Here is a 70,112-nt window from a genome sequence, read left to right as displayed (position 1 = left end):
GTGACTCATTATAAAAGTGAGTTTGTATGGAGAGAGAGACTGCTCAGTGGTTAAGAGCACTTGCTGCTCTTGCAGAGGACCTGGGTTCCATTCCCAGCATCTACATGGTGGCTCACAATCATCTGCCACTCAGCTTTAGAGGACCTAATTCCCTCTTGTGACCTCTGCAGGCACTGCATTATGAGGTGCACAAACATGCATTCAGGCAGAACACTCATGCACATTTTTTTCAAAGGTAAATAAATCGTTTTAAGTGAATTTGTACCCCTCCCAGTGCCTCTTATGAACTCCCCCACCCTCTCATTTTCATCTTAGGATAACGCAATGTGAAGGCCTTTGCCAGACATGGACCCCTTGGATCTCCCAGCCTCAGATATCTGGTGATAGCAATAAACAATGCACTAAGACACTCCACCAGGTCATCAGGTAGATGGACAACCAGCCCTCCATCCTTGTACAAGTGTTAACATGTGTGATCAGAAGGATGATACGGTTTCATGAAGCAGTGCCCTTACTACAACTACACCACCTTCTCTCTCAAGGCCAGAATCTGTGACCTCACAGGGAGTCCCCTGCAATCAGTTGACAGGGCAAAGGGAGACTTGGGTTTTGACAGATGATTCTGTATAACATGTAGGCACCACACACACACACACACACACACACACACACACACACACACACACACACACACCTGAAACATACCTTGGTCCTTCCCCCTGTCTCATCAATGTCTTGGAGCCTCTATGGTCTTCCTGACTTCCTCCAGCTGCTCCTCGGTGAGATGGAGTGGCCATCTCTAGCCTCAGGCCAGCAGGAAGTCAATCCTAACGAGGGCCAGGACCACACGAGGAAAGTCAAGGATTCTCCAGGTCGCTAGGGTCCCAATCTCCCTGCAAGGAGGATTTCCTGTATTTCTTAGAAGAAAGAAGTTCCTGGAAGCATGTATTTCATCGGTAGAGTCTGAGAGGGAGCTCAGAGCAGAACGAACACGGAAGCTTAGGGAGGGGCAGTGTGAACGCACAGGCACAGCTTTTCTAGAGATGGTGTAAGGCGGCCACCGTGTGGAGGGGGCTGTGGGAGCGCAGACATTCACACTGCTGCAGACACATGTAACCCAAGGCCAGCTTGGGTCTCGTCACGGTGAACTTCTGCAGTGAGTGCAACCCAAATCTAGAGTTGTCTGCCAGGAGGAAGCCTCAACTGAATGATCGCTCATGACTGACTGGCCCGTGGCCACGTCTGAGAGTCATTTTCTTCATGCTAATTGATATCGGAGGGCCTAGTACACCGTGGCTTTTGCCATCCCTAGGCTGGTGGTCCTGAGCTGTGTAAGAAAGGAAGCTGAGCAAGCCAGAGGGACCAGCATGTGGCCTTCCCTCATGGTTTCTGCGTTAGTTCCTACTTCCAGGTTCCTACCTTGAGCTCCTGCCCTGGCTTCTCACCGACGGATTATAAATTGTAAACCAAACCTTTTCCTCCCCAAGTTGCTTTTGGTCGTGGTGCTTGTCACGGCAAGAGAAAAGCAAGCTAGAGCAGGCCTGTTCTCCGCAAAGACTAAGGTCAGAAGTGTGGGTTGAAGCCAGTCTGGGGGTAAATCCCAGCAGGTTTTCCTCCTGGATGATCTTCGCCACCACCTCACTCAGCCTGGACGGCCCCAAAAATGGAGGTAAAATGATAAGACGATCGCTTACTTTCTCCCAGAATTCAGTGCTCCCTCATAGGTAAGTGAAAGCTTTTCACCAGCTAGGAAAAACACAGAAATGGTCATGTTTTCGAGTGACTCCCTGTGTCCCAGCAACCCAATCTGATCTTCTCTTCTTCCTAAGCAAGAGGCTCACTGTGCAGGACACGGCTTCCTTGTTAGCAATGTAAAGTGGTGTTTAATGCTACAATGATCCTGAAGGATTGGGGGACGGGGAGCATACAGACTATACTTTGGTGAGGAAAACCACCAAAATCCTCCCTCTGCCCAGCCACTCCCCTCACCAACTTAATAAAGACTGCCCACTCTAAGGACAGTTCCCGCCTCCCCTGAGCATCAGGCCAATGCATAGAAAATTGCCTCGTTAAACTGATCAGGTGACATACATGTGCAGGTGCCTATGAGAGAGGGGCTAAAGGCCAGCAAAAGCTGTGGTGGCCGCTCCAGAACACAGAAAACCATAGACTGAAGGGGAGTGGGGATCTTGAATGAACTGTACGCTTTGGGGGGCGGGGGAGGGGTGGTGCTTAAAGTGAACATGAGGTGTCACGTAACTCCTTTGCAATTCAGCGGGGTGACTTTTGCCAAGTTGGCCTTTGCATGGAATGATCTTCCAGCGAGCATTGATTTTGCTCTGGGTTGCTTCTGGTTTGACTCGAAGGAAGAATGAGCGTCTCCTGCCCTCTAGTGACCATGGAGCAAACGTGGACGTGCAACATCCCTTCGTGCGACCCTAGGGCTCTCAGCAGGGACAGGGAGAAGAGGGACTATAAACTAACAGAAGTTGAATAGGGAGAAAGACACGGTCATGCAAGGAGGATCCTACCATGACAATGAACTGGTTCAAAGATCAGCAAGGAGATCTGGCATGAGTGAGACCTCTAGTGATCTAAAGGGATGACACCAACTGGCAAGCTAAGCAATAGTGGAGAGACCACCTTAAATGCCCATTCCTGATAATGAACTTGACGTCTACCCTATATGCCATCCTAGAACCTTCATCCAGTGACTGATGGAAGCAGAGGCAAACGCCCACAGTTAAACACTGAACTGAACCCATGCAACCCAGTGACAGAGAGAGAGGAGCGATGAGCAAATTGACAAAGAATGGGCTGGCGAAACCAGCAGAGACAGCTGATCTGGACAAGGGGAGAGCTCCTGGATCCCAGACCGACAGCTGGGAGGCCAGCATGGGACTGATCCAGACCCCCTGAATGTGAGAGTCAGTGAGGAGGCCTGGGCAACCTATGGGACCCTGGACAGTAGATCAGTGTTTATCCCTGGCATACAAACGGACTTCGTGTGTCCATAACATAAAGAGGGATGCTCTCTCAGCCTGGGCTCTTGGGGGAGTGCCTGGACCCTGCCCTGAGTGAAATAACAGACTCTAGATATCACCTATGTGGAAGGAATTGGCAATAGGGTGGGAGGCTGGGGGGGGGGTGGTGGGAAGGTGCGGGAGGAGGAGAGGGAGAGGGAACTGGGATTCACATGTGAAGCAAGATATTTAAAATTAAAGTAATAAAAAAAAGTTTAACTCTGGGCACCCACGCAACAATGAGAGATGCACTCTCAGCCTGGACTCTTGGGGGAGAGTCTAGGCCCTGCCCTGGATGAAATGACAGACTATGGACACCCCCATGGAGGGCCTCACCCTCCCTGAGGAAATGAGGTGCTATTGGAGGGGTTGGTGGGAGGGCATGGGAGGAGAGGAGGGAACAGGAGAAGGACCTGGAATTGACATGTGAAACAACCTTGTTTCTAATTTAAATTTAAAAAATAAAATATAAAAAGTAAGTTAAAAAAAAAGATTAGCAAGGAACCTGGGCACGTGGCACACACTTTTAATCTCAGCATTGGGAAGTAGAGGCAGGTGGACCTCTGTGAGGTCCAGGCAGGCCGGAGTTACATAGTGAGACCCTGTCTCCAAAAGCAAACAAACAAACAAACGAAAAACCCAAGCAAATGTAGAAGGAAGAGGAGGGAGAAGGAAGAAGGAAGGAAAGAGGAAGAAAGATTTTTCAAGGAGCCCACAGTCTCAGGACAGGGAAGCCACCGAGTCTGCCACAATGAAACTGTGCATAATGGTGTGTTTGGTAGTCCCTTAGAACAGGGGAGAATATGTGTTCTACACCCAGGGAGGTGCAGAAATAACCTCCACTCTGGTGCTTGTGGGGATTGTTGGAAGAACCAGGGGTGATGGCAATCTCTGACTGGGGTAGCTCTCTGGTGAGATCCAAGGGCATACGGGCTGCAATTCCACGCTACCATTATACATCATGGTATGAGCTAAGAAGTTCCCATCTGCTCCTTGTGGAAAACCCCACTTCCCTTCTACAGTTGACAGACGCTTGTCAAGGCTACACTCGGTGGGACCTATAAGCAAGGGGAAGGAGGCTAGCCCCTTGTAATCTGGAAAGATAAGGCGCTACCTTTCCCTCTGTGAGGTCTCTTGTGTTTGATGTGTGCTGTGTGGACAACTTATCCAGGGTCTCCGGCGTACTGTGGGGATCCCTTTTCTTTCCCCTCCTGGCCTGACCTAGTGCTCACCGCTTCTTTTAAGAATGGCGGAGCACGTAGCTCTGATGCTTGCCCTGCCAGTTTCCTTCCTGCTGGGCTCACTTATCCAAGGGACCCACCAGAAGTCAGGTGTTCCTTGCTCCAGAATGCCGAGTCCTCCTTTCTCTCATACCAGATTTGTGGACAGTTTGGGTTCAGAAGTATCGCTTCCAGGTCAGTTTGGCCTGACCAACCAGATGGGATTAACTGCAGATTGAGACCATGTTACAACTCCACGGGAAGGGAAGCTTTCTTTCCTTGGGGACACCCAGAAAAAAAGGCACAACTTGAGTTAATGTGGTAATATTCTTTTTTTAAATATTTATTTACTTATATTATGAATACAACATCCTGCCTCCATGTATGCCTGCACAACAGAAGAGGGCACCAGAACTCATTATGGATGGTTGTAAGCCACCATGTGGTTGCTGGGAATTGAACTCAGGACCTCTGGAAGAGCAGTCGGTGCTCTTAACCTCTGAGCCATCTCGCCAGCCCTATGTGGTAATATTCTAACCCTAACCCTACCCTAACCCTAACCCTAACCCTAACCCTCCAAGAGCCAACCTTCAGGGTTAATGTTAGCCTCTAGTAGAACCCACAAAACAATGTGTGTCCTTTTATTCCCTTTGACTCATCCCTGTTGGTCAGACCCTGACCTCAAAACACCATCAAGCCACTTCCCTATCGTATCAATCAGCCCCATTTTTAAGTTTCTGCCCGGTTGTTTCTTACTAGCATTAACCAGTCCACTTCTTAGACCTAAGTGGTAAATAACCAGCTTTACTTTGATCTCTTTGCCTTCACTCAACTGGCCTCAATCTAGATTAATCTCTGTGCTATCAAGGTACACATTTCCTATCTTGATTCTACTAAGCATGTACTCTTATTGAATGTAGTCACCTTTGTGTTCTTTGAGTTTCTTCTTAAAATGTTCAATATTGTTCACCTTGTTTATTTGTCACCAATTTGTGTGCGGGTGCAGTGGCTGGCTAGCCTTTGTTTATGATTTCGGTACTAATTGTCAATGTACTTTATGTGGGAGGCACACATGAATGTGGAGGTCAGAAGGCAACTTGCAGGATTTGGTCCTCTCCTGCCTTGAAGGTCCTGGGAATTGAACTCAAGTCGCCAAGGTTGGCAACAAATGTCTTTACCTGCCGAGCCATTTTATTAGCCCTAGTTTGGTATCAGTATATATGTCCTGTATGTCATAGTAAAGGATATGTTAAGAGCTGGAATTACGTGATACAGTTTCTCCACCCTCAAAAATAAGTTGATTCAAAGAGGCCTACAAATACGCAAGAGCACATGGTGATTTTCAGACAAGCTGACCTGCCTAGAGGAGGCTCTGACTAGCCAAACCAATTGGAAGAGACGCAGAACACCTGAAAGACAGTTGTTATGTCTGAAAACAAACTGAAACAGTCTGAGAGACAGTCCCCAACATGTTGAGATCCCTGCATGCTAAGCAGTGAGCTCCAGGTTCCCAACTTTCATGATCTGTCACCCGTGCTGGTGTGGGCTTTGGTGGTGGTCACTTCTGCTCCTGTAAGTATCCCCTCATCCATATGTCTATAAACAACCCCAATAAAACTCACTGGTCCCCAAGGTTGAACTGTAATGGTATCCTTACTTGGTCAGTTAGTCAGTTCCCTACATGGGATGAGTAGACTCCCCCGCAATAATGTCACATCGCAGACAGTATTACAAAATGCTTCCTATCAGAGTCTCCGTTCACTGTCTGAGAAATGAAATAATATTTTAAACTGTGGAATCCTGACTTCTCACAGGACTGGTCTCTTGTTTTCATTCATGTCATAAATAATAACTTGTACATGGGTAAAGAATTATTCTGTTGGAAGGGAATTCAAAGAGATGCTGTATTGTTTAACAATTCTTCTATAATGTGATTATCCATTTACTTCCCCCAAGCTAGAATCTGGTGAAATACCAAAGTAAAATGACAGATCAAGTCATTATCCTCAAACAAAAGGTATAATAATTTAGATACAGAGGATTAATCTCTTCTAGAATTATAGCTAACCACTCCATATGAGATCATAGCTATGGAACCAAATAGCCAGAAGAGAAACTAGAATTAAAGAATGTGTTATTTAATTTTCTGTTGGTGTGATAAAAGACCCTGAGGGAAAAAAACAATTCAGGAAAGAGTTTGTTTGGCTTAGAAAACCACAGAGTGGTTTAAATGGCAATGGCTGCTCATGTTTGAATACTTCATTCAAACAGTTGGTGTTTGGGAAGGGTTAGGAGGTGTGGCCTTGTTAGAGAGTTGACCTTGAGCTTTCAAAAGACACATGCATTCTCACTGTGTTCTCTGATTCATGCTGTCAAGACGTGAGCACTCAGTCGCTCCTGCTGCCAGACGTTCACTCTGGAGCCATAAGCCCAAATAAACACTTTCTTCTGTAAGTTGACTTGGTCACTGTGTTCTGTCACAGCAGTAGAAAAATAACTAATACGGGAGATCATCATGGAGCAAGGCCACGAAACCTCAAGTTCACCTCTGTGATGTACTTCCTCCATCTACTGAAGGATCCATGATCTTCTTTCTCAAACAGCCCCAGCAACTGGAAACCAAGTGTTCAAATGCTGAGCATATGAAAGATGTTTCTTGTTTAAACCACAACCTCCCCACCTCTGGCCCCCAGACTCATGGTCATCTCGTGATGCAAAATGTGTTTAGTCAGCTTTGTCTCCATAGTCTGTAAGAGTACCAATGCTGTTCTAAGGTCCAAAGCATCTTCTCAGACTAACCTAACTGACCACCCTGAACAAAAAAAGCATAATTACATATTTCCAATATACAATAATCACTCCAAAAGGAAGTAATGGGAAAATGGGACATAGTGAGGAAAGATTGGACACAAAAAAAAGCCTGAAATCCAGCAAGACAACTGCCAAATCGGCTAACTCCATGTCTCCTATCTGGAGCTTAAGCTTCAAAGGGCTTAGGTGCCTTCACCCATCCAGTTTTGCTGACTACCGCAGACAGCTGTCTCTTACACTGATTCCACTGCGCTAAGCAGCACTCTTTGGAAGATGCCTGGCATCTCCAGCATCTTGGAGTCTGCAGGCTCCACCTTAACAGCTTCTCTCACTGGCACTCATGGTTTTCTCTCAGACTGCAGTCCTGCCGCATGTTGCCTGGTCCAGTGACTCTCTGAAAATACGAAGGGAAAATCCATGACCCCTGCAATTTTGCATTCGTCATGCCTCTAAAACCAGTACCGCATAGATGACACTGCTATGTTTTGCTAACAGCTTGGGATGGAATCTGCCCCCAACTCCCATCCCTCAGACCTCAGTAGCAGCAGATTCTGTTTGCTGAAGCTGGTTTGATCTGTAAGCTGGGGTCTTTTCTGAGCATAGTTCTACCCTCAGGCACTTTTCTTGTTCCTCCAGTGCAGAGGAGGAGGCTTCACTTAATGGTACTCTCTCCTTAACATAAACAATCTACCCTAACATTAATCTTCCTAGTTCTCTTTTCTTCCCCAATTCACATTTTTCTGCCCTGCTTGTTCTTTTTCATCGTAGACCTGTGTGGAGTAATCAGTAATAACTATGCCACAGATTCAATGTTACGCCTTCCTGAAATTTCATCCACCAAAGAAGCTAGTCCATTACTTTTCAATTCAGCCTCATGCAAATTCTTGCGACATGAGTAAAATGCAACCAGATCCTTTCCCAAAATGTCACACAAATGGCCACTAGCCAGTTCCTTAACAGAGTGTTGTTCCCCTCTGAAGCCACATAAGCCAGGTATCCACTGTCCATGATACTCTCAACTGTTCTGTCTTATAATCCCCCAGAGTAGTGGACCATTAAGCTTTGCCATCAGCATCCAATGTCTTTTATAGCCCAAAACTCCAAAACTTTCCACATTCCTCCAGAAAATAACGTGGTCAAGTTCATTTCAGTAACAATCCCACTCCTGGTAGCAATTTCTTCATGATTTACCTTTCTTCTGCCTGTGACAGGATGTCCTGGCAAAAAAAGAAGATACTTATTTTGGTTTAAGGCTCCAGGGGGGTCTACTGTTGTCCATCACTGTAGGGAAGGCATGGCATCATGAATGTGAGGCCAACCTGGCAGTCAGGGGAGCCAGCTGCTCACATTTTGTCTTCAGAGAGGAAGCAGAGAGAATGAAAAGTGGTACCAGGCTAGAAAACCTCCAGCAATCCCTCCAGCAACATTCACCTACAAAGGGTCTCATAACCCTTCCGAATGGCACCACCAACTGGGGACCAAGTCTTTGAACACATGAGCCCATGGGGGATATTTCTCACTCAAACCGTAACAAGGAATAATAAATTACTTCAAGCCCTTACACCAAATAAAATTTTTCATAAATAACAAATGGCTATAGAAGTCACAAGGGAAAAACAGTCTAGTTGAGGCATATGATAGTACATGCAGAGGATTGTTTTGGTTAGTAAGAATGCTCATTTCCTTAATCCACTACCTTCATTTCATTATTCAAGATTTTATTCTAGATTATTTTAAGTATAATAACCCCATTTATGTCACATATGAAAGTTATGTCATATTCAGAAGATGGGAAAAATCAGAACCAGATCATGATGGCTAATAGATTCTGTATGATCCAGAAGTTTTGTCTTTAATGACTTTGGGACTATTTCTTTCTCCTGAAGACTTCTGTCCTGCCTACTACTCAGCCTTATGTGTATGATATCCTAAAACTGAGTCTTCTTAACAGTGGAAGACAATAAATATTTTATTAAATAATATATGGTCCTTCCATGCCCATAATGTGATGCTTAACTGTCATAGTTAGCTTCAGCAGTCAAACTTGACACAAACCTAAAGAAACCTGCAAAGAAAAAAAACCTCAACTGAAGACTTATCTCAATCAGCCTGGTCTGTAGGCAAGTCTGTGGGACATTTTCTTCTATTCCGATTGATGTGGGAGGGCCCAGCCCACTGTGAGTGGTACATCCCCAAAACTATATTAAAAAGCTAGCTCAGCAAGCTAAAGGAAGCAAACTTCCATGTGTTCCTCCATAGTCTCTGTTTTAGCTTCTACCTCTAGGTTCTTGATTTAGTTCACTAGTCAAAAGTTGCCTCACCTCTTTTTATGGCACTTCCTGTATGTTTTGAGTGTCGAGATAAAGCTGAGTATCATCTCCTTTCCACTTAACTGTCAGAAACCCACTGGAGTAGACAATGAACACAAGTGTTGTACTTTCTATGAGAAGCAAATAGTCACAGAAGTGGCTTTTGACACTCCGTGCAAAGAGTGGAAGGGCTATGTGGTTTGAATCAGTGGTGGGAATAATAAGCAAGGTTTTCCATGAAGCAAGGCATCTTGACCCATGGCAGACGGTACCTGCTGTTGAGTAAGGGGCATTCTTGTTATAGACCAAGGAGAGCTGGAGAAAGGAGGTGCAAATCTGCTTGGCAATGTGTTGTGGATGCCAATCTGAATGTCCTTGGTTATTGCCAGTAGCAATAATAATGAGAGAGAGAGAGAGAGAGAGAGAGAGAGAGAGAGAGAGAGAGAGAGAGAGAGAGAGTATTTTGGACTGACAGATACTTCTCATATTTTCCAGTGAACATAGAAATGTGAAAAAAAAGAAATGTGGACTGACCCTTCAATCAGGCCAGCTATGACAATTATGTGGAACAATGATTAAGAAATGATATTTTGTAGCACTCGGGAGGCAGAGGCAGGCGGATCTCTGTGAGTTCGAGACCAGCCTGGACTACCAAGTGAGTTCCAGGACAGCCTCCAAAGCCACAGAGAAACCCTGTCTCAAAAAACCAAAAAAAAAGAAATGATAGTTTGTAATCATCCACTTACAAATAAGAAAGGGACCCTTGATAGGCAGTGGTGGCATATGCCTTTAATCCAAGCACTCAGGATGCAGAGGCAGGTGGATCTCTGTGAGTTCCAGGCCTTTCTGGTTTACAAAGTGTGTTCCAGGACAGCCAGAACCGTTACACAGAGAAACCCTGTCTTGAAAAACCAAAAAGAAGGAAGAGGAGGAGGAGGAGGAAGAGGAAGGAAGGAAGCAATGAAGGAAGGAAGCAATGAAGGAAGGAAGGAAGGGACCCTTATCCCATCCCCCCACCCTTAGCCATCTTGATCCAAGAAAATGTGCAAAGAAAACTTCAAATCAACCAATGTTTTCTCTCTGTAGGTTTTCCAGGAATATTAGAAGTTTTTCAAAGGGAAAAGAGGGTCATACAAATATGCATTAGTTTATAATGGAGATTTTCTAACATGGGACAGTATCAAAGAAAAATCTAATGAACTTAGCTACCTGTCACTCACTCCCAAATTACCAAAACATCAGTGCTGTCTCCAGACTCACCCACACCCACATGATTCCAAAGACCTCCCATTTCACCCAGTATGCATTCTGAATGACAATGTAAGAATAACAGAACTATAACTAAGAAAAAGTATTAATCCCATAGCATTAAAAATCCAGGTGGTGTCCAAATTTCTCCAGTAACTTCTCTACTTTCAGTGCTGCCTACACATGCAAGCATCCCACTACAACTTGTCTGCTTGTTATTGGGTCCCCTGATCCTCCTGTGGGCTCTCACATTCCTGCAGGCAGCTGAGGCAGCCAGGGAAAAGACATCTAAATGTTTAAAGTGTTTCTTTGGGGTTTTGGTTGTTTCTGTAGTTGGGATGTCTGCATATTTGTTTGTTAGTTTTGAGATCCTGAGACTTGTACCTGGCACCTCACTTTGCTCCTAAATATTTGAGGCTTTTATTAGTAAACATCAGCAACTGGCTTTTGTGTTATTCCATTTGAAGTCACTATTTCCTTATTTCTTTCTTAAATTCTTTTGAAACTAGAAAAGAAACCAGTATCTCACTGTAACCTCTTGCCTCCACCATACTAACTAACCATCAACTTCCACTTCATCTCTTGGGGACAATGCATTTAGGCCGAGCGTGAGCTTCTGGTCCTGTATCCTGAGATTACAGGAATGGGGACAGAACCCAGGATTTTGCACACACTGGGCAAGTTTGACCAACTAAGCTGTGCAATTTTGATGATTCCCTTCTCTAGGGCACACCAAGAACCTCGTGGTCCTACATATTAACTTACTCAGCAAATACGTACAGAGCACCCTCATGGGCCTCTAACTTATTAACTCCTTCATATCAATATAAACTGGTCCTTCAGGACTTCGAGGCAACCTTTGTTCCCCCAAGGTCTATTCTCAAAATGTGCACTAGAGGGCACTATGCTCTTCAAGTACGGACTTCCAGTGGGATTTCTGTATCCTTCAGAGCCCACTCAATGAAGAATCCCAGACAAGTTGCTGAGGGTGTAGCTCAGTGGAAGAACACTTGCCTGGCATGTGTGAGGCACTGGGTCAGTTCAAAGCACTGGAAAACCAAAGTTCAATAAACCCCATCATGTGGATACAAGGATGAATACAGCATCACTCCAGAATAGATCTGTTTAAAACACACACACACACACACACAGTAGAGAGAGCATATGGATTTGGGGATCCTATAGAATTATGAAAGCTAAAGACTGTTTCCACTCCAAAATATTGGAAGAAAACAGCAAGAATGAAATTAATGTCTTTAATTGCATTTTTACAGCACAACCAATTTAGCCAATTGTTAGTGCCTCAAAAATTTTCAATATGCTTGAAAATTAATAGTTCTGATTTTCTCATGCCATCAAACTCCTCAATCAGCCCAAATAAAAATAGCCAAGAAAACAGGATCAGACGGCAGACAGCATATATTCCCTTGGCATATAAGGTGTGCTGAACGCTGCTGTGGGCAGTGGAGGTCTGACCCCAGACTTTTGGAGCCCACACTTCAAGGGGAGTTGGTGGACAGGCACACAGCAAACAAATAGGCAAGTGCCATCGTCCGGTCCAAGGGACATGTGTTGGAAGCTTGGTTCCCAGCTGATGGCATTAGTGGGAGGTGGCAAGGCTTCCCATCTCCGAGGCTGGGCATGCAACCTCAGCCCCTTCTTCATCCTCTCTGTTTCTGCCCCCTGACCATGAGCTGAGACATATGTTCCCCCCCTGCTCATCATGATTCTCCTCACCACACACCAGCCCAAGGCAAAATAGCCAACTGGCCAACATGGAGGACATTAGTGCATAATGCTAAAGGGGAAATCAAAGTGGACAATACAAAAAGAATAGATGTGTAATAATTTTTGATAGTGTCTTTAGTCAAAGCCTTCTGAGATGGTGACAGCTTATGACAGGAACATAATCGACAAGAAAGAACTCTGGGGTGTAGGAACAAAATATTTCAGAACAACCACACAGAAGGAAAAGACGGGGGGGGGGTGCTTTCTATGATGGAGTATGAGGGTTTTTTATTTTTGTTTAAATTAAAAGAAATCTTATTTTACATACCAATCCTAGTTCCCTCTGCCTCCCATCCTCCCATTCCCACCCACCCCCATTCACTCCTCAGGGAGAGTGAGGCCTCCCATGAGGGATCATCAAAATCTGTCACATCATTTGGGGCAGGATCTAGGCCCTCTCTCATGTATCTAGGTTGAGAGCGTATCCCTCCATGGAGAATGGGCTCCCAAAGCCCATTCTTGTACTAGGGATATGTGGGGAGCCGCCCCCCACATTCTCCGTTACAAGATGGCGCTGACACCCGTTGTCAGTTGGAGTAAACAACCTTGGTGCGCATGTGCCTGCTACTTTTCCATCCCTTACTCTCTGCCTCTCCCGTGGCGTCATATGGGCTGACGAGCAGGAGCCAGTCAGGAGATGACACGTCCGAGGCGGGGACTGCTGAGCTATATAAGGGTTGGGCTTTTCGCTCCCCGGGTCTCCGCTCTGTAAGCTTATGCTCTCCCTCTCAAGACGCATTAAAGCTGTTCTGCAGAAGGATCCTAAGTGTGCCGCGTCGTTCTTGCTGGCGAGACGGTAGCTCGGGACAGGGATAAATAACTGGTTCCACTGCCAGAAGCCCTACAGACTGCCCAAGCCTCCCAACTGACACCCAGGTTCAGTCTTAAACTGGTTTTCTATCAGATTTTTTAACCTGGAGTATGAGTTTTTAAATCATAATGAAGGGCAGGAAAAAAACGTTCAAAGAGCCCCTGACTTTAGTGGTTCTAGGCTTAAGTTTTCGATGTCACTATGGTGCGGTAGTTGATGTATGTGAATAGAAGTTTCTGTCCTGAGGCTTATGTTAATTATAAACAGCTTGGCTGATGACTCAGACTTCTTATTGGCAGTTCTCTCTTAATTATTAACCTATTTCTATTAATCTTTGTATCCCCACTTTCTTTCTGGTGATGACCAGGCCTCTTTCTTCCTCAGCAGCCACATGGCGTCTCTCTCACAACTCACTCTCTGCATTTCTCTTCCCAGCATTCTCTGAGTCTGGTAGCCCCACCTATACTTCCTGCCTAGCCACATCCTGCCTGTCCATTGGCCAAAACAGCTTTATTCATCAACCAATAATAGAAACATATAGTCACAGCATACAGAAGGGCACCCCCCATCATCTCCTCTTTTCTGTCTGAATAAAAAGGAAGGTTTTAACTTTAACATAATAAAATTATATATAACAAAACGATTATCAAGCAAGAATTATAGTTACTATAAGTCCATTAACATTTGGCAAATTTTAAAGAAAATATTCTATCATCTATCCTAGCTTTGTGAGTCTATAAGTTTCATATGAAACTTTCTTTATCATAAGTAAGGAAAACCATAATCATAACTATCTGTCTTCAACTCCATGAAAGACCCCAGAAGGATAATATATAAACTCTAGAATTGACAGAGACATCTTGCTGACTGGACAGTCACCCAAAGTTCCTCTTCAGCCCCCAGGCCATAGTGTCTGGCAGACTTTTTAATGAAGCAAGAACCTTGAAGGACCATCCTGTCCCTTGGCAAGTTGAGAAGTCACTTTTCTTTGTAACCTGCTTGTCCAGTTTGGACAGCGTGCTGCCAAGCAGTCCAGGCAAGAGCAGTTTCTTGTCCAAATGGCTATTCTTGTCATGTTAAAGGCAAACTCCATAACGAGTTTCTTCAATGCTCATCTTCCCCTCTGATGTAATTGGTGTTGCAAGGAACACACATGTTTCATTGTCATGAAAATCCCTAATAAACCATTTTAAATGCCATATTCTGTAGGTCTTTGAAAGGTTTTGAAGAATACCTATCCATTTGAAAATATATCTCTGTATATCTAGAAAACCTAACAACTATAAGCTCTGATTATTATAGGTGACTATCTATAATCTGCTTTTAGTCATCCATTGCATTTTTAAAGAGCTGTATAAACACAATACCTAAACAAAAGTAGAAATATACAAATAACAAAATTGACCTTAAATTTGTATCAATAGGCCAAAATCCACACCAAAGCATTCATTTCTGTATCATATTCCCTTTTTTTTTAGAAAGAGATTGATTGTGATCAACCATTTATTATCAGCCCCATTTAAATAAAAACAAACATTTATAAACAATATTTGGGAATTTGGGTGTCGTTATCTCCAAACTTCTTCCTGCCCTATGGTAGCACTGTTAATCCCAAGGGGATCCTGAGAAAACTCAGAACTATGGCCAAATACTGACTGTAGTATCTGTGAGGCTACAAAGTCTCAGCTGTTTTATATGTTTAATCACCTGGACCACTGCTTCAGGGGATCTTGCTTGATCAAACCATATTAGTCTGGAAGGGATCCACAGCTTTTCATCTTCTGTAGAAACAAAAGTAACATGTCCTTAGACTTAAATTTTGAAGTCAAGGTATTTTCAAAATACAAAGGTTGGATTCTCCAGCAGCATTTATAATCAAATGTCTTTTAGCAGCTGTTGCTCCTTCCTTGGCATCAAACAATTCAAAGACAACAATAACATACAGTATGCAGACTCTCTGTGTATTTTCCATCTTTACATTGTTTTTTTAATTACTCTATTTCTTTTATTTGTATTTTTAATTTTTTGTTTTTTTGAGAGAGGGTTTCTTTGTGTATGTTTGACTGTCCTGGAACTCACTCTGTAGACCAGGCTGGCCTTGAACTCACAGAGATCCACCTGCCTCTGCCTCCTGAGTGCTGCCATTAAAGGTATATGCCACCACGCCAGCTACTCTATTTCTTTCTTAAGGACTTTCTCTGTCCTTTTTCTTTTCACTTCCAAGTCTACGTATATTTTTAAACACACTCTAAACTGTTTAGAGGGTTTTTCTCCTCTGAATAAGTCTTTACTTTATATCTCTAACTTTATCTGGCCACATGAGTCATTAATCTGCTAAACTTCATGGCCAGGATTAAAGTGGAGGTTTTGGTTAACTGGCTCCACCCAGTTTGGCTCCAACATGGTGAGGTTATGTTTACTGTGGGAGCACTGCCTTGACTATGGTTTATCCTGCCATCAAGCAGCTTGTAGCACACTTTCCATTAAACCTTTTCTGTCTGTATGAGGTAAGTCTGCCATGCAGCATGCTGTGCAGCTTGGAAACACGGCCTCTGTGTGCCATAGCCAGAATCTGCCATGCTGTGCCCAAGCTCAGCTGCCAGAGCGTCTCTGCACCATGGCCTGCATGAGACTGTGAGACCAGGAAGCCCAGAGTGCCTCCGTTTCTGTGCATTCAGAACCCCTTGTAAACTTTTGTCAGGTTTTAGGTTTTATGTGGAAATTCTTGCCTCACGTTGGTTACCATTTGTAGACAGAAGGTTTCTGTCCTGCCTGGTCCAGTAGCCATTTAGTCCCAAATAAACACACAGAGGCTTATATTAACTATAAACTGTTTGTCCTATTGCTCAGGCTATTTACTCTGACGGCATAAATTAACCCATAATTCTTATCGATGTTTAGCTACGTGGCTTGGCACCTTTTCTCAGTATGGCATTCTCTTCTTGCTTCCTCTGCGTCTGGCTGGTGACTGCGTCTCTGCCTTTCCTCTTCCCAGAATTCCCTCAGTCTGGTAGGCCCACCTATAACTTCCTGCCTGGCTACTGGCCAACCATCATTTTATTAAACCAATACGAGTGACAAATCTTTACAGCGTACAAGCGCAATACCCCACATCAGGTATAAATCCAGTAACAACTTCAAAGCCTGAGTTTTAAGCTTTTCTGTATCGAGGTTGATGGCAGATTCTCTCTCATGCTGGGCAGCAGCATCAAGCCCCAGTCAACCCAACTGCTCCACAGGGACCATAGCTTAGGTATGTTAAACAAGTTTGACCTGAGTCAGGACATAGCTACATGCAGGTGATGGGCATTTGTGTTGTACTGAGGCTAGGGAATAATAAAAGCAGGTAACCAGGAAAGACTTGTTCCAGGTTTGTTCGGTCTATTTTTCATTCTTTTAAGGAAGTGAGAGAACAACTTCAGTGCTGTTCTTCAGTAACATTCATTACCCTTTTTGGAGACAAGAGCTCAGCTACTCCTCTAGGCTGGTTCAGCAGTGAGCCTTGGGGATCTACCTGTGTCAGCCCTGGTATTTATACTGTCTCTAGTGATCAAACTCAACTCCTCATGCATGTGTGCAAGTGATGCACCTTACTGACTAACATGTCTCCCTAGCCCTCCTGAGGTCTTCTGAGGCTGGACCACATGAGTGAGAAGGTACCTTGGACACAGCATACCTGTAAATACATTTCTATATTTAGTTGGTCAGTATTTTATTGCAGAGTTTGTAATTGCAGTCCTAAGTGAGATTGGCCTAGTTTTTCCCTATGGTACTATCCTTTTGGTTTCAAATTTGGGGACTCTCGTTGCCTGACTTTGGAAGTGTTTGCCACACTCTCTGGGACTGTAGAGAGAGGCCATCTTAATTAGGCTGCGGGAATAAAGACCTTATTTTTCTATTAAAGATTCAAGGAGTCTGTGTAATTATGATTCAGCATATATTCAGACTAGGCCCACTGTAGGAATTCTTACCATTCTCTAGAAAAAGCCTATTTCGCATAAGTGTAGAACTGTTTGGTGGTCTGTTCATAGAATTCTGTGATAAGCTTGTAAAGACATCATTCTATCCATTGTCATGATGACCTTTTCCTCCTGAAGCTGTCAGTGAGGATGCTCTGGTCATCTCTCTCCCTCTCCACCCCATCAGAGGTTTGCTGATTTGTCTTTTCAAAGAAGTAGTTTTGAATGTATTAAGTCTCTTTGATATTATTCTGTTCTATAGCCCATTCATTTTTTTTATTTGTATTGCAACTTCTCCGCTTTTGTGAGCATATTTTTGACATTTTACTTTTTTTCCAGTGCTGGGGAATCAAACCCGGGGCAAGCATTATTGTTATGCATACCTAGCATTATGGGCTATAATCCCTGCCTGCCTTTGGATTTATTTTTGTTTTTTGCTGTTATTGGTGTGTTGAGGCAAGATCGGGCTAGTAGCCCAGACTTGGACTTGCCACTCCCTGTCATTCTCAGCCTCTGGGAGTTCTGCAATACAGGTATGCATCACCATGCCTGGCCTTAAGCTGAGACTTTCACTTTTAGATTCCCACCTTTTCTTTTTCCTAATGAATGTATTTTCAGCTGTTTTCCTCTAATTAGTGTTTTAGTTATCCTCACAAGTTTTTTTGTAATGTTCTCAGAGTTACATGCTCATAAATACTTATAATTTCCATTGCAATTCTTTTCTTTGACCTGAATTATTCCAGATGTTTCTTAACCTTTTACTACGTAGAAGCTTTTGTTTGCAATGTGTGAGAGATCCTGATCATTTGAAACTGCCCGCGATTTACACCGTATCAAGGACTCTGTCACCTGGCACAGTCAAAGGATAGGGCTCAGATGGTATGGGAAGAAAGGATTCTACTCAAGAGACAGTGACCATGCACACCGGCATCTGCCTGAGACATCCACAAGCCAGACATCAGGGAACAGTGGAGCAGAGTGCTGGAAAGAAGGCTCTCCTCACCCACCACAGGCCTGTGATGGAAAACGTACAGCAAAAGACAAGCTAAGGAGACAAAAGCACACAGACTTATCTCCTACCAGCTTTATGTGGTGTAAGAGCTGACAGGAATAAGAAACTCACAGAAGCAGGGGGACCGGGCTGAGCTGTCCATTCAGACAGTTGTGCTGGAATATGACTGGAGAACTAAGGGTTGTTTGTTCCTAACAGTAACAGAAAGTCAGCAAGACCAGTTGGATCCAGTTCCTCCGGAATCCCCATACTTTCCATTGCCTCATATAAGGAGGATTCTTCTGGAATGAAGATGCTATGACCTACTTTAGAGAGCAGAGATTCTTTTGTGGCCGATTCAAGAAAGCAAGGAGTGGGATGGTGAAAGTGACCATCTGACCTCCGACCGCCAATTTCTCAAGTGTTCAGATACCCTATTAGGGGGTAGCATGTCCTGGATCCCATCAAAAGCAAACATGAGCCAGGGAGCTACAGCTACCAAGGAAAGCTCATGGTAGGAGCCACAGGAAGCCATGGTCAGGGTATCCCAACCTGAAAGCGTGAACTATAGTTCTTTTGTGATCAAAACATGATGTAGTCTCTCACCGTCCTGGGAACCATGTAGCCTTCCATCCCTGGGCCCACACTACACCTGTAGAAAGTTACAGGTGTGCTGACACTGTCGCTTCTGCCCATCAGCCAGTTCCTCTGTCAACTCTCAAGACACGTAGTGCACCTCCGTGCCACCCTCCCCGGGAGCCTTCCCTGCCAAGGCTTCTGCATGGGTTCTCTTGAATCCGCATGCTAATCATGAGGGACCCTGCCAGCCCCCAGCATTCATCCAGGGGAGGACGAACTCAGTCCCTCATCGGGAACATTCCGGCTCCTTCCTACACCAGAGCTCCACACTCCGGGCTGTACTCAGTTCACAATGGTTATTATAAGGCAGAATAGTGAGCTCATGGTCAGAAGCAGTTGTGAAGTGCTGCTGAGTCTAAGAGCAGCAGTGAGTATTCACTTAATGGTGCTCAGAAACAGAGTCTGCTCCAAGGTGACTCTCCTCAAATGCTGCTAGAAACTGCCAGCGCCGGTGACAGGTCCCCAGTGTGGATGGCATCGTTTTTAAAACGAAGCTTCCAAGCAGAGTCTGGGGTTGGACTCACGGTTCCACATGACGAGCTCCCGGGAGAGAGTGATGCCCAGAGATCACACACCCATGGGTGCAAACACACAGGAACACACAAACTGCTCACCCCCTGGGATCTACCCACCATCCACTCAGCTCTGACTTCTCCTATTCTCACACCGTGAGTGACAGGTAGGACTCTGTGAAGGGTTGCCATCCAGCCATTCATAAAGTCCTCCCCAGGCCATAGTTCAGGCCAGCCTGCAACCATGTCTGAAGCTCATAGGAACTGAGCTGGGCCAACAGAGGTTAGGCCACAGCTGTTGCTTCTGCCACAGGAGCTGTGGGGGCAGAGTAAGAGAGGAGTGGACCCTGTTGTCACCTTCTATGTAGGCAATGTGAGTGCAACCCAACCCTGAGCACTCTATGTGCCCATCCGTCACCCTAGAGCCAGGCTTCAAAGGCACTGACCTGGAATGACTTCCCACTCCTTGACTAGAATCTAGAATACTCCTGAACCATGGTTGGGCCCGGACCCTACACACTAACAAGACTTGATGGAGCCCTCCTGGCATCAAGGTGCTGTCTAGAAACTTGCACTAGAGAAGATACAGTCTGTGACAGGCTCCACCTTAGGACAAGAGCATGGGTGAGGATGTGCTCTGAAACTGCATCAATTCCATCTGACTTGTTTGTTCTCACCGCAGCTCCATGAAGTCAGAGTGCAGGCTGGGTTAGAACTACAACCAGAAGAGATGTGACTGGCCCGATGGTCCACCCTGGAGTCCAATCTCCTGACTCAAATCTCCTTGGTGGCCAGTAGGAATCTCCTCACAATTTGGGAGCAGGTGTTGTCCCATTGTGGGCTGACAATGATTGGGAGATGCTGGGGTATGGTAATTAGTCCCCAATAGTAGTCACTGCCTGGACAGGGAGGCCTGCGCTAATTGCTGTACTTAGTGGTCTGCTTTCTATAGTCTTTGGCTACTCTTCCGCTTTGAACACAAAGTTATCATGAAGTAACTCCCCCACAAGTGATGGAGGCTAGGATACAGACTGAGATAGAAGCCATACCCTTCTCCCGGCTATGTCCCTCCAAAGACCGCTCCACATGCCAAGTGTTGTAGAGAATATTTATTTTAGTCAGCTCCAACAGATGTCAGGGACCTCCAGGAACATCCAATCTGGACATCCATTCAAGTGCACTCCTGTGTAGCCATGGCGTGTGGGGGAGGGTTATCCCTTCTGCTTTTACCACCCCCAATATGTAAGGATCTGAGGCCTTGGGCATCCATTATTGATCCAAGGAGCCAGCCCACAGCCTAACTCAATGCATCCCTGGCCCAACTCACATGGACTCCCCTCACACACCTCCCACCACCACCCCAACCTCCAACATTTATTCCATCAGCCAGTTGACAAGTGTTTTCCTGAGAGATAGGAGCCAAGCCCTGTGCTAGACCCACTTGGGGTTGAAGAAGAAATGATAGCCCCTGGCCCTCAGGGAGCTCACAATCTATTTGGGGATTTGAGGTGCTCATGTGCACACACAGAACATACACATACACATACACATACACATATACAGAAGAATCGAGCACAACACTAAACAGCACATAGTACTTACGGGAGACACCGGGTGTTAACGTGAGTACTGCTCAGAGGGAGCACAGGCAGTGTGGGCTGGGGTCTCAGCCCTGGTGAATTAGGGGGCTTTGGGAGTGGGGGAAGAAGAAGGTTTCAGTGCATTATAGGGGAAGGCATGGCACAGTTACAGCAGGGAAGATACAAGCTGGGAAGTTAGCTGAGGGGCATGGTGAGGGCTCCTCTAGATTAACCAAGGAAACAGGTGCATGGAAGCTCCTGGAGTATGGGGACTGCCTCCCCTTTCTCAGATTTCTTTGAGCACTCAGTGACCCCAGAATAAGGCATAGGGGTTCAATAAGAACCTGTAACCCAAACTGCGTGGGGGATACAGGTAGTTAGACCCCAGGTTGGGAATCCACAGGTTTCTATCAAGCCCTAGTAGGAAAGGAACCCCCCCTTCCTAATGAGTGGTTCATTCTGGGGAAGAAGAGAAACATCTGTGGCCTCCCAGCTGACCTGCTCTTGTATGAAGACAGGAGTCCTTGGCCAACAGTGACCCACAACCCACACCCCTTACTTCTTACCCCTGCTTACTTAAAGGACACACACAACTCCTCCACTTGCGTCTCCCTTTGCCTAGACCCACGGGTACCATGTACAGAGTTCTGGTTCCTTTTTACCCTCACATTCCCGTGTGATATCTGCCTGGAGCTGCACACCTGGCCAGCCAAGAGGCCTGATTGGTTGCATGTGGCTAAGGGAAGCAGGACCCTTTCTCCCTGGAGCAGACACAGACAAAATGACTCACCATCCCTTCAGCAGTCCAGCCTCCCCCTGAGACTCCACAGTGAAATAAGAGCCAAGGCCAAGCAGAACCTTCTAACCTTACAAGGCTCCATTGTAAAAAATCCCACAGCCTGTCTGTCACAAAAAGGAGGGAAGGAACCAAGCCTGGAAGCCTTGGGCGATTGTCTGGGGGAGGAAGATCAGGTCCTACAAATCAGGTGTATTGTTAGATTGGAGGAAAAGGATGGATGGACTAAAAGGGGCTCAGCCTCAGAATTCTTTATTCCCAAACAAGAAGAGACCAGGAAGAGAGGGAGAGACACAGTTATATGGAATAAGAAAAGGATGGCAGATAAAACCCCCAGGGCTGAGGTCTGGAGTCTGGAGTCCTGAGGCTCCTGAAACTACTTGACATTGTAAGAGCTACTTGAGTATGTGACTTTTCCTAGAAGCTCCACAGCCTCTATCAGAATTTAAAGGGCCACATGTCCCTGAAGTCTTAACCCTTCTTGTTCAGAAAGGGCACGGGAGCCTTCAGGTGCTGCTCACATCTTGAGGGAAATTTTGCCTCTCAAGCTAGGTCTGCCAACAGCTTGCTGCAATAACTCAGACCAGTTGCTCATCTTGTCTCTGCCTTTCAACCAAATGGTGAGCCATGCTGCAAGAGAGAACCCAGCTCTCCACACAGGTGCTGTCTGCCTTCACATCCGAGCTGCAGTCTAGGGTCAGGAAGCCAAAAGGAAGTTTTCCCAACCGAGGCATGGAACCAGCCCCTAATTTCTGGCTCTACCAAACACAGGGCACCTCCAGAGGTAGGTCTTCTGATGAGACACATCCTCATGCCAGGACCCCCATGGGACTCCATTTTTAGTCTCCCTGCACGTCCTGGGCCACGAGGTCCTGTCTGTTGTATCTGTTCACAGAAACAGAGATATCACGGTCAGTACATTGTGGTAACATGGCCCAGCCTACGCTCCCGTCTGGACTACATGGACACATTCACTTGACCCACTCTGAATCTATCAGGGACTTCAAGACAACCCTCCTGCCACCATCCTCTGAACAAACACTGCCAAGATTATTAGCCTATTCACGCACGAGATACTTAGGTTCTGAGCACTTGAGTGACTGACTAGCTCCTGACATCCCAGGACCGTCTTTATTTTCCACCACCAAATACTAATCCATATTGCAATAGCCACCAAGAACCTCAGGCTGAGGCCAATGATCCCCGAGGAGTCACACAGCAACGAGGTTAAGATAGGGAGCAAAGGAGCCGGGCGGTGGTGGCGCACGCCTTTAATCCCAGCACTCGGGAGGCAGAGGCAGGCGGATCTCTGTGAGTTCGAGGCCAGGCTGGACCGATAGCCTCCAAAACAATACAGAGAAATCCTGCCTCGTAAAAAAAAAAAAAAAAAAGATATGGAGCGAAGGAAGTGGACGGGTCTCCAGCGCCAAACACTGGCCTAGCAGGAAGCAAGGGCTCAGGGAACAGGGGCCCTCTCAGAGTCCCTAGCATCTGAACTTCATGTCCCCAGCACCTGTCAAACCCAGTGATGTCCTAACCCATACGCCCAAGTTCCCCCACCCCATCCCATCCCCCCCTCCCCACCCCCGCTGCATTTTCAAATAACTCAGCAACTAAGCTGAAAGATTTTCAGGTCCAAACTCCAAAACAAAGCCCAGACTTGACCCACTGTAGCACTAATTATTAACTGTGATTTGGAACAAGCTTGGGAAAAAATCTTGGTTTCCTCGTTTATCAAATGGCAGAAAAAGGCCAGAGCCTCAGGGTGACAACTTGCAAACAGGAGTCCTGGAAGCAAGCCCTAAGTTTATCATTCTCACCAGGTGGCCTTGACTGGTCATCACAGCTGAGGCCTCTATTCTGTTTGCCTGAATGAACCTCAAGGTTCTCCGATCTTCCGTCTGTCCTCCCAGGGCCTCTGTTCTCATTCTAAATCACAGGTCTGAGCTCACTGCACTCACTACAAAGGGCTGGCGTCCCTTTCCCCTGAACACAAAGCCCTTTGTGGAACAGATCCTAGCCCGTGCCATCTTGAAGTCATCCCTCTGCACACCTGCCGTTCCTACGGCAATTCTCTGTCTCTAGGACACAGTGCAAGACCTCCGAACCCCCTTAGGTGAAGCCAGTCACTTTCCTGACCCAGGGATGTCCCTACTGTAGCCCACATATCTGCAGGCACCCTGACACTATGTCACAGACATGAGTGTAGGGCTTCCAAGTTCCTGGGGCTGGGGTCCTTCCGAGAGTGGACCAGAGCACAACCCGGAGCTAATTAATAAAACTCTCTGGACAAACTACTTCACTCTCTGCTGACAGCCAAGCCTCGCAACACCCCAGGGAAAAGGAACAGTCTCTCATCTTCATGCCCAACTTACAGATAAGCAGCTGAGACATGGAGTGAAATGGCTTCTCAAGACCACCAGACAGTGGATACAGGAGGCTGAGGCTTTGGGAGCTGAGCTTGGGCAGCCCAGAGACCATAGAAAGTTGGTCCTCTCCAAGACGCTTTCAAGTCTGAAGTGCTGGGAATAAAGATCAGGTAAGCATCGAGTTATGTAAACCAACACAGGCTGAATGCCCACTCCTGATCTACAGAGCCAACACTACATACCCACTCCCCACTGCCACTACCCCCACGCCTCAGGGGACTCCGGCCAACCCTATGGGGACTCACCTGCTCTAGGCCACAGGAGCCTAAGGAGGCAAACCAACACAGGTGCCCACAGGAGACGCATGCAGCCACCCAAAGGGTCCAGGGAGAGGAAGAAAAGGGGGTGACTCAAGCCCTTTCAACACCCCAAGATGACCCTGCCCAACCCATGAGCCCATCCAGAGAGGGCACAACTCAACACCCTTGGATGTGGTTCCTGGATTGGAGGCAGCTGGTGGTGGCAGGCGCCCCAGGGGTCATAGCACATGGCCTAAATGGGCTGCCTGGCTTTCAGGCCCATGGCCATGGCTGCGTTGGTGGGTCTTGAGCGAGCCCTCACGCGCGAAGCTCTTGCCACAGCGAGGGCAGAAGTAGGGTCGCCGTTCCCCGAAAACACCGGGACGGCGGGGGTGCGGTGCGGGCATGCGCGCGTGGGTGCGCTGGTGGTTGAGCAAGAAGCGCGGCTCGCGGAAGCAGCGACCGCACTGTGCACACTGGTGAGGCTTCTCGCCGCTGTGGATGCGCTGGTGTGTGAGCAGGTTCTGTTTGAGGCTGAAGCAGCGGCCACACTCGGGGCAAGGGAAAGGCCGCTCGCCGGTATGTGTGCGCTGGTGCACCTCCAGGTTGTGTTTGACACTGAAGGCCTTGCCACACTCTGGACACACAAAGGCGGCGGTACGGCCAGCCCCCACGTGTGCCTTCTGGTGCCGCACCAGGCTGGGCTGCTGGGAGAAGGTCCGGCCACACAGTGGGCAACGGTGGGACTGTTCCTCTGCTGGGTGGTGGATAACCAGGCCTCGATCGTCCCCCAGACCCTCCTCCCCGTCCCCCGCAGGAGACCCTCCCCTGGAGGACACCAGCTCTGTCATGGGCACTTCCAGATGCAATCACCAGCCCCTGGAGAGGTATAAGCCGGGAAAGAGAGAGGGATCAGGATTGGCCATTCTCCAGCCTTTTGAAACACTCACATCTCCAGCTTTGTTTCGTCACAGCCTGCGGTCCTGGGCTCTTCTCATGAACCATTAGAAGGCTTCCCTAGCCGGGCAGTGGTGGCACACGCCTTTAATCCCAGCACTCGGGAGGCAGAGGCAGGCGGATCTCTGTGAGTTCGAGGCCGGGCTGGACCGACAGCCTCCGAAACAATACAGAGAAACCCTGTCTCGTAAAAACCAAAAAAAAAAAAAAAAAAAAAAAAAAAAAGAAGGCTTCCTTGGTCTCTCCAGCACCCCGTTGCTGTCTGCTACCCAGCCCTGAGCCCTGCATCACCACCCTGGAATAGGGTGGTCACGCTACCTCTGACTCCACGCCAGCACCTCAAGAACAGAGAGCTACCTTCTGTTAAAAAAAAAAAAAAGACGCATGCAGCCCTGTGTCTGCACCACACAAGGCATGAGCTAAATACCGCGGGGGATTCTCAGCTTCTCCATTCAGATGCCCACGGATAGGAGGTGACCTGAAACCTGCACGAATGAAGGTCACCAGGGGCTTACAGCAGGAAGCAAAACAACCCCCCCATAAACTTGAAAGTGACCTCCCTGGGTTAAACATTACAAGTAGTCCCCTGTCTAACAAGAAAGTTGAAAGTTGCAGGTCACTGAACCAAAGCAAGAGCTCCCAGGGAGCCAGGTCTGGTCCAGAGGCTGAGCACCACACTCGATGCTCAATAGACATCCCCGGCGTTGGGCTCCCTGCAAGCCTATTTTGAACACTGTCTTCCCAGGCCACTCACGGTGTCCTTCTGAAATAGCTTCACTGTCCTCACAGCATACTGGAATAAGGGGGAGGGCAGGGTTGCTGAGCCCAGATTTGTAAATGGAACAACTGAAGTTGTGTGAAACCAACATACTTGTCCAAGGTCACACAGCAAGGTGAGCCAGGCCTAAGTCTGACTGCGTGATGAAGATGTTTCAGTATATTAGATTTCAGCAACTAAATACCCTGTCACACACACACACACACACCTAACAGCCTTTCTCAGAGGATCACTGCTCCTGTAGGGCGCCTTGTCTTGCCACCACTCCCATGCCTTGGGGAGCACTGGGACCCACTCCTCCCACCCCCTCCATCAGAGAAGCTTATTCAGGGTTCCCCTCAAACCTCCCTGCAAGTCTTCACACTTTCAGCCTCGGTCAATCTATCTGCAGGGTGAGGTCTCAGAGGCACCCGCTGTCTTCCCTACCTTCAGACCAGGGTGGAACCTTCGCTTGCCCTGGAGGAAGGGATGAGGACCCATTGGCATGCTTCCACCCACAATCCCTCCCCAGACAGCTGTGCTGGCATTGCAAAACACAGACCATCGAAGTCTCCTCGGCCAGTGTGAGCCTGGTCACTGGGCAACCTCCCCACTTTCCCTACTAGACCTCTGACCAGACCCAGAGGGTCCCATACCATGGATTTGCCTCCCTCCCCTAAGTTCCTCCATCAAGTGCACACTCACAGCCCAACCTGCTCCCCTTCTGCAGTCTGCAGCAGCTTTTTCCTCTGAGCGGCCCAAGGAAAACACAGTTAAGTCGCCCGCAGCGCTGAGCCCCTTTACCCCCTTCCCCCCCCCCCCCGCCCCCATAAAGCCGGAAAGCCTCCCGCAGTCAAACCCCTGTATTAATCACAAGAGCTCACCCTACCCAGCACGACTACTTCTCACAGGCTTGCCAATTCCAAGGGTCCAAGAGACCCTAGAGAAATGTGAGACACTGTGTATCGCAACCCCACCCCAGGGAGCATACAATCAATCTGACGCAGCCCACCATGCACCGGGCTGCCAGTCCCAGCTCCTGGAGGAATGCATGCAATCCACCCACCCCCGTGCCCGCAGCGCCCCCCACCTCCCATGGGACCGCGCAATCCCGAGTAAACAAGTAATTAAGCTTTGGCACTGCCACTCCCAGGAAGGGCTTCATGGCTCCGGACAAATACGCACTCCCGCAGTGACCCGCCCCCAAGGGTCCCGCATGCACTGGACTCGATTAATACAGTAACCTCCCTCCCAGTCTCGGGCCCTAGCCAGGGACTCACGTGGCGCCGCCTCTGGAACCCTTGTCTCTGCTACAGCGCTGCAGTCACCAGCATCCCCGCAGCCGCACAGCAGCCCCGTGAGGCTGGGAGGTCTAACTCGCCAACAACCTGGCTGGCAGGGAAAAGGGAGGCAACAAGCGCTGCGCCTGCCCGGGAAAGAAAAGGTTTCAGATTCTGGGGGCCATCATTGCCTACAAGAGGGGTCACCCTAGTAGCCCAACACCCCACCCCTAGCCCGGCCAGCTCACTTTCTGGATAAGCGCGGTCTCCCTCATCCCTAGGCAGAAGCAGCCTGGTGTGCCCCCCGGACCTGTCCCAGGTCCTGGGAACCAGGCCCAGTCTCTGGGAGCAGTGCACCATTCCCAAGAAGTAAGAAGGGAGAGACGCAGGGGTGCTGCAAAGTCTCAGAGTCACCAGAGCTGAGTGTATTGTGATCAAGCCAAAGCTGCCCCCTAAAAGTGCTGCTTCTAACTCCCAGACAAGTCAGGCGTGGTGCATGCCTTTAATCCCAGCACTAGAGGGAGAGGCAAGTGAATCTCTGGAATTCGAGGCCAGCTTTGTCTACATATTGAGTTCCAAGCCAGCCAGTGCTATACAGTGAGGGTCTGTCTCGAATGAATGAATGAATGAATGAATGCACCCAGAGAAGGAGCAGGTGCAAGAGGTTTCCCATTGCCCTTTAATTCCACTTGCCTGTCCATACCCTTGGCTTTTTATATCACTCTTTCCCATGTATTATCTCATGGGAACTTGCAATAATATTTTATTATCCCGTTTTATAGATGGGGAAATATTTTTAAAATGAAGCACATGGTGGCTTGCTCCAGTGCCCACAACTTTAAAAGTAGATCACCTAAGAGCCTTAGAGTTCACACTAGACTTATAACTAAACAGGCTTAAGACGGAAATTATTTCAAGGTTATAGTCACCACAGAAACAACTGATAGACCTTCTCTGTGGCACCTCAGTAGCTGCCAGACAGAGAAAGCAGGCTTCCCAGGACCAGACAGGGATTTTTCTAGCAGATTCTAGGAATGGCTTTGTAGGAAAACTTTGTATCATGGGCACGGGGAAACTCAAGACACTGTGAGCGCCCTTCCTGCTTCATCTTTCCAAGTGTCCGGTGTGCTTGCGGAATTCTACCAAAGGGATGAGAGACACTGAAAGCATCCTCTTGTTTGGTACAGTAGAACTAGAAGCCATGCCTGTGTTCCAGTTTACTTAGGACCAGTGTGTGTGTCAGCAGCCCAGGGCAAACCTCTCCACAACCAGCTCCCTCCCCATGCCTGAGGTCAGTGATGTAGGCTAAGCAGTGACGTTGCCATTAGACATGGAGGTAAGGGGGTTGGTGGTCCGACTTGTCCCCCAGGTCATGTTCTACAATGAGGGCAGGTCCACACCTTCTGTCAGACTAGGTCTGTTGTCACAACTATCGGCTTCTCTAAGGATAGCACAGCACTGTCAACTTCAGCTCTGATTCTCTTTCTTTGTCAAGTGGGTCAGAGAGTATCGAAGAGGTGGCATCAAGTCAAAGACAAGGTCACACTTGTCCTAGTGGTTTACAGTGCAGGGTACTTGGCACCATTGCAGATATTAAGGGAGGCAGCCACAGACAGACAGACATGAAGTAGGACATACAGAACGAAAGGTAAAAAGCACAGAAGCAACACATGGATGGTGAGGAAACAGGTTTAATTAAGTTCTAAGAGCTAATGAAACAATCATAAGGTCAAGCATTCATAACTAATAAATCTCCGTGTCATGATTTGGGAACTGGTTGGTGGCCCAAAAGAAAGCCTGCGCTGCATGGGAGCCAGTCCGTGAGAAAGGCAAAAGTCCCCAAGGCTTGCTATCCTGTCCTCTGCGAGGTGAGTGAGTGCCAACCTGCAGTGGTCCTGCGGCCAAGTTTGCAGAAGGCTGCATCAGCTGGGTGGGGCTGGACCCTGGAACCATTCTTGTCTTCTGTGAGGAGTAGATGGAAGGCTAAGACAGGTATCCTAAGGTATATGAAGAGCAGCTGGCCATTGGTAAATGAAAGCGCCAGGTTCAACAGCAAAGGGGAGCTGACAACTGCCAAGGAAGGTGAGTTTCATCTCTTCAATGGGTGACAGGAGAAGCAGGGATGCGTAGGGAAGACCACGGTTTTCTAAAGCAAATTCAATAATATATGGCAGGGCAGTACCATGCTCTCAGTGGCAGTTCCTAGGCAAGCTGTGCCAGTACAGGAAAAGTAAACACAGCTGTGGGCAGGGATGGGGGACAGGGAATGCCATCTAAACCCCTCAGTATCTGAGGGGAATGACAAGGGATGAAGGCTGAATTTCGGCTGAGTGGCTTCTGTCCTCCCATTTCATGTGCAAGCACCTGCCCCCAGCCCAAATCCATCCTCGTGTGCTGTGGAAAACTCAAGACAGTGTGACCACATTCTGCATACATATATCTCAGCTTCTTTATCCAGGCCAGACAGTGACCCACATGTGGCCGTCACCATCATGTAAGGGTCATGAAGCAGCTGGACTCTAGAGCCTGACAAGGGTATGTGGATCCTTTCTGTGTGGGTGAAAAGCTAACTCACAACATCCTGTTGAAGCCCTGTGCTGTATTCACCCTGAGGCACACTAGACAAACGGGTGATTTGGGAACATCCCTGAGGGCCCCAGAGAGCGGCCCTGGTCATCCCCGAGCACTCCTGCACAGTGACAAAGCTCTAAGACTCCCATCTCTCAACTCTTCCAGAAGCTCTTTCTATCCCCCATGGTCTCTATGTCTCACCAAAATCCCAGTCTGGTGCTGATTTCAATCTGGAATTTAGCACACTTGCATAATCCCCATCAGGTGGTGGGTTTCCAAGAGCAGGGACTGTTTTTAGCATCCCTGAATCCCCAAGGGTTCAGCATGTAGCAAGTCTTTTTCGGTGTCTATTCAGTGAATAATGCATGTCTGCAATAGCACATCTGATATCTCCCTGGGCAAGCCATAGGGACCAGGTGAGAATGAGGAGCTGCAGAATAAACTACCTATCCAGCCACAATCTAGAAGGGTGTGAGGGGTTGCAGAGGCCTGAATATAGATGCAAAGCTCAGGTTGTAAGGTGTCATCTGCTCCAAAACTCTTTCTTCACACTTAAAATCCAAGACCGGGCCAATAACATCAGGCTAGTCAAACCTTTAAACACATGGCAGATCTGAATGTGAGGAACTGGTTCATTCCTGCTACCATTTAGATACAATGTGCCCCTCCCTTCAAGAGCTCAAAGATTAATCCACTGGTGGATTCATATGATAGCAGTATTGGGAGATTTTTTAGAATGTTGGAGGTGGGGTCTAGTTGGAGGAAGTAGGCCCTTCCTTGGTAGGAGGGGGTGCCAGGAATGATACACTTTGTCCCAGACCCTTTCCTGTCTTTGTGCTTCCTGGATGCCTTAGGGTGAGCACCCTCCTCTGTCAGACGCTCCCACCATCATGATATTCCATTTCACCTCAGGCCTAAAGAGATGGAGTCTTCTAAGCATGAAACCCAGCCACATACACCCTTAGGATAGGACTGCCTCCCTTGTTCTCAGGTATTTTCATAGCAACAGAAAAACTGAGTTTTTCATGAAACAGTTCCTCATAAAAAACTGAGGTCAACGGGGAAAATCCTTTCCTTGTCTTCCCATAATGCACACACTCTTCCAGTAGCCACACACGGAGCTTATTAGAATCACAACAGCAACCTCCTAGTGAGGGCTTCAACACAGAGCTGTATCTTCATCCTTGACTAACAACAACAAAACCCCACCTTTTCTATCCACTATGAATAAGGAAAGCATTCTGAGAAAGGGGTGGGAGAAGGCAAGGCTTCTAGCTTTCTGCCTATAGAAGCATCATTATTACTAGGGTGCACTATTGCCCCGCGGGGCTATTATATAAAATTCAACTTAAAACGCAGGAATCTGTTGTGCATGTGTGGATGTTTGTTTTTTGTTCTTGAAAGGGGTCTCGTGTAGCTCAAGCTGGCCTCAAACTTTCTATGTAGAAAAGTGTAACGTGATAAATAAAAGGCTCACAGACAGATATTGAGGCTTAAACTTCAAGCTGAAGATCAGAAAAGCAAAGCAGCTGATCACAAGCTTACTTCTACCTCAGACTGAAAGGTGATCCTGGCTCCACCAAACCTCAGGCTGCTACCGCTCCTCAGTGGCTGGAGGATCCTGAGATTTCAATGTCCTTCTATCCTCAATGTGGCTGGAGAATGAATGCTAGCTTTGAGAACCTATTCCTGTCTTAAGATCCCCTCTTGAGTCCTGGGATCAAAGGTGCGTGATCCCAAGAGCTGAGATCACCTTTGTGTGAGCTGTTTCCCTTTAGGACTCGATATATCTCCTGTAGCTCAGTGTGGCCTTGAACTGATAGATCCGTCTACCTCTTAATCCTGAGTCCTTGGATTAAAGGTGTGTACCACCACCACCTGATCTCTATAGCTTGAGGCTTTGCTTTCTGCATTCTCAGGCAAGCTTTAATAAATCATAAATAACTGATGGGGAAGTCTGTGTATATGTCAATAAAGCACTGTTGGCCAATAGGGAAGCAAGATAGGTGGGACTAGGAATCGAGGAGGACTGTGGGTAGGAGAAACACAGGGAGTCACCATGTAGTCGCATAGGGGTAAGAAGTCCAGGCCTTTTCTCCAGTAAGAGAAATACTTAGAATAACAATTATGGGTTAAATACTTAAGTCAGAGATAGCCAGTAAGAAACCAAGCAAATGGCCAACAGCTTCATAATTAATACAGCGTCTTGTGTGTTATTTGGGGACTACAACGTGGCAGAGCCCAGGCGACTGGTGGGGAAAAACCAAAGCGGCAGACAAGGAAAAGGCTTTTCTCTACAAATAACACATCACCACAGACAAGGATGACATTTAGCTTCTGATCCTCCTGCCTCCACCTCCCAAATGCAATGATCAACAAATGTGCACCATTGATGACCAATTCTATGGGGCCCTGGGGACAGAACCCAGGGCTTTGTACATGCTGGGCAAGCACTAATATCTAATCCATGAGCTACTTCCACAGCCTGAAGGTTTAAGTGTTTAGGAGATACATGTGACTAATGACTATGATATTGGACAACACACACACATTTCATCCTTGCAGAAAGTGCTGTTGCGCAGAGATGACCTAGGACATGTCCCCCAAACCTGGAGATGCAGGAGATTCCATCCTCTTTGCCCAAAGGGATAACCTAAGATATTACTTATTTCCCTCTCTTCACTGTCCTTGTCAAATCCAGGATGAATGGTGACATACTATTTGGGGCTTCAATACTCTTTCTACCAAAAAAAGTCAAAGATATTTATGAAACTCAGACCATGTGAGAATGTTTCAGAGGTACCCTCCACTCTGTCAGCTTTTACACACACACACACACACACACACACACACACACACACACACACACTCAGCAAAGATCTGTTTTCTCTCCAGGTTAGTGTACCTGCTGGGTATTTGCTCCTCAGGGCCTCTGTATCCCACCCCTACACCTTCCCTCGATTAGCTTCCCATGGCAGAATGACTCATGAGCCTGAGAAGTGCACTTCAAACCCTCCCAAGGAGCCTGACCCCTTTGCTGTTGAACCTGACGCTTTTGTTTACCACTGGCCAGCTGCTCTTCATGTACCTTAGGCTACCTGTCTTAGCCTTCCATCTACTCCCCACAGAAGACAAGAATGGTTCCAGGGTCCAGCCCCACCCAGCTGATGCAGCCTTCTGCAAACTTGACCACGGGACCACTGCAGGTTGGCACTCACTCACCTCGCAGAGGACAGGATAGCAAGCCTTGGGGTCTTGTTTCCTTTCTTGTGGACTGACTCCCACCCTCTTAAAATCTGCAGTGGTGCAGACTACCCTGCACTGTAAACCACTAGGACAAGTGTGACCTTGTCTGTGATTTGATGCCACCTCTTCAATACTCTCTGACCCACTTGGCAAAGAAAGAGAATCAGAGCTGAAGTTGACAGTGCTGTGCTGTCCTCAGAGAAGCCAATAGTTGTGACAACAGACCTTAGTCTGACAGAAGGCATGAACCTGCCATCATTGTAGAACATGACCTGGGGGACAAGTCGGACCACCAACCCCCTTACCTCCATGTCTAATGGCAACGTCACTGCTTAGCCTACATCACTGACCACTGGGGAGTAGATGAAATCATGAATAAGAAAGCCTTATTAACAAGGCCAGAGCTGAAAATGATTTGTTCAAGAGGGAGCACACAGATTGTGACAAATGGCGTGGCATATTAAAATTACTCCCCAGAAGTCCTTCAGGAAGGGCAGAGGCCATGCTTTTCTCAACTAACACACGGCCTGGTACACAGATCCATTAAGGAGCCAATGCTTTGCAGTCCCAACCTGGTCGATGTGCGTATAAATCAGTAATTTTGCCCTCCGGAGGATGTGACCCTGTCTGCCCTATGACCCCGTGAGAGACTCATCACACAGGAAAAGTGAACAGACGTTCTCAACATTCTAAACTTGCACAACCAGGGACTACAATTAAGCCTCATTAACTCTGAGTCCTACACACACTCCAGTGTGATTTGAATTTAATCACAGGCCATTTGTGGGAGAGAATCCATTCCATTGAAGGACTGAGCATATCTAATCTCTTCAGTGTTTGCTTGTACCACTTGATTCCATAGGGAGTTATTATTTCTGCAGGGCCTACCCTGAAGGCAATGGCTCTCTAGTCCCAAATGGTGGTGCCCTTGGACTGCCTTTCAGGAGTAGGTAAGCTTTTCAGGCTAGATTCAGGACTTGCTAGATGGCAAAGAGGAAGAAGCATGTAAGGATTAGGTTCTGGTATGAGGCGGGATACTGAGCATCTCCTGGGAAGGGAAGGGCAGGCTGGATGGGAAAGAGCAGGGCATTACAGGGAGGCAGGGGAGAGGCTAATTCCAGTGTGGGTCAGAGAGGCTGGTGGGAAAACTCTGTAGGTTTGGCTTCCTGGTGGTCTTCAGGGATGATCAGCACACCTCTCCTAGTGCAGGACTTCACCCAGTTTAGGATCAACTAACTTGACCAAGAAGAAGCAGGCCAGGGTTGACACTAAACTTCTTTGCTACCACGCTCCTCAGGAGAGGTACGACAGTTGCAAGTCTTGTTCCTCCTTCTTTGGACTTACATGTCCTTCTGTAACACTACAACTAAAGCATCTCCAAAATAAAAGCGTTAAACTATTCTCCCTAGAGAAGAGACCAAAAGCCAGGCTGAACTCAACACTGCTTGGCATCCTCAGGGAGATACAAGCCCCGGGAGGCCAGCAAGTGTAGTTCACCCTCCTCCAGAACTTTCCTGGGCTCTATCATTCTCCTACCCATAAGTTGTCCAGCCCTGGCACTCATCTCCTGGAAAGAACACTTCCAAGGCTATCCTGAGCTGAGGCGCTGGCTTCTGGCGGCACCAGAACATCAGCCACCCTGCTTTACAGGGGCAGGAGCAGGGACCTCAGACGGACAGAGTGGAAGACAGAAAACTACCCTCCAGCCTGGGCAGCAGGTAGGAGGGGGGCACATGAATGGCAACCCCACACCCACACCCACACCCTTGGGGTCCTAGGAAGCACACACATCTGGTCTCCAGTAAGGACGATTCAGAAAGGACAGCAACACCATGTGGAATATCCAGTCCTTCATTTTTCTCCAAGTCACAGGAACCACACACTTGGAACAGAGGCCACACTCTTGCACAGCCACGTTCCCAAGCAGCCCAGCTATGGCTGAGACCATGAGACTGTACCCCATATCCATTAACCATCAAACACGTTGTCAGTTCTATGGCCAGGTCTGCCATACCTAGCACCATGAGCAGCGAGACACTCAAAACAGAGACCATCAAATCATCCCGAGCACACACTACAGCTCTTCCTCCTCTGGGCCAGGGTGTGGTGCCTGAGCTCCGCGATGCACACGTTGATGCTTGAGCAGATGCTGCTTTTGACGGAATCCGCGGCCACAGGCAGTGCACAGGTAGGGTCTCTCACCGGTGTGGTTGCGCCGGTGTCGGGTGAGGTTGGGCTTCTGGCTGAAACAGCGGCCACAGTCCGGGCACGCATAGGGCCGCTCGCCGGTGTGGATGCGCTGGTGGATGGTGAGCGCTGACCACCACGAGAAGCTCTTGCCGCACTCGTTACAGATGAACTGGCGCTGCTCACCGGATACAGCCAGGGTCTCGCACCCCTTGGCAGCCTGGGAACCAGGGGACTTCACAGCCACACTCCGGACAATCTCGGCTTGGGACTCTGAACCGGGCACGCCACCCTGGACAGCAGACCGCGAACGCAGCAGCTCTGTAGCAGCATGCATTCGCTGGTGGGCCCGCAGTGCGGCACGGCTGGGGCAGTTCTGTCCGCAGCTGGTGCACCTTGCAGCCTGAGCTCCAGGTAGGTGCGTGCGCAAATGCTTGAGCAGGTGCTGCTTCTGGCGGAAGCTGCGGCCACAGTGAGAACATGGGTGCGGCCTCTCGCCAGTGTGGTTGCGCAGGTGCCTTGTGAGGTTGGGCTTCTGGCTGAAGCGGCGGCCGCACTCAGGGCACGCGTAGGGTCGCTCACCTGTGTGGATGCGCTGGTGGATATTCAGTGATGACCACCACGTGAAGCTTTTGCCGCACTCGTTGCAGATGAATTGGCGTTGCTCACTGGGACACAAGCGGCTGTGGGCTGCTGTCCGTACCTTGTGCTGACCCCACCAGCCCTGGTAGAGTCCCAGCCACACCCACTCGGGGCGCCCGCGTGGGGATCCAGGGCGCAAGCGACAGGCCCGGCGGCGTGCAGCGTAACGTAGCATTTCATGCAAGCTGACACGGACACCCAGGCGGTCACGGGCATGCGCTCGCAGATGGATCCGGAGGCCCACGTGGTGCCGGAAGCAGCGCTCACATTCTGGACACGGGTGGGTGGTGGGCCGAGAGTGAGTCTTCTGGTGCTTGAGCAGGTGCTGTTTCTGACTGAAGCGTCTTGGGCACTCTAGGCAGCAGAAGGGCCTCTCGCCAGTGTGGTGGCGCTGGTGGCGCTCCAGGTTGGGCTTCTGACTAAAGCTCTTGCCACACTTGCTGCAGCGGTAAGGCTTCTCGCCCGTGTGTGTGCGCTGGTGAATCTTCAGGGAGGACCACCAGCTGAACCTTTTCCCACAATCCATGCACACAAAGTGACCCCCACCCCCAGAAAGTGCGGGGCTCAGAGGGCTTGGAGCTGTCCCTGGAACTCGAGCGGCCAGCTGTGCATCCTGCTCAGGGGGTGGGGCCCACCATGTACCCCCAACCTCCTCCTGTGACCCCAGAGCCCAGGGTCGCCCCATGGTCTGGCACAGTGGGAGGCCCCCCAGCTGCTGAAATATGTTTTCCTTGTCTTTCTCTGGAAGTGAGGCCTGAGACACCACAGTCTGCAACAGCCAGTCTGGCTTCTCCTGCTTGATCCCTGCCAGTCCATCTCCTGTAGAGGCAAAGGGAGGAGTCAGAAGACATCATCGTGGGATGCGAAGAGCACAGAGAGGGAGAGGTACCGGGGAGGGGAGGGACAGCTTTAAATGGAGGGAAGAACATGGATAAGAAAGGATGGGGGTGGGGAAACTTGAAGGACCCTATATGGGCAGGCAGCATGTGAAGGGAGGAGAAAGTCCACAGGAGAGTAAAAACAAGAGCATGGCTGGCTTGCCAAGGCCATGGCTCCCTCATGCATAAGCTGCCCTGCCTTCTCTACCAGTGGATGCAAAGATGTTAAAGAACCCAGGCAGTGATGCTTCCTGACCCAAGAGCACCAGTTGCCCTGTAAGAGCACCACCTGCCCTGTAAGAACAAAGAGCACCACCTGCCCACCTGCTGAGCCATTTCGCCAGCCTAAAACTTGCCGTTCTTTTTCTAGGAGAATGGACACGGGGAGCTTTCTAGGCAAAGGCATATCCAGTCCCCCAGTGGTTACGGCTACCACACCCTGAGTCACCAATACTTTCTCTCTGCTGGTAGGACCCGGGCTCCAATGCAGTAGCCATGGAGCAAGCAGAAACATCCCACTGGAAGGACATCCGCCTTTCTCTCACAAAACCAAGAATGGGGAGGTAGGCCCTGTTCTGTACCTTGGAGCTCTGACAGGACACGCCCTCAGCTGCAGGCACTAAGAGCACCTGTGCATAATACATAGTCACTATGTGCCCTTTTAAAATGACCCTGCCCACCTCCCATCTTCCTCTCCCTCTCCCTCCCTCCCTCTCTCTCTCTCTCTCTCTCTCTCTCTCTCTCTCTCTCTCTCTCTCTCTCTCTCTTTTCCTCTGCCTCTCTTTCCTCTTCCACTGCTCCTGTCTCTTCCCAACTCTGTTTTCCCCTTTTTATGATCCCTTTCCCAACCTCCCCCCCAAAAAAAACCCTCTGCTTGAACTCTGTCACATGGTGTCTTTTTCTCTCACAGCCATTTTTTAAAAATTATAACCGCCTCCAAGGCTCACGTGGAAAAAGTTATAGTCCATGCCCTTTTAGTAAAGATAATCCACCAGAGCAATAGTTCCTATTGCAGGAACCTTTAAAGACAGTTCCTCATGTTGAGGGGACCCCCCAACCACAAAATTATTTTTGTTGCTACTCCATAACTGTAATTTTGCTACTGCTCGGAATCATAATGTAACTATCTGATATGCAGGATATCTGACATGAGACCCCTGTGAAATGGTCATTGGATTCCCAAAGGGATCGAAACTCACAGGCTGAGAGCCACTGCAATAGAGTTCAGGGAAGCAGCTACCAGCCCACACCTTATACCAGGCTCCTGGTGGTAAGATGTCATAGTGCAGGCTGCTTTAGAAAGGACAGAGGACAGATGTGATTCGCAGATCTGAACATCAAATCTGGAAAAACTGTAAGTTAGATCATGGCCCATTACAGAGGCAGGGTTCTGAGGTCCTGTCAGTGCTCATGGTCACAAAGAATTTTTGGAGCCTTAATGTATGCACCTTTCTCTGTGTGTGTTGCATTTCAGTAAGAAGCTTACACGCGACAAGGAGGCAGTGTGAAACAGTCAAGAAGATTTGCAAACAGATTTCTACATCAGCATAGTTGACACATTTGAAAAAGTAGAAAAAAGGCAATAATAAAGTTAAAAACCAAGACTCACAAAAGTACTAAAGGATTCCAAAAACACTAAAATATCATTTGTATCACTAAGTTTGTAAATATATAGTAAATAATATTACAAGAAAATACAAATTAAAATGAATTCAAAATTTAAAGGGGCTCTGTGGTTAAGAGCACTGGTTGATCTTCCAGATCAAGGTTCAGTTCCCACAAGACAGGGATCATAAACTACCTGTAATGGCACCCTCTTCTGGTATCTATGAGCACTGCATGCATGTGGTGCACAGATACATGATGGCAAAATATGTATACATTTAAAAAAATGGCCTAGCACAGCATACACCTTTAATCCCAACACTTGGGAGGCAGGAGCAGGCAGAGCTCTGTGAGTTCGAGGATAGCTTCACCTACATAGTAAGTTCCAGGACAACCAGGGCTGCATAAGCTACCTAAAGAGACCCTGTTTTGTTTTGTTTTTTTTTAATTTTTAAATAACACATTTTAAAATGATTTTCAGTAAGAACAGGTTAAAATGATCATATAAATGTCTATAAGAAGCTAATGTAAAAGCTGAATTCTAACTCAAATTGGTTTATAAACAACATAGCTGTATCAACGTAGTTCATAAAAAATTCAAAGGAAGGTTTGAGAGATGGTTCAGCATCTAGGAGCATATGCTGCTCCAAATTCAGTTCCCAGCACCCATGTGGGGTGGCTCACAGGCAGCTGTATCTCTGGCTCTGGGGGATCTGATGCTCTCTTCTGGTCTCTGTGGGACCCTGCATGTATACAGCATACACTCACAGACACACACTCAGCACTCAAAAATTACTGTTAATTTATAAGAAATAATCATTCCCAGTTCTGGAACTATTCAGTAACTAGGAGGGCAGGATGAAAAAGGAGAGGAGAGAATGAGAGACAGGGAGCAGTCTATAAGGCAAGCATACAAGAATGGGAGCAGGAAGGATAATTGTAGATTTACTGCTCCTCAAACACAAACATTTGCAAAGCAAGCTCAGTAGAATTAGAAATATTATAGCTTTGCTAGGATTTTCCCCCAGAAAAGTAGGACGGCTTGATACAATTCTTGATATTATCCTATTAAAAGTGAAGTGTCAGCTGAGGTTGTAGAATGCTTGCCTAGCAGCACAAGGTCTGTAATTGATTCCCCGGCATTATTTTTTTAAAGCACACCTTATACCATTCTCAACAGATGCAGAAAAAGTCATATGAAAAAAATTTCACCATCATTTCAGGAGGAGGGGGGAAGGCATTAGCAAACTAGGAATACAAGGAAATTTAAGAAGACAAGGTACAGCAAGCTTTCTACTCAACAGCAAAGGACAGAAGACAGTATTAAGAACACAGTAAGAGCCGGGCGGTGGTGGCGCACGCCTTTAATCCCAGCACTCGGGAGGCTGAGGCAGGCGGATCTCTGTGAGTTCGAGGCTGGGCTGGACCGATAGCCTCCAAAACAATACAGAGAAACCCTGTCTCGAAAAACCAAAAAAAAAAAAAAAAAAAAAAAGAACACAGTAAGGATACTCTTTATCATCGATACTATTTAACCTTGAGAAATCAGTCAAAGGATAGGAGAGAAAACACAAAGATACTGGAAAGAGGGGGGAAATAAAAACCTCTCGTGTGCTTATGACTATTAACTTAGGTGTGCTAGAGAAATGGAGATACTATGGTACAAAAAGCATACAAAAATTAATCACTTTTAAAAACAGACAACAGTCATTATAAAAGCATAAAAAAATTGGTAAAGAAAACCACTAAAGAGATAAAGGTCTTAGTGTCAACTGTCTTTCTGTGGTAGTTTCAATGAGAATGACCTCCAGAGGGGGGCACAGATTTGAGTATTTGGTCCCCAAGTAAAAGAAAGAAGTGTAACCTTGTTGAAGGTGTGTCACTGCGGGCAGGCTTTGAAGTTTCAAAGACTTACACCATTTCCAGTGAGTTCTCTATCTCTCTCTGTCTGTCTGTCTCTCTCTCTCTCTGTTCTCTCTCTCTCTGTTCTCTCTCTCTCTCTCTCTCTCTCTCTCTCTCTCTCTCTCTCTCTCTCTCTCTCTCTGTGTGTGTGTGTGTGTGTGTGTGTGTGTGTGTGTGTGTGTGTGTGATAGTTGTGGATCAAGATATAGGCCCTCAGCTATTCCTTCACTCCACCATTATGAAACTAATCCTCTGAAACAATAAGCCAAATTAAATGTTTTTTCTTACAAGTCACCTTGGTCATGCTGTTTTATCACAGAAACAGAAAAGTAACTAAGACATTTCCTTTCAGGGGAAAAACAATAGATTCTTGATGCATAGTGTTAATAAAAATCAACTCTAAATAAACTTTGATCTTGCCTGTGCTTGGTCATGAGAATTCATTTTAGTAAGTCATGCTTAAGAAGGCAAGCAGTATCTTCGATTATATATATCAGGAACTGAATATACAAATGTAATGAGTTGAGTTGATTATAGGTCTGTCCCCTGACCTGCACTGAAATTTGGGCAAAGGAAGATTTGGTGCCAAGTATCTAACCTGGCAGTGAATCTGAGGTTTATTCAATGAGAAGCGATCACCGTCCCTGATTGACATGGTATCTATTAAAATAACCCAGAGGCCCCCATATTCAATGCCTTGTTAAGTTTAGCCACGGCTTCCAACCAGAAAGATGGCCTGGGTAAAGCTCTTCTCCAACTAGTGTTGAAGAGTATAGAGGAATATGGACCCAGCACAGACCCCTGTAGGTCCTATGGCTAAGAAGGGAGTGTGCTTGAACTTCAGCCTGCCCAGAGGCACATTCTCTTGGGCTCAGATGAGACAAAAAGCCTCTTCCCTACAGGAACCACTCCTCATTCTTACAACAGCATAATGTTCTCTGTTGCCTTGACAGAACTGCTACCAAGGCCTGAGAGGGTCTCTGGTAGGTGGGAGCTGTGGCAGCCCTACAGAGCGCGCCTAAAGCATCTGCCTGGGAAATCCCCAGACTGCCTGCTGCTTGTCATCACAGTAGCCTGAAGACTGATGAAGACCCTGAACTCTGAGTGGCCCTGCGATCTCCAGTGGTCTGGATTGATGGTCAGTGAACAACAGCTTCTCGTAGACAATCGCCCTACCCAGAGAGCGCATTCTCCAAGTCTGACCAGCCACACGTCAAGTCCCAATGTCGGCACTGAAAACAATACCCCGCCTCTTACCCAGCCTGCTGTGTCTCTACGGGCCTGGCTTTTGCTGTGTTTGTGCTGCCAACATCACTGTCTTCGTGTTACTCTTTGGGTGGCCTCCAAAGTCCTGGTCCCACACTGAAATTCTACATTCTAGAAGATACTGGTTGAGGAGGTGACTTACGTTTGGTTCTAAGGAGGGTGAGGGGTCCGGGAGAGGGAAGGCTGACTCACTTCTCTTACCTGAGCCATTGCCAGCCAGGCCACTCTCCATCCCTGAAGGGCTCCCTCTGCATCAGTGCTGGTGAGGTCTCAACCCTGCCCCCTGGGGTAAAACAGAAGAGAAAGAATGACTGACTGCCCAAATCCATCTTCCCGGCCCTCTCCCACCTCAGAGCCCACGCTTCTTTTCAGGGTTCTATCCACCCCCTCAGGTGAAAAGTGCAGATGGAAGGTAAGTGGGCACAATTCTCAAGTACAAAGAGGAAACTGAGCCTGAGAGAGGCCGTGAAGGCTAAACAGCTGAACTGTATACAAATTCCCTACCTCAGGCCCCACCCCCTCCTCGACTGTAGAAGATGTGAGAGGGACATGACACCTGAGAACCGGGTACCTCAGGTAACGTTAGATATACGGGGACACGGGGGGGGGGGCTGGGGATGTGGCTGTAGCATGTGAGAGGCCTAGAATTCAATCCCAGCACTATCCCAAATACTAAAGCGACATCTGTGTAGCCGCCGGTGTTTGCTGCTAGGGGGGCCACAGCCCTTCACAACAATCTGGGCTGAAGGGCTAAGGATGTAAATGAAGACAAAGACAGCGGCTCATTCTTTTTTTTTTTTTAATGTGTTTTTATTTTGTTTTTCATTTTTTTCCTCAATATATATTTCTATTTAAATGAGAAACATGAATGCTTCACATGTCAATCCCAGCTCCCTCTCCCACCCCTCCTCCCTTGTCCCTTCACCAGCCCCCCCAGCCCCCCCAGCCCCCCAATCATTCCCCAGGGAGGGTGAGGCCCTCCTTGAGGGGATCTCTAAAGTCTGTCATTTCATCCAGGGCAGGACCTAGGCCCTTCCCCATGTGTCCAGGCTGAGAGAGCATCCTTCCATGTGGAATGGGCTCCCAAAGATCATTCATACACCATGGTAAACACTGATCTACTACCCAAGGCCCCGGTGATTTCTGTGGCCTCCTCACTGACACTACATTCATGGAGTCTGGATAACGCCCCCCTTATCCAGTTAGTTGGTTTCACCAGCACAGTCTTGTCCCCTTTGCTCATCACTCCTCCATCTCTGTCACTGAGTTCCAGGAGTTCAGTTCAGTGTTTAGCTGTGGGTATTAGTCTCTGACAGCGGCTCATTCTTACAAGGAGAATGGTATTACGAGGGTGGGGCCTTATATGCCAAAGGCAGGTATGATGGAAAAACACCAAGACCAGAAGCCTATGTTCCCAGGGCCCTCCGGCAAAGGGTGGGCCAAAAACAGGAATTAGCATTTAGACAACGGATGGACGGAAAACAGGAACTTGCACACAGGCCTTACTGGGAGGAGGGGACGAGAAATGTTTAGCTAAAAGCTCCTAGTAACAAGCCGTGGGGGAAGGGTGCAATACATCTGCAGCCAAGGCAGACTTTCTCCCACAGTTCCTAAGTCAATGGGACACTCTTCCAATATCCTAGGACAAACCCCGTCATAGCTCACAAGTCACCGTCACCACTGCCATTGCCACCGCCACCACCAAGAACACGCTAGCTCACCACTCCCTAGTTCATGATGCCCGCTCCCTAGTTTATGATCACAGTTTGAACACTCCAAACTGCTTCCCTTTATACCTGGGATATGGATTGAGATGGACCACACAGCTGCGTGGATGACCCAGGCTTTGACTCCCTCTGCTCTACTCATCCCTCCGTGCCAGAGGCCATGGGAGTATACAGCAGGTGATAACTAGCAATCAACAGGTCGGCCTACTAGATGAATAGCTCTCTGATGGGGAGCCCCACTTGGAAAAGGCCATGGGGTCACCAACTGTAAATAGCTGGTTGCTTCTGTCTGTAGTTTTTCTCATGTGCATACATTCCTTCCATAAAAACAGCTATGGGTATTTTCCCCTCTGCCTGTGTGTTTACCATATATATATACATATATATATTCCATCTACAGAGTACATTTATAGCTGTGGATGGTCAGGAAGATGATTTCTGCTTAATATGTATGATTCTGATGAACAGAAATAATACTAGGACATTTTTCATTACTCAGACTGACATCCAAAAGTAATAGTATTCTCAGTCACAAAGACAGCTAATTTTAGACTTCAGAACAAATACAAAGAAAACTGGTTGTCCCTGGAGACAGATACACAAGGACAATTTCCCAGGTGTTTATTGCTGATTCAAGGTCAGGTATGAAGCAACTTTAGTAGACCTAACTCCCTGAAGTAATGAACTTTCTGCATGCACTCCTAACCTCAAAGTTCGGTCAACTAACTGTTTATTGGTTAAGTCCTGAATTTCAATGTCACTTTCTGTCTGGGAACGCTGATCACTTAGAGTTATGTGCACAGACAAGCATCACTCACTGGCCTGAGGGAAACTGTGTGATCAGTATGGCTCTGTTTCTTACTGTTTACTCAAGAACTGCTGTGTAATGCTGAAAATATGATTCGTATTTGTCCAGAGGCTTGGCTGGACAGGGAAAAAATGTGAGGTAGGTGTGTGTGTGTGTGTGTGTGCGCGCGCGCGCGCGCATGTGTGTACTGAAAGGGAGATGCAGCTGAGTGTGTAGAAGTATGAGAGATGTACAAGGAAGTGAGTGAGTGAGAGAGAGAGTGAGAGAGTGAGGAGTGAGTGATGTAGAAGAGAGATGTAGCTGTGTCTGGAGAAACTTACAGACTAAAAAGAAGATAAGTGTGTAGAAGGGAGATGTGTGGAGAGAGAGAGAGAGAGAGAGAGAGAGAGAGAGAGAGAGAGAGCGATGAAGAGCTATGTAAAAAAAGAGATGTATAGAGACGTATTTGCAGGAGAGATGTACGTATGTAAAGAGAGATATGCAACTACATGCAAAGATACGTAACTGCTTTTTAGAGATTGTCAAGAAAGAGAGATTATTTAAGATGAAGTAAAAGAGAAGGTTACCATCAGAAAGCGCATGTGTGTTTCATTACTTACCCTCAGATAGAAAAGTCCAGCCCTCAGGTAGAGGAGGAATTTATCTAAGTCTCACTTCTCTGCGGGCATTCTTTCTGCTACCCTGGGTACCTACAATCTCTGCCTGTCTGACTCTTGCTTCCTTCTTCTGCTTAGGCGTTACCTTAGCAGAGTGGCTAGGATACCCTGGGACCTCAGAGTACAAGTGTAATCCCCCTCACCTTTCTTTTCCATCCTCCTATATTTAGGAGAGTATGAGACAATGTCCTATGTAGGCCAGGCTGGCCTTGCTTGTCATGTACTCAAGGATGACCTTCAGTTTATGACCTCTGACCTCCATCTCCCTAGTGCTGCGTTTTCTATGCGGTGCTAGGGAGAGAACTCAAGGCTTCTACCATGATATTCATTCACTCTACCAACTGAGCTACATTCCCCAACTCACCGCCAACACTTTTAACTACCTGACAGGTCTGCGTATTCCCAAATATGCTGCCTAACTTTGAGCTGTGGGCTTGCACTATCTGTACAACATTGGTATGACTGTCTCTCCTAAGGTTAGGGTCTGGCTTCATCCAACAATATTCCCAAAGCACAACCAGGGACTTTGTGGCTAACTGCTCTATAGAAATCCAAAGCTGGTTTCATGCTAGCCCAGGACATGGACTTCTTGGTACTTTTGATTGTATTATCTTCAATAGAAAACTCTGAGCCCTAGAGACCAGTCCTCAATCTGTTGTCCTCCAGGCCACCTTCCTGAGTCTGTTCTGGGGGTGCTTATCCAGACTAGAAATCAGAGCCCTGACTAGAAATTCAAACCCCAGAATCAAGGCAGGGAGGAAACTCCTCCTTTTTCTTGGAGCACTCTTTAGAAACTTCTAGTTGCTAAGCTCTGGCTCTGTCCTCTCTAAACAAATGTAAATCTTTTCATAACTAAATAAGCTTCTTGCCAGCTTGACAACCTACTGTCTTCCTCAAGGGTCTCGGAACCATCCACTGTAGATATCAAACAGGCAGGGAGCCCCGAGGCCTCTTTCCTGGGGAAAACGAATGCCTCCCTCCGGCAGGCTGGCACCTGGGCAGCAAATGTTTTTTCTGTCATAAAAATATGTTTATTTTTAATTTGGATAAGGGCAAATATCTAACAGATAGTCACCCTAACAACCATACAGACTCATAATGAGCTGCATGTGACATGTGATATCCTCCTGCTTGATGACCAGACATAATTTGTTGTGAAACACATGTGCAGTGGGAGGCATCTTCCTGGGCTTGAGTTTCACTGTCAGGCAATGATATCATTCTTACTAATATTTAGTCAATGAAAAAATAAATAAATAAACCTTTCTTTATCATTTACCCCTGTGGGAAATTCTTCTGTGGAGCGGGTTTTGTTTGCAGTTCAGTTTCCTCATGGCGGTCGGGGAAGGACTCCCACTGTGTTTTCTCATAGACACTGAAACCCACTGGTGGCAGAGGAGAGGGAGCAGCAGGAAGCTGAAGGTAAGCTCTGCCTGAAGGGACATCTGGGGACTGGAGCCCCCTCTTGCCCACCACCCATTAACTCTAGGTCTCTCTATCTGTATGAGTTCCTGCATCCCACACCTTGGAGACCATCTCATGAGGCTTAAGAGGATCACAAACAGAGAGGTCACCTGGCCATGGAGAGACATGATTGACTGACTGAGAGAGTGTGGGCCAGGAATGCAGGGCAGAGCGAGAAGGTCAGGACTCAACCTACACCACACGTGAGAAGCCCTAAATCACCCAGTCAGAGCCCCACTTCTCCCACTCTGGCTTCTAAGTTCTGTTTCAAACGTAGAGCTGGCAGGGCCTTGGCTCCCGGTGACCCGGCTTGAGCATCACCCATACCACACCAGGCAGGAAGAGCAACTCTGCTGGGGTCTCGCCAGGAACAGATGTGGGAACAGAAGGCAGGAGACCCACACAGGCCCAAAGGGATGAGGAGAGAAGTGAGATGGGGATACAGAGAAGACAGATACGTGGAGGCAGGCCGTGTCTTTTGAGATCCACGTCCTATAAGCTCAGGTGTTACACGTCTGCAGAACCCATGCTCGGAAAGCCAAGCCCAGGGTAGGCCCTACATACAGACTCAGGTCCTCCATGCCCCCATGCCATACCCTCCAAGTGAGTCTCCCTGAACCCCATTCTTGACCTTCCCTTCCTTCTATCGCCCGTAAGCACTATCAGGACAGGGCATACACAAGACAAATCCCCGGTCGCCTTCATCTTCCTGTGGCCTGCCAGAGCCTAGAGACCTACACTGGGTCAGGTTACAGTTTGGATATGAACTCCCCTGACAGAAAGTCCCAAAAAACAGCAATTGCTCTGCCAACTGCAGAAACAAAGAGAGGGGACTTGTGGCCTGCAGCAGGAGGTGAGGCCTGGAGCAGGGGAGATGACAGGGGGGCTTTGGGGCCGGCATAGATTGACGAACACAGGGTGCAGAAGTGGAAATGAGGTGACGCCAAGCGCCAGGGACAATCAGCTCAGGGAGCTGTTCAGGGCTCCCCACTCACTCCTCCCACAGCGCAGGCTGGATGGAAGGGTCCAACATAAGGTGTATGAATTCAAGTTGTGCAGGTCTGAGGATAAAAAGGCTTAAGTGATGACAAAAACAAAAGTGATTTGAGACATTCAAAATAATGAAACATGTTCCAATTCCTCTCTCTCATTATGCCACAGCCTCATCATTAATCAATAAAGTTCTGATAAGCTATTAATCCAACTCTGACAGGGTACTAAACACTATACTATAACACTATAGGATCATAACTGTAAACTCAAGATTAAGGTGCTTTTCATTATGCTAAAAACATCTGTCACAGCTTTCCAGATGAAAAGGAAGAATGTTAATGCTTTCAACCAAATCATTTCTGACATGAGTATGCTGCCATTTCTACAATGCAAATTTCAGTACAGATCATAAACAATGGAAATGCTAATGTGTCTAAAACTTAAACGTTTTCACCAACTCAAAGGATTTTCATAAGTTCCAGGGAGACAAATTGAACCCACCCAAACAGGTCAGATTCACTCCAGATAAAAATATCATCCAACCTTTCCCCCAGTCCTGGGACTCCCTTCCTTCATCTTGGCACCCCCTGCCTCATCTTATGATCCTCCTCTCCTCAAGTACCAGGACCTAAGAAAAAAAATTTTTTTCCTAAACTTAACCTTGTCCTCTGCTCTGTCACAATCTTGCCAGGTCTAAGAGGTGCTAGAAAGTTCCATACAGCCTGGACTGTGATGAAACAACCAGCTACCCCAGAACATGGAAGCATCCCAGCTTTCTCAAAGATGGTCAATGGCCCCAGGTCAGCAGGAAAAACTCAACACCCTTATTTCCTAACCTGCCACACCTGACTCCTCACCTTTTTAATAAAGGTGGGAATGTAAAGATTCAGGCATTATGCTGGCCTGCCCGTCACCTGGCAGAATGCAGTCGGGTAGTCCCCTGGTCAGCATGCAGGTGCAAAAGACCCCTTTAAAAGAAAGACCCCCCCACCCACTTACGCTGTTTCTGCTCTCTCCTGCTCTTTCCTGCCACGACACGCCCTGTCTCCCTCTTCTCCTCTGTCCTCTCTCTGTCTCTGTGTCTCTTTACTCTTTCCTTCCCCTCCCTCCCCTTTCTAATAAAACTTCTCACTTAAACTCTGCCTGGCGTGTTGGTCCCTCCCCTTGGTCACCTGCGCCTGCCATGGAATCCAACAAGGTCCTCCTGTGCTTTTATCGTAACCCAGGCCCCTGCCAAGGAATCAAACTGAGAAGCGAACAGTACTTCATACCTCCTTTGTCACCAGTAAAGCAGGACTTCCAATGACAAAAGCCCAGCCACTGGTTTTTCTCAGCCCAGAGATCCAACAAGGTCCTAATCCTGTTGAGTTCTCATCTATACCAACAACCCTAACCCTTCCCAGGAGGCCAGGCAGGAGACAGCCTGCCCTCAAGGCCCCCCAACCCCCCCCCAATTCCCTCTACTCCACTTCCCCTTCTAGCAAACACATTTTTCCTAGCACTCACTGACCCTACCTGTCCTCTCAGGGCACCCCGACAGTGACATCATCCTTCCGCTTGCTTTCCCTGACTGCCAGCCTCACCAGGGAGTTGCCAGAAAGCTGGGGCAGCATCTGCATAAGGACAGGTAAGGGCGGCATCTATACCGTGCCAAGGAGGTTCTCAGATCTCCCCTTGAGGAAGAGGATGTGCATCCCTCAAGCCCACGCTGGCTTCCTTTGACCTGGGGAAAGAAAGAACAGATAGATGGTCAGCAGGAACAGGGAGAATGTCACTAACTGCTGAACATCGATCGACTAAGCATCAAAGCACTCAGCAAGCAAAGCCCATAACATTCTTTAGGTAAAGAAATTCTGCCTCAGGTCATATAAATGCTAGCAACAGGGCAGATTGGCTGGGGGAAGGCTTGCCCCTACTGGCACACTCTCCATAACTGTGTAGCTTCCAAGAGAAGGTAGGAGACTTAGCTGGAGGGCACCTGTAGCCAAGACAACCCTAAACTCCCAGTCCCTCATTTTCAGGAGTTTGGCTTCCATGCCCACATGTGATTATTTAAATTCAAATGATCTGGAAAGATGGTTCATAGGTTAAGAGCACTGGCTGCCCTTCCAGAGGACCAGGGTTCAATTCCCAGCACCTACATGGCTGCTCACACCTGCCTGTAACTTCAGTTCCAGCGGATCTGACACCCCCACACAGACATACATGCAGACAAAACACCAATGCCCATAAAACAAAAAATAAACAAATCATTAAAAGGTACAACAACAAGCATCCTTAAATTCAAATAAATTAACTTTTTAAATTCGGTATCTCATTCATACTGGTCACATGTAAGTGCTCAGAGGCTGTGTGGCTGTCCCACTGAGACTGACAGCCAAGGACACTGCTGTCTTCCTGGGGGGTGAGCTATCTAGAAAGGTGGAGTCTTGCCCTGCTGGAGCCTGACACAAGAGAAGGCTCCACACACACTGAATGGCTGGGTAATTAAGCTGAAGACTTAAAAGCAGTCATTCCTCTGGCCCCAGCCCTTTGTCACCAACAACAAATTTACTCTGCCTGGGAATGGATTTCAGTCAAACATGACCAAAGGCCAACAGGAAGCTGAGAAACACAGCCAAATGCACACACACACATGCACACACACACACACACACACACACATGCACACACACACACACACACACACACACACACACACACACACAAAGAAATGCCTACCATCCAAACCAGCTAACCAAACAGGAGTTCAAAGATACAGAACGGACGGATACCTGTCACACTGCACAGTGGTCAATGTGGTTTTAGCCATGGCCAACCTCACCTGGTGCAGCGCAAAAGATATTTTGAGAGAACCAAGAGTCATATGACATTTTCTATAGAACACTGTCTTAACCGTTCTATTGTGTCTAATTTACAACTTTAACTGTCAGATGTATGTGCTGGGAAAGCCTGAGCACAGAGTCCGGTATTAGCTGCAGTTTCAAGCATGTACTGAGTCAGGCAACATGGCATCATGTCCCTCAGACACATGGAGGGCTGGAGGACTGCACGTGTAAACACAGGACAGTGCCTTAAAACAGGCATGGGGCTGGAAAGGTGACTCGGTAGGTAAGAGCATTTGCTGCCCTCGCAGTGAGGAGATTCTGTTCTCAGCACCTATGTGGTGACTGGCAACGGTGTGTAACTCCAGTCCCAGGGGATCTGACTCCCTCTTTGGTCTGCCTGCATGTATGTGGTGCACAGAAACACACACAGGCAAAGCACCCAGACACACAAAGTAAAACCAAGTCTTTTTTTTTAAAGACACATTTTTAACATTATACAAGCAAGTCAGTGTGAATGAAACACATCAACACAAATCACTACACTGACCAATTGTGACAACAGAAATGGAAGCAATGGTGATATAGGTCTTCTCGAAGTTGGATGTAGTGGGGCATTCATGTAATCCAAGCTTTCAGTAAACAGGAGCCCCAGGAGTTCAAAGCCAGCCTAAGCTACATAGCAAGTTCAACACTAGCCTTGGTTACATGAAATCCTATATAAAATAAATAAATAAGCTTTTTAATATCTAGAGCCACATTAGCATGCCTATTAACACCACAAAACAGAACTTAGGAAGGCAGGAAGCCCTGTGTGGCTTTATGGGACATAATGACTAGACTGTGCCCAGCAACCCATGCAGTGTGAGATCCTCCAGGGCCTAGCCCACAGGGAAGAGGCAAGCCTTTCCCCCTGCCAACACTGGGTGAGCTGAGTTACCCCAAGTCTAAATCATCAACCCAAGTTTCTCCCTTGAGTTCACACCCGAGGCTGACAAAGTTCCTTCAGGCCTCCACATCATACCTAGAATGGTAATCAGGAACCCATCCTGGACCACCTGTCACCAAGACCAGGTCTCGCTGTTTCTCACCTAAATGATTAAAAAAAAATCAATGAAATCACTTAGTGCATCTGTCCTCAAACTGGAGGTGCCCTAAGACCATCAGAAAACACATATATTTCATGAGGATTCATAGCAGTAACAACTTCAAAACAACTCGAGGAACTGCATTAAAGGGTGGAAGCATTAGAAGGTTGAGAACCACTGGCTTGGTGGGTAAAAGTGCTTACACTCAAACCTGTTGATGCCCGGAACCCATGTGAGAAGCAAATCCCCAAAATTGTGTTCTTGTTCTCCCTCCCTCCCTCCCTCCCTCCCTCCCTCCCTCCCTGTCTCTCTCTCTCTCTGTCTCACACACACACACACACACACACTAAAGGTCTACTGATTTTCTTGGTTCCTCCAATCAATCTGCCACCAATCTGATTTTTCTAAAATTGCAATTTGGACATTTTACTCCCTTAACATACTTCAAGGGCTCCCTGACACTTGCAGATTTAGCCAAAATGTCTTGGCAAAGCCATTCAAAATTTAGTCTCTGGTTACCTTCCCCAATTGCCCCATGTATCTTAACATGCAATACCCAGATTTGTTGTCTTCTCACACCCACCTCTAACCTGTCTGCAGTGACTCTGCCCACACCCCTTCCCGGCCCAAAGCAGGGGTCACTTTGCCAGAGACACCTTTCGGAGAAACAAAGCTACTGTTTGTGTGTCATCCAAACGAGTACATAGAGTAACTATCACCATCAGTGCTTTCTGTTATCACCAGGCATCTAACACAGGATGCCTCTGCCGCAGCACACAGCCCAGGCTCCAGCCTTGTAGACCATTATAAAACAGTTATGAGGGCTCGTTTAAATAAATGTCAGTCCACAACTGATTGACAGAAGCACAGAGTCATGGAACTTTGGAGCTGACAGGACACAAATGCTATGGAATGTTTTCATGTCATTGCATAACACAGGTTAAAAAAAATCAAAAATTGAACAAACAAAAATGCGGAGCCTGGACTGTCACTTGACTCCAACCTCAGGCGACCACACCCAGCCTCTGCTGCAGCTGGAGACCGTTCCAGACTCTAGGTCGCTCACACCACACCCACGGAAGCTGCTGCAGTCATTTTACTTGAAGGGAGTCTCGAGAACCACCACCACCACCCCCACGAAAACGCGCACACAGCTGTAACTTCTGCGTGCTTTCTGGCTCTTGTTCTCCTCCATCCTCATCCCGGCTCACGGAATCGTTCATTTAGGGATCACCTACTCTTGAGTCTTTCTGTAGCCAACACTGAGGTTCCTGTCTCCAGAAGCGCGTCTACGCGGGCGGTGGGGGGGTGGACGACAGTCACACCAACTCAAACCAACCAGAGGGGCCGCGCGTAGGCGACTCTCCGTTCTCCAACGGCCCTACCCCTTGACCTCGGTGCCCTGGCCTGCCGCCCTCCCAGCCAGCCTCAGGTCTCTCCCCGCTGCGCTGGGCAGGGTGCTGCTAGTGGTGCAGAAAGTTGGGCCTGGGGCTGAGATGCGCGCGGGACTCGGGCACCTCAAGGCCCGGGACTCATCCTTCTTCTACCACCCGGGACAACGGAGCAGCACCGGAGCGGCGGCGGGTAACTGGTTCATCCCTGCAGCGCCCCTCCCCGCCCGGAATGCACAGGGACTCGGGGTAAGGGAGCCTGTGAAATAAATACCTTTGACTTTGTGGCTTAAGGTTAACGGGAACTGCTACCCAAGAAGCGACTTGGCCACCGGGATCCGGGCCACGGCCAGTCCAGGGGCAGACGGGCGGGCGGCGCTCGTGATTGGCTGGCTGCCCTGCACCACCCCGTCTATGGATTGGCTGTACGGCTCAGATGACACTCCTGGCCCTATCGGAGCAGCCGGAGGGGCGGCCCCTTTGTTCTCCGGAGCCAATAGCCAGGGTCTGACCTCGCCCGCGGAGTAGCATCCCAGAGAGGTGAATCTGAGTGTTATGCACTGCTGGGCTAGGAACGGTGGTCTCTGGCGTCCTGTGCTGGGCGACATTACGTCGTTGCTGCTCCCCCATCCACCGGGTGCCTTTGAGCACTCTGCCTCCCTCACAAGAGCGCGTTGACATCTGACCTCGGAACGTAGGTGCAGGGTGGTCCCGCAGCAGATAGTATTCCCAAGGTGTCACTGGTGTCCCTGGTGGGAAGCTATCGCGGACCACATAGAAATCACCACTCTTAGGAGTCCTCTCGACAATATGTCCACTTTAGTGTGACCCTTTTTTTGTTTACTCCCTGAAAGCGTGTTCAGGTGGCACTGCACACGTCCACCTGCACGCATTGCAGGACTCTCGTACCTGATGAGTGCAATGAGCCATCGCCAGCACCTCAGCCGATCAGTCATGATAAATGATGTTTGGTGCTGTCTGAGCGTGGCCTTGGAAAGTGTTGCGCTTGGGAGAGCTTTTTCTAGCTGAAGAAACAGGTCTGAAGAGTTTACCTTACTGCACGCACACTAGGGTTCAGTTGAGTGAAATATCTTCAAGCTGCTAACTGATTCCAGACTGCCATGGAGGGTGATCGTTTCCCAAACACCTCCAGGAAAGTTTTCATCTCCACCCTCTTCCAGCCATCTGAAATGAATTCCTCCCGCTACTGCCTTGGTTGGGTCACAGCTGGGTAAATCCTCTCACTCCCGCCTCGGGAATCACAGTGGGGTCAACTGGAGAGAAATTGCATTTTCTCTCTAGAGCTACTTTGAAGCTGTATTTGGAACCAAGTTGGATGGATTCCTGCGACCCCTGCCATGGGATCAATCTGCAACTAATCAATCTGGGCTTGTTCTAGGCCCAGCTACTGCCCAGTTCTTAAGCATAATGGAAACTGAGACAGAATTCCTACCAATTTTCTCAATAACGTCACCTGTAGTAATCACGAAAGAGACTTTTCTGTTTCTGGACTTTGATGTATTCGCTTGTGAAACATGGATAATTTTCCATCTGCTTGTGTATCTTTCTGGATTTTCACTCCTACCTCTCAGAGCAGCATTCTGGTTCCAGGTCTTCCATCAGCTAGTGTGACCTTGGAACGGCAAGCAATTCCACTCTAGACTGACAGTCTCCAGAACGATATTCCAGGACCAAGGCTGTTGCAGGGGTGCAAAGATTGAAGCACATCTGGGAGTCTTTCCTATTAAGCAAAAGCAAGGCAGCTAAAAATTCAAAAAATGAAAGGGCTCGGGGAAAACACTTCAGACTTAAGGTATTAAGAGAAAGAGGGGCCAGGAGTTATATTTTAAAAACATAAAGAGAAGTTGCACATGATTATGCTTGCTGGGAATCCCAGTACTTGAAAGGTAAAGTCCAGAGAATCAGTAGTTGAAGGCCAGCAACCTACCTTACATAGTAAGTTCAAGGCCAGCCTGGAGCTATGTGAGATCCTGGCCCCCCTCAAAAAAATCAAACTATGGATGTGTTAATACTCATACATACATATATATATACACATACAAGGAGAGTCTGCATCATAAAACTTATGCATATGTGCATGGGGCCGTGCATGGGAAGGCCAGAGGATTGGTCTGGAACTTCATCAAGTAGCCTAGGGTGGTGATTGGCAAAATACTGGGATCTCACGACTTGTGGCATTACAATTGTGAGTCACCATACTTAGCTTTTCACATGACCTCTGGGAGCCAAACTCCAGTCCTCACACTTCAAAGAAATATGTTCCACAAACGGAGACATCTCCCCAGCCTCAATATCTTATAAGCAAAAGCAGCACATTAATTTAAGTTTTGATATGTAGTGGTGGTCAAGAGTGGAAGGGGGAGCTGGGGAGGGGGCTGACCAGTTAAGAGCACTTGCTGCTCTTGCAAGACTTGGGTTTGCTTCCTGGAGCTCACAGGGTAACTACAGTTCTAGGAGGTCTAATACCCTCTTCTTCTCTGGCCTCCACGGATACCAGGTACACACATGTACACAGACATACATGAAGGCAAACACACACACACACACACACACACACACACAAGAGCAGATAGACTTGAGTCTCGGTCAGCTTCTAGTAACCAGCATTACAGGATCGTGTGCAAGTGTTTGCATGAATTTAAAGGGAGAAGAAGAACATCCAGGGCAGCCTATCAGGTGGGTTCTGGTAGAACTTCTTTTTTAAGATTTTTATTTATTATGTATACAGCACTTCATGCATGTCCGCAGGCCAGAAGAGGGCACCAGATCTCATTACAGATGGTTGTGAGCCACCATGTGGTTGCTGGGAATTGAACTCAGGACCATTGGAAGAGCCATCTCTCCAGCTCCTGGTAGAACTTCTTAGCAAAGTCCATTCACAAAAAGTTACTTATTCTTATGCACCACTCTGTATAGGGACTGACACGGAGATGACAGGCAAGATGGCCTATTGGCACCCAGTGAGACTAGCACTCAGCTGTGTGTATGAAACTACCAGTAACAGACCTGCATAATGCTAACCAGAGACCGTGCCAGACAGACCAAACTAGCCCCTTCTCTCCTTAGGGATCCTGGTGACTCTGAGTGCATGTCTGTGTGCATCCGTAATCAGTGTTGGGGTGTATATTAGCTGAAAGCTATCTTTGCTGCTCAAAACACCTCTTTTCCCAGAGACTCCTTTTCATGACAACAGCCTGACAAAGCTGCAGATAACCAAAGTATGTAAAACTCACCAGCCTTCAAATGAGGCTCTTGGTGATGTAACATGAAGGCTGAAGTGGGAAGAAAAACCATGAGTCTCGGTGTAAGCATTTCGACAGATTGGGATTGGACAGGGATTCTGGCACTCGGGAGTCACAGAATACTGTGTGTTACAGCTTGGATAGAAAGGTATTCTGGCTGGGCGTTGGTGGTGAACGCTTTTAATCCCAGCACTCGGGAGGCAGAGGCAGAGGCAGGCAGATCTCTGTGAGTTCGAGGCCAGCCTGGTCTATAGAGCTACTTCCAGGACAGCCTCCAAAACAATACAGAGAAACCCTGTCTCGAAAAACCAAAAAAAAAAAAGAAAGAAAGAAAGAAAGAAAGAAAGAAAGAAAGAAAGAAAGAAAGAAAGAAAAAAAGGTATTCTGGCCATCGGGAGCCAAGGAACACCACAGGTCACAGCAAACACAGCAGCTTACAGCCCTGCTTCAGGGAAAGGCTTCCCCAGTGTATCAGCTCTGCTCCCGTAGGAGAGGGCTTCTCCAGCTCCAGAGAATGGCTTCTCCCCCAGCCAAGTTGTTTAGCTGACAAAGTTGTTACAGTTCGGTTCTGGTCCTGGGTAGAGTGGAGTGTAACAACTCCGCTTTGCCAGGGGAAGGTTTCCCTGGCGAAAACTGTTACAGCCCTGCTCTGCTCCTTTCAGGGTCATTTCTGCTCCAGAGAAAGAAGGTCTCACCCACACCTCATTCACCTCAGATTTACTGGGAGGGAGGAATCCAGGAGAGTGGCTGCCCTCTGCCAAGGTAGTAGAAGGCCCAACAGCCAGAAGCTGAACAGACACCAGGTTTATATAGGGCTTCTTAGGGGTGGAGTTTTGCAGGAAGACTTCCAGGGTCAGCTTTCAATCCCTGATCAGAATGGCTATATTTCACAAGCTTGTTTCTAACTTAAATAATTTTTAAAAATCATATATATATATATGATATATAAATATATATATATATATATATACACACACACACATATATATATATATATGAATGGCTAGATCTGCTCAGGGGTTGGTTGGTTTTCTGTACAGGTTTAGGGTCAGATTTGGCTCTGGTTTCAAGGTCAAAGTGTGTTTCTTGAACTGGTCCTTTTAGCCTTTTGGCTCTAACTTTAGGACCAGCGTATATTTCTTTCACTGGCTCTGATTCCAGGAACAAAGTGTGTTTCTTTGGCACTGGTTTCGGTGTCAGGATGCATTTCTTTGGTTCTGGTTGCAGGGCCAAAGTGTGTTTCTTTGGCTGGTCCTTTTCCCCTACATTTGGGTTCAACATTCCAAGGCCTTGATTCCAAAATAAGCACCCTTGTTCTCTGGTGCTCTTGCCCACCACCTGAATTTACTCAGGCTCAGGTACGTCTAGCTCTGCCTCCAGTAAGGACTGGGAGGAGAATATAGAGGAACTACAGCTGCTGTCAAAGCCCCCAGCCTGACTCCTTTTCAGTAAACAGTCGTGTTCCTTCCCCATCACCACGGCTCCCACAGAAAAGAACACGGCCAGTCACTAGTTCTAAAACCAAATCTTTATTCTCTAGTTTGAAAAGGAGGGTAAATGGCTGTTCTGTTTCGATTCAGAGAACAAAACAAGACCCAGTGGGCAGAAATCATAGGAAAGCAGAATCCAATCATTTTAAGTAAGGATTTCTAACCATTAGAACACCCTACCATAGAACTAGTGCATCTGGTGGTAAGAGCTCGCCAGCACCAGGTGCACGGGTAGAGCCTGGCATCCACAACCTGGAAACCTTAAAAAGGAAATCTACCCAGGACCTTCCCTGCAGTCAAACCCTCAGCATTTGTGGGCTGGTCTTTCCCAGAACTCCTGAAGCACTGGAGAGAGTTGGGGAGGGCTAGGGGTTTAAACAAAACCACCAGGGAGGCCCTATACTCGGGGAGAGAAGGCAAAAAAAGCCAGGCAGGTGAAGGAGTAGATAAATGTCCTGGAAGGATAACCTGCAAGGAGTAGATGGAGTTGCTAACCATAGACGGGGCACTACACATCTGGGTACCTATGCAGGAGGCATTGCAGACGGGTTCTAGTCGAAAAAGAAGAAACAGCTCAGCTTCACCTGTCCTGCTGTATAACAAGGCCAGCAGGTTCGCCAAGGTGTATCCAGCTGGCACACTTTCCCTGCCCCAGGGTTCATTCACTAATGACTATACCACACCTACTTCCAAAAAAATGACCTGAAGTAACTCATAGTAAAGACTGGGACATTAAGGCGTTAACACCAGAGGATGGAGTGGTTCCCTTCCCACTGGTGGCTCCTCTAGCCAAGGACTCAAAGGGTAGATGGAGCTGCTATTGCTACTTTTCCAGGGTACAGGCCAGTCTGAGTTGACCCTTAGAAAACCTAGCTGGGGACCGGCTAGCTCAAAGCCAGGCCCCTGCATTCTAAAATCGGCTCCCTGCCCCCCTGGGGAAACTCCATTCCTAAACAGAGCCCAGATCACTCACTCCACCTCCCCTGTCCCTCTGGGATCCCCACCTGTCCCTTCAGCAGCGTCAGTGTAGGCACCCCACACGGGCCCGCTGCCACACTGTTGCCAAGGACATCCAGGCCTGCTCTCCTCGGCCTACCGCCCCTCCTAGGCATCGTGCTTCTTCTGGTGCATCAAGAGGCGATCCTCATCGTCAAAGGTCTGACCACAGATGGCACAGCAGAAGGCGCCATCCCGGATGTGGCTTTTCCGATGTGTGATAAGGTTGGACTTCTGGCTGAAGCTGCGGTCACAGTCGGGGCAGGCGTAGGGCCGTTCACCCGTGTGGATGCGCCGGTGCGACACTAGGTTGGACTTCTGACTGAAGGCTTTGCCACAGTCTGGACACACGTACGGCTTCTCGCCAGTGTGGATGCGCCGGTGTGCAGCCAGGTAGGGCTTGTGGCGGAAAGCCTTGCCACAGTCGGGGCACACGAAGGGCCTCTCTGGCGCATGATCGCGCCGGTGCGCTGCCAGGTGGCTGCCCTGTGAAAAGCGGCGCCCACACTCCTCGCAGGCAAAAGGCCGCTCACCTGAGTGCACGCGCGAGTGAGCTACCAGGTGTGTCTTCTTGCCGAAGTTCTTGCCACACTCGGGGCAGGCGAAGGGCCGCTCGCCTGTGTGCTGTCGCTGGTGCAACCTCAGGAAGCGCTCCAGCCGGAAGCTGCGGCCACAGTCCGCACAGTGGTGCAAGGGCACAGACGCCTCGGCCGGGGCCAGCGGGGACCCCAGGGAAGCCCCTAGTGCAGGCTGCACCATGGGCTCCTTTGCAATCTGGGGGCTCCCTGTGCCGGGGGGTGCCTGCGCTGAGACCTCCGAGCGTTTGTGGATTTTGCTGTGTGACAACAGGTTGGGTTTGTGGCGGAAGCGGCGGCCACATTCTGAGCATGGGTAGGGCTTCTCGCCAGTGTGAATGCGCCGGTGGGAAGTTAGGTAGGGTTTGTTGGTGAAGCGCTTCCCGCACTCTGGGCACTGGTGTGGTCGCTCGCCAGTGTGCACACGGCGGTGGGCAATCAGGTTGGGCTTGTGACGGAAGCGCTTGCCACAGCAGGCACACTGGAAGGGCCGGTCAACAGCATCTCCACCTGGTCGGGGGGCAGTCACTGCGGGACGGCCCCGGGGCCGGGGACCCAGGGCCTTGGCTGCTGCCTCCTCCAGGGCCTCGGCAACGTGCACACGTTTGTGAACAACCAGCTGATCCCACTGGGCAAAGCTCCTGCCACAGTTGCCACATATGAAGGGCCTGGCCTCAGGAGCAGGGGGATGGCACCTCCGCAAGTGAGCTTGAAGCTGCTTTTGTCGCCAGAAGCGCCTGTCGCATTCAGGACAAATGATAGGCCACTTTGCAGCTGAGTGAGCCCGCAGGTGCAGTACTAGCGCTACCCAGCCTTGGAAGTTATGCCCACAGAGGTGGCAGGTGAAGCCCACGTCAGGGATGGCAGAGGCATGAACCTGAAGGTGCAGCGCTAAGAAGGGGGCGTGGCGAAAGCGCTGGTTGCACTCATGGCAGGGGAGCGGCAGCCGGGCCTGGCAACGCCGAGTGTGAAGCCACAGGGCCACCCAGCCCGGGAATCGCCTCCGACAGTGGGCACAACGATGGACCTGGCCTGGGACTTGGCCTCCTGACTGAGTTACTGACTTGCCCTGGTGCTTCAGCCCTCTGTTGGGCTGAGAGGACTCTTGGGAGGGCCCAGAAAGGAGGCTGGGCTGGGCTGGGCCCATAGCCATGGTGCCCCTGTGGCAGCGCCGTTCCAGCATCAGGTCTTTCTCTGCTGAGGGTGGAAAAGCACAGTCACTGCAGGAACTAACCCCAGTTTCTCACTTTTTTTCCCAAGGAAGAAAAAAGCTTCCTCTAGGAACTGCAAGCACCATTCTATTCTAAATGAGTTTGTAAATAACATTTCAAGGATCTTTATACCTTTATTGCCCTGGAAACCTCCAGAAGGGAGACATGCTGACACTCATTGGGGTTCTCACAGGGTTATCTACCCCACTGTCAAGAAGACTTACAGGAAATACTCTTGCATCTACCTACTGTGCCTCATCTATTCCAAAACTCCCCTTACACTTCCTTCTACCACATCTGAGCTCCCTTCTGGACACATGAAGGAAGAGTGGGCTTCAAACGGTGGTAGCACATGCCTGATGTGACACTGTAAACCACTAGCAGACCAGAGGGGACACACACACACACACACACACACACACACACACACACACACACACGTGCGCATACACGCGTGCACGCGCGTGCGCGCTCATGTGTGCACAACAGTCTTGTGAACCCCTGGCCAGTGTGTGTTCCTCTTAGCACCAAGGTGTGAAAGACCTCAAAAACCAAAAGGCTAAAGCTTTGAGGAAGGTACTCCTCTCCCTCCCCTCTAAGCCTGGAGGACAAGTGAGAACAGCCTTTCATCAGAACACCAGGGGAGCAAGGTGCCTCTCTAGCACAGACTAATGCCAGACTGCCCACATTCTGCCTACAAAGCCCTTGTCACCCACACCCAAGCAACGGCAAACGGGACACATGGGGGGGGGGAGTGCTTCTCAATCCACAGTCTGCTGCAGGGGTAGGAAGGGGAATCCCTGGCTCAGCATCTCTTAGGGGTGCTACTGATTGTTGGGGTAAGGGAAGGGGAGGGGAGGGAAGAAGAGACTGGGATCTCTGTCCCTTGCCTGGTCCTGCCCAAACCTGGCCAAGGACTGCCCTGTGTTCCGCTACACCACAGCAGGGGAGCCCAGATTCCAGAGAGCCTCCAACACAGAATAGTGGGGTAGCACTGAGACTCCCCAGGGAGCTTTCATGTCTGATCACAGGCTCTGTCCAGGCACAACCTCCTGGACTCCTTTTTTTGGGGGGGGGCTACCGACATGACTCACCCCTGCCCCCACTGGCTGGTTGAACCCAAGGATGACTTCATTCCGCAGTAAGCTCCTTTCCTGCCTATAAGGGAGACCTGAGCTTTGGAGTTTTGGGTTGGTTTGAGGACACAGGAAAGGCCAGACTCTACCCTGGAGACTGCAGAGCTGGGGAATGAGGCTTTTTCCAGCTCCTTCCTGGGGATGTTCCTGGGGATACTTCTGCTGCAGAGCCTGCTTCGGCCCGCACTCTGGAAGCCCCCCGGATGTCAGGGAAAACTAGCACTAAAGACATCCCTATCCCCGTGGCAGAGCTCAGACCTCTAACTGCAGAAGAGGTCAGCCTTACCTGGGGAAGGGAGAGAACCTATGAGAGGCTCTGCGCTCATCACCCAGTCCCTCCCCCATTCAAAGCCACGGGCTTCATATTCAGCCTTAAGCTCTACAACCCCAGCCTGGCAGAATGACCTACCGGACACAGGACTAAAAGCATAACTATGGCCCTACAGTGCTGCCTTTTGGGGACCGCCTCCTAGCCTGGTTGGGTCACAGAAGAATTCTTGATCTGTGGCAAAGATCGTTCTCGGTGGCCAAAGGCCGGCCTAGGCAGCAACTCTGGAATCCCTGCTGGCTCCCCCTCTCCCCCACCCCACCCCACTCTCCTCGAAACAGAAATTCCAGGCCTGTTTCCCCGAGGGTCTGCGCAGGGCGCACCAGTGTGCCCCAGGACTCCGGCCGGGATCCCCAGGGTGACAGCAGGCACACACACACACACACACACACACACACACACACACACACCACACCCCTTTTGTATTGGTGCGTGTCCTCTGTCCACGTTCGCTGGCACGCTGCACCGGCTCCTACGAGGGAGCGGGCCATCTCGTGAGTTCCACGCACAGCGCAGCCCGCGGAGCCTGTGCGCAGGTGCGCTCGCCCTGCGCCGCAGCACTCCGCCCTCCGCACTCCCACAACCCCCCAATCCACCCCGCGCGAGCGCGCGGACCCCACAGTCGCCCACACTCGCGGTCACGCGCGCCGCGGGTGAAGCTGCCCCCCCCCGCGCGCGCGCGCCCTCGGTGGTCCCCTGTGGCCCCTGCTCGGGCCATACCTCTCCCGCGTGCCCTGCGGGGACGCGGCACCGATCCATGAAGCCCCAGGCCGCCCTCTACGGCCCGCTCCCCGCCACGCCGCGGCAACAGCGGCAGGTTCGAGTTCACAACTGCCAGGCCCGTCCCCAACCTCCCCCTCTCCGGGTTCCCAGCGCCACGTGACTACAGGAGCTGCGGAGGGTCAGTCTCGGCTGGGCGGCCGCGGCCTGGGGGCGGGGCGGGCCAGGTCACCGGTGCGTCTCAACCTCCCGGGGCGCAAGGCCGAGGAGGGTGCCCCCGCCCGCTCCGTTACCATGGCAGCAGCCATCAGCTCGCGCTTTGGCAACCGGCCCGGAGCTCCAGTTTCACAACCCTCTGTCCCTGCGAAGGACGCTCGCCTGACCAGGCTGTGGTCACTGCGTCTGGCCCACCTGCCACTGGCTTTTTAAAGACACAGAGCCTGAGAGGACTGGGCAGGACACCGACGGTTCCCCAGGCGTCGAGTCCAGAGCTTTGCCCAGGCCGCTCCAGCTTGGGGCTGCTGCGGGGCAGTCGCTCACCAGAGCCGCAGAGCCCATGGCAACGCAGCGCACTCCGCACGCACCCGGAATGGCCAGCGACTGAGAACTCTCTCTGCCGGGCCCTCTGTTCCCACAGCTAAGATCCGGAGTTGCCGGGCCCAGGTGGCTCTTGGCACAAGTGGGTCATTTACACTTGGAAACGCAGCAGCAGCCAGTGTGGCGTCTGCGGGGGCAGGTGCAAGCCTGCGGTGATGACTCACCCACTAGCAGGTGGCCTTGGCTTTGCAAAGGAACCCCATCTTGGAGCTTCCAGACCAGTGCAGTTTCGTGCCCTTTCATGCTTTCAACAGGGACAAGTTTTGAGTTGTACATTATTTTAAAAGCATTTTTGAAATCTCTCCCACGTGTAGGAAATAAAGAGCCATCTAGCTCTCTCATATGTTAGCCTCCTAGAGTCAATTACATTCCGTATTTTGACATACTCCGATGTTCTGAGTAGCATTTTATGTTGGGGTTGCCTGACGTAATCCCTTGCAACTGTATATGCTGGCTCTTCACTTACGATATTGTAAGTTTTCTCCCATTTCATTTTTTGTATATTCTTTCATATATTTTAATGGCTGCATGAATATGCAAATAGATTACAAATTGTTTCTGTATCCGTATAGATTAATGTTTCTTTGTACATGTTCAGTATCAAACTTGCAAACAGATGGTCAAAGACAAGATATATATCTTTAAATGATCTTCCAAGACTTTATTACTTATCCCTGAGAAATACCATTTTTCCATTTCCTTGACAACATGGGCTATTTTCCCAAATTAAAATAACTGTTTTGGTTTCTGTTTCTTGGGTTGCTGGTTTGCTGAATTGTTTCTTCCAGGTGGCTTTTTAAAACCAGTTTATGCTATGACTTTTGAGAATTTGTCCTTTGTTTCAAGGTTGGGAAGTTGGTTTTGTTGTTTTGGGGTTCATGCTTATTAAAGTGTTAATCTGTTGTGTATGTGGTGTATGTCGTGTATTTGATTTTTCCCTTGTACAGTTCCTTTGGCTGGGATGTGAGAACCAGGTCTGTGTAGCCCACACTGGCCTCAAACCCAAACCTAGTATTACAGGCATGCCCACTACACTCAGCAATTTCCATTTTGGAAGTGAGATAATATTGTTTGTATATGCTAAAACCTGCCCATCCTTTTCTTTCTGGTGTTTGCCTTTAGATTTGTGCTTAGAGCATTACCTCCTCCGTCCCCAGTTACATTTTACGTTTATAGTTTCATTGCAGAAAGTGAATTCCCTACAGCAATTCTGTCTTGTTTTAATTTGATTTTCAAAACTTGTCTAGAACACTCCTCTGTTTTTCGGCATGGACTTTAGAACTTGTCAATATTTGAAACCCTGTTTGTGTTGGAAGAGAACAGAGATACGTGCACGCCGTGGGAACAGATGCACTATTTGGGTGACGCTTTGCATCTCACTGTGGAGTCTCTGATACGTGGGCTTTCCCGGATGGTAGAGCTTCCCTTTCAGCAAACGTGGATGGAGCACCTGTGGAGCAGATGTCCAGCACAGTGGTTGCAAAAGACTATGCAGTAAGACCCTTCAGTTCCAACTGTATGTTTCATAGGAAAGCTTAAACCCTCAGGGAACTTAATTTTGTATCCAGTATGGTGATAAATCCCTCTCACTGCTGGGCAGTGTGATAGTGCACACCTTTAATCCCAGCACTCTGGAGACAGAGGAAGGTGAATCTCTGTGTGTTCCAGGTTCAGCCTGATCTACCTCGTGAGTTCCAAGACACACAGGACCACACAGAGAAACCCTGTCCCCAAAAACAAAACAAAAAACCTCTCATTTCATCCCCTCAACAGCCCTTTGAAACTCTCTGGTCCCCATTTTGCAAATGACACAACTGGGCCTTGGAGATATTGGAAGACTGACTGGGGGCCGGACTTCTGCATGGTGGGTGAAGGAAACAGGAGGAGCACTACCCAGTCTCACCGTTAACCACTGCAGATTTAGGGGTTGCAGGAAGGAAGCACCACATGCTGGGCCCAGCAGAGTAAATGTGAAATGTGAAATGCCAATGAGTGTGCAGATCTGATGCCTCCGGATCAGTAGAGTTGATTACTGCATTTTTGCAAGAGCCCCTCCAGCAGAATTCATACACTCAAAGAGACCCCTTTGTCACATCTGTGATCAGCCCCTCTCCTCCCCCTCCCCCCCCCCGTGATTCTTAGCTCATCAACTTTTTTTTTTTTTTTGGTGGTGGTCTTTAAATTTTTTCCTCTTCTTTTTTTTTATTTATTTAAGTTAGAAACAAGTTTGTTTCACATGTCAATCCCAGCTCCCTCTCCCTCCCGTACTCCCCATCCCTCCCCCACCAAGCCCCCCAGTCCCCCATCCAGTCTCCACTCCAATCCCCAGGGAGGGTGAGGCCCTCCATGGTGGATCTCCAGAGTCTGTCATGTCATCCAGGGCAGGGCCTAGGCCCTCCTTCAAGAGTCCAGGCTGAGAGAGCATCCCTCGTTGTGGAATGGGCACTCAAAGTCTATTTGTACGCCAGGGATAAATACTACCCAAGGCCCCATGGATTACCTAGGCCTCCTCACGGACACCCACTTTCAGGGATTCAGGGAGTCTGGGTCAGTCCCATGCTTTCCACACAGCCATCAATCTGGGGCCCAAGAGCTCCCCCTTGTTCAGGTTAACTGTTTCTATGAGTAAAACCAGCCCAGTCTTAACTCCTTTGCCCATCAATTCTCCCTTTCTGACACTGGATCCCAGGAATTCAGTGTTTATCTGTAGGTATCTGCCTCTGCTTTCATCAGTCACTGGATGAAGGTTCTGTTTCCCAGACTCTCTGGCAATGGGATTGTTTGCTGGCACTCCCCTGATTCATGTCTAAAATCCATAAATGAGTGAATACATACCACATTTCTCTTTTTGTGACTGGGTTACCTCACTCAGGATGGTTTCTTCTAGTGCCATCCATTTGCCTGCAAATTTCAAGATTCCATTATTTTTTCCACTAAATAGTACTCCATTGTATAAATGTACCACATTTTCTCTATCTGCTTTTCAGTTGAGGGGCACCTAGGTTGCTTCCAGGTTCTGGCTATTACATATAACGCTGCTATAAACATAGTGGAACAGACATCTTTGTTGCATGAATGGGCATCTTTTGGGTATATGCCTAAGAATGGAATTGCTGGGTCTTGTAGTAGACTGATTCCCATTTTCCTGAGGAATCTCCATACTGATTTCCAAAGTGGCTGTATGAGTCAGCACTGCCACCAGCAGTGGAGGAGTGTTCCCCTCTCTCCACATCCTCTCCAGCATAAACTGTCATTGGAGTTTTTGATTTTAGCCATTCTGACAGGAATAAGATGGTATCTCAGAGTTGTTTTGATTTGCATTTCCCGGATGGCTAGGGATGTTGAGCACTTTCTTAAGTGTCTCTGAGCCATTTTAGACTCCTCTACTGAGAATTCTTTATTTAGTTCTGTACCCCACTTTTTAATTGGATCCTTTGGTGTTTTGGAGACTTGCTTCTTGAGTTCTTTGTAAATTTTGGAGATCAGTCCTCTATCAAATGTGGGGTTAGTGAATATCTTTTCCCAATCTGTGGTCTGCCTTTTTGTCTTGCTGGTTGTGTCCTTTGCCTTACAGAAACATATCAGTTTCACGAGGTCCCATTTATTAATTGTCGATCTTAGTGTCTGTGCTACTGGAGTTATGTTCAGGAAGTGGTCTCCTGTACCAGTCTGTTCAAGGTGCCTCCCACTTTCTCTTCTAACAGGTTCAGTGTGGCTGGATTTTTATTGAGGTCTTTGATCCATTTGGATTTAAATTTTGTACATAGCAAAAGACATAGATCAATCTGCAGTCTTCTACATGTCAGCCTCCAGTTATGCCAGCACCATTTGTTGAAGATGCTTTCTTTATTCCATTGTATAATTTTAGCTTCTTTGACAAAGATCAGGTGTTCATAGGTGTGTGGATTAATATCAGGGTGTTGGATTTGATTCCATTGGTCTACCTGTCTATTTTTGTGCCAGTACCAAGCTGTTTTCAGGACTATAGCTCTGTAATACAGCCTGAAGTCAGGGATGGTGATGCCTCCAGATGTTGCCTTGTTGAACAGGGTTGTTTTGGCTATCCTGGGTCATTTGTTTTTCCATATAAAGTTGAGAATTGTTCTTTCAAGTGACGGGAGATGCCATTTTGTAAACCTGTCTCTTATTGGTTGTTGAATAAAGCACAGTTGGTCAATAGGGAAGCAAGATAGGTGGGACTAGGAGTCAAGGGGGATTCTGGGAAAGAGAGGCAGAAAGAGACACCATGTAGGTGCCAGAGGAGTAAGAGGTCCGGACTCTTTTCTTCGGTAAGAAAATACTTATATTAACAATTATGGGTTAAATACTTAAGTCAGAGATAGCCAGTAAGAAACCAAACAAATGGCCAATAGCTTCATAATTAACATAGTGTCCTGTGCGTTATTTGGGGGTTCAGACAGCGCGGCAGGGCCCAAGGCGACTGGCAAGGAAGACTACACTCTGCATATGGTTGTCAGGAGTGGGACTGAATTTCCACGTAGAATGACAAAAGCTTAAAACATTCTAAAAACAAAAGAACGGAGAGAAGCACAGCTTCTTGGTAGCAGCATTTTTCTCAGGTGGGCTCTGTTTTGCTAGAGACAAGCAGAGACTCACATGAACTGTACTAAAGGCCTGCAGCATTAGGAAGGACCACAGCCCTAAACCATTCCTTTTCTTCATAGCCCCGGAGGAAGTACATTGTCTCCCCCACCACCACCCTCATTCTGTAGATACTACCTGTACTGTTTTTCTCAATAAAAGAAACCAGAGTACCAGCCTTGATTCAGCAGGGGGAAGTACATGGTAGGGACTTGGGAAGGGATTCCTGAGCCTTTGTACTGATCAGAAATGTAAATTCTTAGAGTTAGGGCCTGTACAGTGTCAGAGGTAGAAACACACAGTCCATCAACCAGCCAAATGGTCAAGAGATTTAGCCTAATGTAGAAATCCCAACTTTCATTATGTTTACTGGAGCAGGCTCTTCAAGAAGAGAAAATAAGGGCCAGACCTGGCTAAGGGCCCACTGGAGGACCCTTATGTTCTCTTCTTGAAGAGTCTGGTCTTTGTTTTGAGTTATATGCCAGCTGGAGGATGAAAACTATGTCTCTAGAGACCCTGTCTGTCTAAAGATACCCACATACTATTTAGCAGGAGCCCCAAGACTGCCAGGCAACACTAGTCCATATATCAGTGTAGAACATCTTCCATTGTGCAGGCATTGAGTCTCTTCATGATCCAGACAGAAATAGTCCATGCTGGTTTTCCAGAATGAGGGAGGATGGCAAGAGGCTTTTAACTGCAGTGTATCATTGGAAATACCTCTTGTGTTAGTCAACACAAAAATTTAAAGTCCTTGTTTGTGTGAAAAGTTGGAGAGGGAGGATCAGGAGAGGAGAAGGGAGAATTCACTATAGTGAATTTCCTGTAATCATTCCATCGTAACTTCTGCCTCAAACAGTATACTGGAGGCAGATTACAAGACCCCCCCCCCCAGAGCTGTTCTAGGAGAGAATGCAGAAGGCACATCCCACACAGACCTGGATGAAGGACAAGCCACTGGGTGTAACATCCTACACAACCCTGCTTCCTTGGCTCTCCCAGCTGATGAACAAGAAAAAGCAGTGGGAGAGACCCACTTTCAAATAAGAAGGAATTCCGCACTGAGGACAATTAAGGAGCAAATGCAGAAAGGCCCTTGGTCCTACTTGGCCTCAAAGCAGGAGAGCCACTTACAAGACAGAATATGCCCACCACCTGGGAGAGCAAAGGCACTGAGGACAGCTTGGGGCCCTGGGAGACCTGCAGATAGTACTGAAAGACCTCGGCATCAAAGAGCCGGGCACTGAACCGAACCCTCTGCCCAAGAACCGGGGACAGACCACTGGCTGCAAATGCAAGAGGTGATTTATGGAGTACACAGGCGCCTGCGGTTGCTACTGCAACTCGGGTGTAGAGCATACCGGGCTTGCAGGGAGCACAATATTTATAGAGTTTTAATGGTTACATGAGTAACAGGCATTTCATTGGCTCATCTTGGGGGCAGGGGTAGTTCCCACGGACTAAGTTTCCTGGTATTACTTTATGAAAGACCCCGGCACGCTTCAGCAATTATTATCCTGGTCCCATGACTACTATGGTGATCATAGACACAACTGGGGGCAGGGGTAGTTGCCAAGGACTAGGTGTCCTGGTATTGCCACATAAAAGACCCTGGCACACTTCAGCAATTATTATCCGGGTCCCATGACTGCTCTGGTGACCACAGAACCTGTTTGACATCCTGCCAGCTGGGCGAGGCACCTGGTCTGGATTTCTTTCATTAGGCAACGGCCTGGCCTTGCTTTTCTTTTCCTAGGGGGTCCTGGGTAGGGGTCTTTCAGTACCAAAGCTAAACCATCAACAAGCTTTACTAGTGGTCGTTATGGCCTACTACCCCCTTCACAAGTTGCCACCTGAGATGCTCAAAGCCCTGCACCTTGCCTATTTGTGCTAGGGTATAGCTCACAGTAGCATGATTGCCCAGGAAGTCCCGGGTCTCCAATGCATTGGAAAACTAGTGATAACAAAAATTAAAATTCACTGTTGTTTATTGAAGATACTGAATGGGTTGGAATTCAAAGCTACCTTGTTGAGAACTACTCATCCCTGGGTGTCTCCCACCTGTATGTGAAATAGGAGGGGAAAAAAATTGCCATTTTCCTCTGGTTAATCCATTTTTGGTTACAAGCATCTGACCCAGCTAAGAATCTGTGGAGGTTGAGGAAAGGAACTCCTCCACAGAAGCACCCACACAACCGAGGCAAGTCTTGAGTAAGTGAAGATGGGTTATCCCCTCTGAAAGATGCACTGTCTCTATTCATACATGGGGAGACAGGTGGGAGAAAGATGAGAAAGCCTTATGATAGTGGGCTTTAAGAGTCACTAGGCTGTTAAGAAAGAGGCTAAGGCTTGTCCTATAGGACAGGGTTGGTTCTCATGAAAGCAGGTTGTTATAAAAATAAGGATGCCTCTCATTTTCTCTTCCATGTATGCCTGAACTTCCTCTTGAAGCTCACCACAATATGAAATACTAGAAGGTCCTCACAGAAGTGATGTCTTGAACTCCTTAGCCTCCAGGATGGTGAGCTCAAATCAACCTTTTTCCCTTATAAGTTTCTCAGTCTCTGGTATCTCATTATAACAGAAACCAGACGGA

General features: G+C 48.3%; 4 protein-coding genes across 15 annotated transcripts in view; all 4 read right to left on the bottom strand.

Moving 5' to 3' along the window:
• Positions 1-1,013, bottom strand: part of Gimap8 (GTPase, IMAP family member 8) — a 12,319-nt gene extending 11,306 nt beyond the window's left edge. The window contains exon 1 of one of the 2 annotated variants that reach the window (XM_040736862.1): positions 706-1,013. In XM_040736862.1, coding sequence (XP_040592796.1) covers positions 706-797 — 92 coding nt within the window. In that variant the 5' untranslated portion in view covers positions 798-1,013. The remainder of the gene's footprint in view (positions 1-705) is intronic. The other variant, XM_040736861.1, reaches the window with a different exon arrangement.
• Positions 1,014-21,923: 20,910 nt separating this feature from the next.
• On the bottom strand, positions 21,924-27,832 carry LOC101832875 (zinc finger and SCAN domain-containing protein 2). Of its 8 annotated transcripts, none has more exons than XR_005873503.1 (5): positions 27,598-27,832; positions 26,959-27,495; positions 24,362-25,492; positions 24,063-24,209; positions 21,924-22,572 (listed from the first exon to the last, which is right to left on the bottom strand). XR_005873503.1 is itself a non-coding variant. In XM_040736847.1 (5 exons), the coding sequence occupies exon 4, from the start codon at positions 25,204-25,206 to the stop codon at positions 24,595-24,597; it is 612 nt and encodes a 203-aa protein (XP_040592781.1). In that variant the 5' UTR covers positions 25,207-25,234; positions 26,954-27,009; positions 27,350-27,495; positions 27,598-27,829; the 3' UTR covers positions 21,924-22,572; positions 24,063-24,594. The 8 variants fall into 8 exon arrangements, 6 of the variants coding, with proteins under 6 accessions (XP_040592781.1, XP_040592780.1, XP_040592778.1 ...); XR_005873502.1 differs by having other exon boundaries at positions 24,063-25,492; positions 26,959-27,009; positions 27,350-27,495; positions 27,598-27,815; XM_040736847.1 differs by having other exon boundaries at positions 24,063-25,234; positions 26,954-27,009; positions 27,350-27,495; positions 27,598-27,829.
• Positions 27,833-35,001: 7,169 nt separating this feature from the next.
• Positions 35,002-52,987, bottom strand: Znf775 (zinc finger protein 775). Of its 3 annotated transcripts, none has more exons than XM_005087175.4 (5): positions 52,873-52,987; positions 51,144-51,210; positions 48,810-49,017; positions 41,848-41,929; positions 35,002-36,814 (listed from the first exon to the last, which is right to left on the bottom strand). In XM_005087175.4, exons 4-5 carry the CDS (start codon positions 41,876-41,878, stop codon positions 35,241-35,243), a joined length of 1,605 nt encoding a protein of 534 aa, XP_005087232.1. In that variant the 5' UTR covers positions 41,879-41,929; positions 48,810-49,017; positions 51,144-51,210; positions 52,873-52,987; the 3' UTR covers positions 35,002-35,240. The 3 variants fall into 3 exon arrangements, with proteins under 3 accessions (XP_005087232.1, XP_012981496.1, XP_012981497.1); XM_013126042.3 differs by having other exon boundaries at positions 48,941-49,017; XM_013126043.3 differs by lacking the exon at positions 52,873-52,987 and adding an exon at positions 52,446-52,798.
• Positions 52,988-57,371: 4,384 nt separating this feature from the next.
• On the bottom strand, positions 57,372-63,037 carry Repin1 (replication initiator 1). Of its 2 annotated transcripts, none has more exons than XM_013126039.3 (2): positions 62,318-63,037; positions 57,372-60,119 (listed from the first exon to the last, which is right to left on the bottom strand). In XM_013126039.3, exon 2 carries the CDS (start codon positions 60,103-60,105, stop codon positions 58,456-58,458), a length of 1,650 nt encoding a protein of 549 aa, XP_012981493.1. In that variant the 5' UTR covers positions 60,106-60,119; positions 62,318-63,037; the 3' UTR covers positions 57,372-58,455. The 2 variants fall into 2 exon arrangements, with proteins under 2 accessions (XP_012981493.1, XP_012981495.1); XM_013126041.3 differs by having other exon boundaries at positions 57,372-60,116.
• Between the last annotated feature and the right edge of the window lie 7,075 nt (positions 63,038-70,112).

Source organism: Mesocricetus auratus, unplaced genomic scaffold (genome assembly GCF_017639785.1).
Source record: "Mesocricetus auratus isolate SY011 unplaced genomic scaffold, BCM_Maur_2.0 Super-Scaffold_100125, whole genome shotgun sequence".
Classification (NCBI taxonomy): Eukaryota; Metazoa; Chordata; class Mammalia; order Rodentia; family Cricetidae; genus Mesocricetus; species Mesocricetus auratus.
The sequence above is the reverse complement of the archived record's forward strand: the minus strand, read 5'-3'. Positions and strand labels throughout refer to the sequence as shown.

Coding starts and splice junctions, on each gene's coding strand:
- LOC101832875 (XM_040736844.1), bottom strand. CDS start 25,206: ATGACAGAGCTGGTGTCCTCCAGGGGAGGGTCTCCTGCGGGGGACGGG.
- Repin1 (XM_013126039.3), bottom strand. CDS start 60,105: ATGCTGGAACGGCGCTGCCACAGGGGCACCATGGCTATGGGCCCAGCC.
- Znf775 (XM_005087175.4), bottom strand. CDS start 41,878: ATGGAGAGTGGCCTGGCTGGCAATGGCTCAG. Junction 36,815..41,847: donor CCTGGCTGGCAATGGCTCAG/GTAAGAGAAGTG, acceptor TTGCCTCTACAG/GAGATGGACTGGCAGGGATC.